Source organism: Populus alba, chromosome 2 (genome assembly GCF_005239225.2).
Source record: "Populus alba chromosome 2, ASM523922v2, whole genome shotgun sequence".
NCBI classification, from domain to species: domain Eukaryota; kingdom Viridiplantae; phylum Streptophyta; class Magnoliopsida; order Malpighiales; family Salicaceae; genus Populus; species Populus alba.
Window position 1 is genome coordinate 20,086,510 of NC_133285.1, and position 72,089 is coordinate 20,158,598.

Consider the following 72,089-nt stretch of genomic DNA (forward strand, 5'->3'; position numbering starts at 1 on the left):
AACGAACACATTCGCTATAGACAACATGATTTGACAGAGAAAACTAATTCGCTGCAAGCAATATAATTCAGCATGAAAACCTGATTCACTATAGACACCACCATTCGACAACAAATAGCATTTGTTGCAGACAACATAATTCAGCAGCGAAACTGATTTGTTACAGGCAATGCCATTCGACAACAAAACCTGATTCACTGCAGACACCATTATTCGACAGCGAAAACTAATTCACTGCAGACAACACAATTCAACAGCAAAACTGATTCGTTGTCGATAACATAATTTAGCAATGAAAAATCAGTCACTACAGACAACACAATTCAATAGCGAACACTAATTCACTGCTGACAACACGATTCGGTAGCAAAAACTGATTCGTTGCAGACAACACATTTGACAATAAAACTGATTCGGTGCCAACAACATAATTTGTAGTGAAAACTCATTCGTTGCAGACAGACACCACAATTCGTTCTTTTGGATCCAGTAAAATTATACAATTTTAGCATGAAAACACATGCAAATTCAATTCCAGCATATACTTTGTCATTAGATTTTTATTTCAGCTGTAACATGCTTTCAAGGTTACAAACACACACAATCCTGCACTTAACCATACTCTAAGCCTGTTATCACACAATTTCATCAAGCACAATAAGAAATCAAGTCAATAGCACTAACATGTTTTCTATTTTGACTTTAACATGGTCTAAGGTTCTAACAAGGTCATAATTCCTACTTTTCTTCTCATAAATGCTATATCTATTCTAGCCTTGATTTTATCCTTTGTCTTCCTTTCACATCCATAATGGTGTTAAAAATATTCTCAAACATGTTCTTTTCTAAGTGTATGATGTCAAGGTTATGACAGAGGAGATTGGTCTTTTAATAAGAAAGCTCCTAGAAAATACTTTGTTTTACCTAGTTATGGGTCAAACCAAAACCAGAAAACTTTTGCTTACTAGATTGAAAACCAAACACAATATCACCCTACTCTTATATAACATCATACAATTCTTCACCAAAAAGACACAGGAGTGCAATATCCTTTTCAATTCTACCAATAAAAATAATCATTTATGTTCTTTCTATACCTATGATTCGTTGGCAAGAAACAATGGTGGTAGTAAAAAAATAAAGCTTTACCTCCAATTGTTAGCGTGAATGCCTTGTTGTTTTCCATGCAGTATAGAGATACTAGTTTTCCATGTGTTCTCTAACTAGAAGTCATTCCATAAGTTGGAAAATCATTGATAGTTCACATTAAAGTTGCCCTCATAAGAAAATTATGTTTTCTCGATATATCATAACTCAAAGCTCTAGAGGACCACAACTGTGTCAAATCATCAATTAACAATCGGAGACAAGCATCTATATTTCGGCTCGAACTGTTCGGACAAGGTATCATCATAGATAAAAACATGAACTCCAACCTCATACACATCCTCGATGGCAAGTTGTAAATCATGAGTATGACCAACCAACAAGAATAAGAAGCAGTAAATGACTTGAATGGGTTGAATCTGTCTGTACATAACCCAAGACGCATGTTCCTTGATTCAGCTGAAAAGTGAGGATGCACATTATTAAAGTGTTTCCATGCTTTGCCGTTAGAAGGATGTACCATCACTCCATCAACCGTATCATATGAAAGGGGCCATGTAATATGTTCAGTATTCCTTGGTAACATGAATAATCTCTGTAGTCTAGGTGTGATTGGGAAGTATCTAAGTTTTTTATATGCCACGAGAGTACTTCCCATGCTAGTTCTAGGTTTGTAACGGGAATGCCCACATGTTATGCACTAGGTCAGCTTAGTATTTTCAAGGTAGTACAACATGCAAAAGTTAGGGCATATGTCAATTTTCTAGTATCCTAAACCGAGGGGTTTCATCATGGACTTAGCAGTATAATAAGTTTTCTTTCAGCCTATTCTTTTCAGGTAAAATATTTCTCGCCCATTTGATAATTCTACTATAATCGGCCTCACTCAACCCATAATCCGACTTGATGGTGAACATTTGTGCAATGACCAATAATTTACTATGATTTGTGTAGCCATCCCACAATGGTTCATCAGAATCTTTCAATAGATAAAAAAACTTGGTCGCACTTTGATTAGTACTTAAAAGTGCATATTTATCAAGGTTTTATATCATCATTTAATTGGGTCATATCTCAAGTTCTAGATGTTCAAATGACCTCAAATTTTTTACACAGATTTAGTAAGACATAGGCCTACAACTTTCATGTTTTCATCAAGATCTAAGAAGACCGTTTTCAAGTCCAAATTATAGCAACAATGGAGAAGTCCGAATCTATCCTACAGCCCGAACATTGTTCAGTGTTTGGCCCATATCTAGAGTTCTAGAAGTCCAAATGACCTCTATTTTTTTTCCTGGAAAGCTGAGTCAATTTCCTACAACTTTCATGTTTTCTAGAGGACCCAATTCGGATGGTAACATTTTTGTTTTATTCAGACAAGAAGATAAGGATTTTCACCAAGTTAAAAGTTGGCCACCCACTCAACAATTAGTCATCAAATCAATAATTCTGAATTTTGGCCTATAAAAGGAGGCATTCGCCATGTATTTGGGAGCTTGGTTGTTCAGATCAAGTTCATGCTCTTTATTTATCTCTTTATATTTTTTTGTAATTCTTAAGTTTTGCTTTCATTAATATCTTGTTTATGCTTTTCATTTCCTTTCATTTCCTTAGTTAACTTGTATCTTATTTATGTTCTTGTTTTGTTTATTTATGTTTCTCTTCTTCATTATGTTTAGCTAAGTTTATTATGTCAAGGTGAAAAGGTTACACTAATGGTGTAAGAATAAATATAGTGTAAACTCAACATGGATCTTAATGTTTAATATTAACATGTCTTATCTTTTTATCTTACTAATTCTTAATACCTTGCTTGTTAAATGGTTAATCTAGATTTGTGTTGTATAACACTTGGTACAACAAATACTTGGCACTCTCATAGCCCAACCGTTTGGTATTACCTACACCTGGGCTATGAAAGGAACTTGATTTGTTGTTAACATCAGTTAACATCATGAATTCCTGATAATATTTAAAAGTTTGGTGGTATGTAAATAAGATAATTAATATGATCATGTTAATAATTTATAATGAGCTATTAATGACAAATCATCCGATTGGAACCTCTTCCGTGTGTTGGTTTTTTCAAATTGAGTATAAGAGTTTATACTATTACTTGTTTTGAAATACCATTGGTGGATCCTCTAACCTTGACATTTGTTTTTTTATCATTGTTTAATCCTTACATTAATCTTTCATCTCAAAAGTTCTCATTAATTTCTTCATCTTCTTCTTTTATTATTAGTACTACTACTACTACTACTACTACTACTATTAGTATTATTATTATTATTATTACTACTATTATTATTATTATTATTATTATTATTATTATTATTATTGTTCTTACTATTACTATTACTATTACTATTACTATTACTATTATTGCTATTATTGTTATTGTTATTATTATTGTTGTTGTTGTTGTTGTTGTTGTTGTCTTGTTATTTTATAATTTATACAATTAACCTCTCTGTGGTTTGACCCCGATCTTGCCGGTTATTTTATTACTTCAACACTCTTGCACTTGAGAGAAGACATCAATCTTTTGGTCGTGTCAAGTTTTTGACGCCGTTGCCGGGGAGGTAAATTCTTGTACAAATTATAGTATTTATTTTGTTTTCTCTTTTCACTTTTCTTGTATCTAACTTTGTTTCTTTTGTTTTGTTTCCTTTTGTTTTGTTTTCTTTTTCCTTTTATTCTTTCTACACGTACATGAGTGTTTGGTCACGTACATTAAGTGGTAGACTTTGTAGGGTATCCTCATCATTTTCAGAAAATATGGTCGGAGAAGATAACCAGTCACTTCATAATGGGAATAATGAGAATAATGAGAATAATGAGAATAACCATGTTAGAACACTTAGAGACCACATGAATCCCACAAGAACAAGTGCACCCTCATGCATAGTTTTCCCTCCTGATGCATCCCATTTTAATTTTAAGCCAGACATTATTCAACTTTTACCTTCTTTTCATGGCTTAGATTTAGAAAATCCATACTTGCATTTGAGAGAATTTGAAGAAATTTGTAACACCTATAATGACTTAAATTGTAGTATGAATACCATTAGATTAAAGCTTTTTCCTTTTTCATTAAAAGATAAAGCTAAAACATGGCTACAAAATCTTAGGTCAGGATCCATTCGTGCTTGAGATGAAATGCAACAACAATTTTTTTAATAAGTTTTTTCCATCTCATAGAACCAACTCTTTCAAAAGACAAATCACCACTTTCACTCAAAAACCAGGTGAAACATTTTATCAATGTTGGGATAGGTATCGAGACTTGCTTAATACTTGCCCTCATCATGGTTTTGAAACATGGAGATTGGTTTCACAATTTTATGAAGGGTTAACACCTAAAGATAGGCAAATGGTTGAATTGATGTGCAATTGAACTTTTAAAGATAAAGACCCTAATGAAGCAATGGAGTACCTAGACTTGCTAGCTGAAAATGCGCAAATTGGGACACTACAAGCACTTATGAGGCACCAAGTAAAACCCAACCTCATACATCTAGTGGAGGTATGTATAACCTTGGGGAAGATCATGACTTTCAAGCCAAGTTTGCATCTTTAGCTAGAAAACTCAAGGCACTATAATTGAAAAGGAGTGGTAAATTAAAATCTATTAAAGACATTATGTGTCAAATCTGTGAAACAAATGAACATGCAACCAATGACTATCTAACTTTGCCTTCTTTTAAGGAATGCCTTCATGAACAAGCCCATGCTTTAAACAATTTTCAAAGGCCCAATCATAACCCGTACTTGCAAACATACAACCCCGGTTGGAGAAATCATCCAAATTTCAATTGAAAGAGTGACAACAATAATCCACAAACTTCACAGCCACCGTTTCAAGCACACCATAATTTCCAAAATTCTCATGGATATGCACCTCCTTATACTCCACATCCTAGAAGAAATCTTGAGGAAACATTGCATGCATTCATTAAAAAGTAAGAGACTATCAACACTAAACTTACTCAAAGCATGACAAATTTTAAAGATGCTCTTGCAAAATTCACATCTGCTCTCAGTTTTTAAGAGAAAGGTAAGTTTCCATCTCAACCACAACAAAACCTAAAAGGGCAATACAATGCAAATGCAAGTAGTTCCGGAAGCCAACACATGGATCAAGTCAAATCAGTCATCACTCTTCGTAGTGGTAAGGTTATTGAAAAACCCACTCTTGAACCTTGTGAGAAAGATGATGAGTCAATCTCTGAGGGTAAGGAAGGGGTTGAATTTGAACATTGTGAAGAAAAGACTAATTCTCCGCCAGCGCTTCCATTTCTTCATGCCATGACCAAACAAAGGAAAGTCAATCACAATTCTGAAATCCTTGAAACTTTCAAATAGGTAAGGATCAATATACCTTTGTTGGATGCTATTAAACAGGTACCTTCCTATGCTAAATTTTTGAAAGATCTATGCACTGTGAAGAGAAAACTGAATGTGAAAAAGAAAGCCTTTTTAGTCGAACAAGTAAGTGCTATTCTTCAGAACAATAATGCTTTGAAATATAAAGACCCTGGTTGTCCTACCATTTCTTGCTTTATTGGAGAACATAAAATTGAAAGAGCCTTACTTGATCTTGGAGCTAATGTGAATTTACTTCTATATTCAGTTTTTCAGAGTCTCAATCTAGGTGAGTTAAAACCAACTTCTGTAACTCTTTTACTTGCTAATAGATCTGTAAAAGTGCCTAGAGGAATAATTGAAGATGTGTTAGTACAAGTCGATAAATTCATTTATCCTGTGGATTTTATTGTCTTGGACACGCAACCTATTGAAGCATGTAGTTCATTTCCTGTTATTTTAGGACGTTTGTTTCTTGCAACTTCTAATGCATTGATTAATTGTAGGAATGGACTCATGAAGTTATCTTTTGGAAACATGACATTGGAGATGAATATTTTCAACATTTGTAAGCAGCCTGGAGATGATAATGATTTACAAGAAGTAGATCATATTGAAGAATTAGTTCATGATCAACTTGAATCTACTTTAAGTAAAATTGAGTTGGATGAATCTAAAGATTTGCAAATGATTTATTATCAGGAAGAAATCACGGATGAAAAAGGCATCAAAAATATTGATGTCGATCTTTTGTCAAGAGTGACAACAGATTTGACATCTGACATCCCACCAATCGATGATTACTCTCCTGACGAATCCTTACTTTCTCTTAGTTCAATGCCTTGGTTTGCTAAAAATATCAACTTTCTTGCTTTAGGAGATTTGCCAGCTCACTAGAGTACCAAAGACAAAGGAAAGTTTTTGAACAAAGTGAAGAACTTTTATTGGGATGACCCTAACTTATTCAAATATTGGCCTGATAAAAAATTTCAAAGATGCATTCCTAACAATGAGGTAAGTAATGTCATTAAACTTCGTCATTCTGAAGCATGTGGGAGTCAATTCTCATCAAGAAAGACGACTGCAAAAATCTTACAAAAAGGATTTTATTGGCCCACCATATTCAAGGACACGCATGCATTCTGCAAAACTTGTGAAAATTGTCAAAAAGCTGATACTGGTCAAAAAGTTTGGCTTTATAATTCTCAACTCCATTTATTTCCTGAAAAAATAAGATCAAGATGGAGCGGTCCATTTATTTTGAAACATGTGTATCCTTATGGGGCACTTGATATTGAGAATTCAAAGAATGACAATGTTTTGAAGGTAAATGGACATCGTTTGAAAGCTTACTTTGATGAGTTTCCTAGTGAAAATGAATCCATTGGTTTGAATGATCTTTTAGATAAAGGTTGATTATTTTGTTTTTCTCACATTTTTTTTTTTTGTGTTCCTTTTTGGTGTGACTTTTGTTTTGCTAGTCTCTCTCACCTCGATCAAATGGCGGATAACGGTACTCCGTGACTCTTAAGTCGGTTCTTTCAGTTTCCCATAATAACTGATATCTGTGTATATATTTGTGCAATTCTTTGCTCTTTCTCATTTCTTTGAATCTCTCCCCCAATTCTCATTTGAAAATCGATACCACTATTGAAAAATTGAAAAAGTATTTTCTCGCTCTGTCTTAGAATATGATTACAAAAATTTAACGTGCTAGGTGTGAAAGATTGAGGTTGTTAATGAACCATGGAATTCCTAAAGATATTCGCTGGCTGATTGAAGCAAAGGTCCGATTATCAGGTGAGTCCTCCAATTCTTTCATTTCATACATGCCTGGAACAGGTAAGAGCACTTTTGCAAAGAAACGTCGTGCAAAACGACTGAAAGTCTATCACCGATGTGCTAGATGGACTTGTAATGCAACATGTCGTTTTTTAGGAATGGTATTTGTAAACCGTGAAGATAAAATACAATTCATTAAGGATGGTCTGAGTAAGGGGTCTTTAGATAATCTTCTATTGACTCTTGAGACGCACCCTAGTGGAGATATGCATCATGCAATTTATGATTTATAGACCTAATTTCATAAAGAACATGCTCGACTTAGTCTTAGGAATCTGACTAAAAAAGACCCTGTTTGCTAGTTTTTAAGAAAACTGGATAGGAAGCCTATCCCCGACCCATAGAGGGCATTTAAGCCATTCTTGGACATAAAACCAAGGAAAGATGTGAGCCACAATCACAACTACTTGTACATACATATGCTTTTTCAAAATAAATAAATAAAGAGAGAGAGAGTGTGTGAGACTACGACTGGCCTACATACAGGTGGTATGATTGCATTTTCAATTTCTCATCTATAAATATTTGCATCTTTTGGTTTTATTATTGTGTTTTGTTGTTTCTTATATTTATTTAAGTGTGTTTCAGGTTTGTTAGTGTTCGTTATTTCAGGTGATGTCTTCTATACTCTATCTTTCTACCTTAAGACATTGAGGACAATGTCTCATTTTGGTTGGGGGGAAAGGGTAGTAGTTGATATTTTTAAAAAAAAAAACCTGTGTTTTCTATTTCATAAACTATTTGCAAAACTGTTGTTACTAGGATGACAGAATAAAAAGGAGTTCTTTTGTTAAAGTGACTCTTGAGATGCATCTTAGTAAACATTCTTAACAAGGTTTATCAGAATACTTCTTGAAATATTCATATTTACAAACTCTCGTATTGGTAGCACTTGATTCTGCTCATATGCTCATTTAATAAGTATTTTTAAATCTTCATTTTCACACACACACTTTAACATATGATTGTGGGTTGCACATTGGATTATTATATTATTTATGTTCTTTTGTTAAAGGTAACAACTAAGGGAAAGGGATAGTACATAATTTGCAAAAAAAAAAAAAAACAATGATAATAAAAAGGTAGATAAGTTTGGTTTCGTAACCTCCCTAACCTAAGCAATTAAGCCCGAAGGGGTGTTTTAACACTTAATACCCTAAAGTCAACTAACTTGGGAGCTATTGGCCCAACGCTTGTTACATGGGTTGAGGAGAAAAGCTTAAGGGAATCAAACATTGCACTATCTACGTATCAGTATCTACAACCCGAGTTGCTAAGCTTGTAGGGGTGTCTCAACACCTAATGCCCTAAGACCAACTAGTCTGAGACTCATTAGCCTAAAACTCGTTACATGGGTTAAAGATACATTGTGTTTCAAGTTGTATGTGTATATATATATATATATATATATATATAACAATCCCAACCTAAGGAAGTTAGCCTTAAACATTAGAAAAAAATTTTGTTTTTCTTCCAAGTAAAGCCCCATAACTATATGTTGATATTTTGAGCACAAAAGAAAGGTTTAGTAATATCTTGTTTAAGAGGTATTAAGCATATATATGAATTTAATGAGAGTTTGTTTATTTGGATAAATTAAAGTAAGTTGAATGATGAATGCCTTGCTTTATAGAATTTGCAAATTATTTTTCTATTTTAACGCTTTGATTACTGGGACTAGTAATAAGTTGGTTGGGGGGTGTGATTAGTACTTAAAAGTGCATATTTATCAAGGTTTTATATCATCATTTTGCACTTAAAGTATCAATAACTCCTTAACTAAAGCATGTTTTATAATAACAAGTCTAATACTATAAAATGCCCTAATATATGGTAAATGTTCATCTTAAATCCAGGCCTATCACATAAATCAAAGGATTGATTGATGAATTCAACTACTGAAATTGTGAAGATAAAGAGAGGGTGAAACTTAGAAAATAGATGTTGGTGTAGTCCAAACTGGAATACTGTTCGGTAATTGGGTCATATCTCGAGTTCTAGAAGTCCAAATGACCTCATTTTTTTTTCCTAGAAAGCTGAGTCAATTTCCTACAACTTTCATGTTTTCCAGAGGACCCAATTCGGATGGTAGCATTTTTGTTTTATTCAGACAAGAAGATAAGGATTTTCACCAAGTTAAAAGTTGGCCACCCACTCAACAATTAGTCATCAAATCAATAATTCCAAATTTTGGCCTATAAAAGGAAGTATTTGCCATGTATTTTGGAGCTTGGTTGTTTAGATCAAGTTCATGATCTTTATTTCTCTCTTTATATTTTTTTGTAATTCTTAAGTTTTGCTTTCATTAATATCTTGTTTATGCTTTTCATTTCCTTGCCTTTCCTTAGTTAACTTGTATCTTATTTATGTTCTTGTTTTGTTTATTTATGTTTCTTTTCTTCATTATGTTTAGCTAAGTTTATTATGTCAAGGTGAAAAGGTTACACTAATGGTGTAAGAATAAATATAGTGTAAACTCAACATGGATCTTAATGTTTAATATTAACATGTCTTATCTTTTTATCTTACTAATTCTTAATACCTTGCTTGTTAAATGGTTAATCTAGATTTGTGTTGTATAACACTTGGTACAACAAATGCTTGGCACTCTCATAGCCCAGCCGTATGGTATTACCTACACCTGGGCTATGAAAGGAACTTGATTTGTTGTTAACATCAGTTAACATCATGAATTCCTGACAATATTTAAAAGTTTGGTGTTATGTAAATAAGATAATTAATATGATCATGTTAATAATTTATAATGAGCTATTAATGACAAATCATCCGATTGGAACCTCTTCCGTGTGTGGTTTCCAAATTGAGTAATAAAAGTTTATACTATACTTGTTTGAAATACCATTGGTGGATCCTCTAACCTTGACATTTGTTTTTTATCATTGTTTAATCCTTACATTAATCTTTCATCTCAAAGTTTTCATTAATTTCTTCATTTTCTTCTTTTATTACTACTACTACTACTATTACTACTACTACTACTACTACTAGTATTATTATTATTATTATTTTTATTACTATTAATATTATTACTATTATTACTATTACTATTATTATTATTGTTGTTGTTGTTGTTGTTGTTGTTATTACTATTACTATTATTGCTATTATTGTTATTATTATTGTTATTGTTATTGTTATTGTTATTGTTATTGTTATTGTTGTTGTTGTTGTTGTTGTTGTTGTCTTGTTATTTATAATTTATACAATTAACCTCTCTGTGGTTTGACCCCGGTTTTGCTGGGTTATTTATTACTTCGACACTCCTGCACTTGAGAGAAGACATCAATCTTTTGGTCGTGTCACATTTGCATTAGGTTCTTCTTCTATAATTGGACATTAACTAGCATTACCTTGATTCATTCTCATTGCATCCATAATCATATTCCTATAAGGATTACTGTTGTCATTTACAACTCCATGCATATTGCTAGCATTAGAAGTTAACTTAATCATCCTTTCTATCATGCTCTCATTACGAACAAATAGTTCTCTGTGTTCATACCAACACATATAATCCTCCATGAACCCTTTGTGTAGAAGATGTATTGTTAGAACATCTAGATGCAAATACTTTTTTATTTTTACACTTCCTCCATAGACATTTAATACTGCCTCCACTAAAATTTCTCGGAATAAATGTTGATCCTCCTTATATATATATGCTCAACATCATTTATTCCCGAGGGCTTCCACTACTTACAGATAAATTTTTACAATACAAAATGCAGCAAATCAGTTAGCTCCTACAGATTCCACAAATTCCTTATGGAGCTCCTTTTGCTCTATAGCAGAACAAACCTACAAGAAGCAAACACTTTGAAGGCCCAGGATTTAGTGTCATATTCTTTTTACATTTAGAACCATAAACTATTTAATTATTGAACCATATTTAAAGCGAACAAAGAAAAGAAAAATACTGTGAGAATAAATGCCATCAAGAAAAGATGCGAGCTCGAAGTTCACCTTTAATCGGTGGTCAATGACCCCTATTATCCAAACAAAATAACATATAGACAGGTTATAACCTTGTGCTAAAATTTTGTTTTGGAGGCTCATACATGCCTTAATACCAATCGATATCAAGGAACGAAACAAGTTTTGTAAACCAAGGATCACAATATAAAAAACTGCATAAAAGTATTGATAGAGAGAAAGAATTTTAATAACTTTATTGCAGAAAACATGAATTTCAATTAATAGGAAATAAGTAGCCTCACACCACTCAAAAGAATCACTCCCATATTGATATCACACCAAACAAGAATTACAATTTCATAAACACACACTGCCAATTACAATCCTATTCTGCCATAAATATAGTCTCCTAAATAACAATTCTCTAAAAAGATAAACAATACATTAGATAAGGACAATGGTAATTATTTAACTTTTATTGCCACATGCAACTACAAGATAAACTTCAACCTATAATTCTTCTCTTTTGTCAACGTGTAACGTTGGAAAGGTGGCTTACATTGAGTGTTTTCATCCATCAGAACTTAACTTAATGAACCAGAATCAATGGCAATTGTCTGTTGCATGATGTTTCTATTGCCTGGTAACATTAAAATTGCATCAACTTCCCTACTTCTCAACGAATTTATTGAAGGTAACTCTGAAGTAAATGAGGATTGAGACGTTGGAGTTCATTTTGCTTAATTCAAACAACTTCAGATTAAGGCTTATATGCTCACTTCACTGAAAATTTATGATAGCCTTCTCTATGTGTGGACACAAACTGATGTGTTAATATGGAATCTACAACTTCAATAATAGGTTGAATATAAGGGACATTTGTTGGAGCAGTAGATTCCACTGAAGGTAAAGGATCATGATATTCTGTGAGGTCAATTACATTGAAGACAAGATTGAACTGGAACTTCGATGGTAGATCAATTAAATAGGCATTAGTACCAATTTGTTATGAACCTTGAATGGACCACCCCTTCTTGTATGAAGTTTGTCGTAAGTGCCAAGGAGAAACCTTTTTGGATGCAACCGAATTAATACAAGATCTCTTTTCTAAATTGTATATCTCATTTGTGCAAATTAGCGTGAGCAACATACTTGGTAGTTTGTTTTGCCATTTTACTCCTTACATTATCATGCAAAGAAGTCATGAATGCTACAAAATCTACCCCTGATTTACTGAGTTTTTGGGGTAATGGTAAAGGGATAACATCGAAAGGTGTTCTAGCTTGTAAACCATAGACAAATTTAAAAGGTGTGCAGCCCGTGATTCTGTTGATAGAGTTGTTGTATACAAACTTTAAATGAGGTAGAATTAAATCCTAGCTAACTCCATGTTCGTTGGTGAGGCATCTAAGTAGGTTGCTTAGACTTTTATTGATAATTTATGTCCGGTCATCAGTTTGTAGGTGAAATGCACTAGAAAAGAGGAGTTTTGTTCCTAGTTTAGCTCATTCTAAAAATAGCTGACAAACTTAACATCTCTATTAGAAATTATAAAAAGAGGGGGGTTGTAATCTAATGATTTCTTTTAGAAATAAAAAAGCTACATAAGAAGCATCAAAACTCTTTTTGCAGGGGAAAACATAACTTTTTTCATAGAAACATAGAGTATATATACGAAAGGGCTTCAAATCCCACATTAAAAATATATTATGTTATCCTTTTAAGTTAAAGTATTTAAACCAAAAGGTTTTTTTATCCCACATTGAAAAAACATGATTTTTTTCTTGGGAACATAAAGTATATATTAATGGGTTTCAAATCTCACATTGAAAAAACATAACTTTTTTCATGGGAACATAAAGTATATATATGAAAGGGTTTCAAATCCCACTTTGAAAATATACTATATTATCCTTTTAAGTTAAAGTATTGAAACTAAAAGGGTTTTTATCCCACATTGAAAAAACATGATTTTTTTTCTTGAGAACATAGAGTAATATATTAATGGGTTTCAAATCCCACATTGAAAAAACAAAACTTTTTTCATGGAAACATAGAGTACATATATGAAAGAGCTTCAAATCCTACATTGAAAAAAATATTATATTATCCTTTTAAATTGAAATATTTAAACCAAAAGGTTTTTTATCCTACATTGAAAAAACATGATTTTTTTCTTGGGAACATAGAGTATATATACAAAAGATGTTATCCTTTTAAGTTGAAGTATTTAAACTAAAAGGTTTTTTATCCCACATTGAAAAAATATGATTTTTCCTTGGGAACATAGAGTATTTATACTAATGGGTTTCAAATCTCACATTTGAAAGGAAAAAAAAAAACCGGGTCTCGCCTGGGTCATGGGTCGCCCTACTGGGTCGCCCGGGTTTGGCCGGGCTGTTGCCACATCCGATCTTTTATTAAACTCGGACCGGTCCATCCACCGGGTCGACCGGGTCCCAGGTCGACCCGCCGGACCAGGCCGGGTTTAATAACACTGTATAAATACTCTATGTTTATTTTCATGGCCATTCTTGTGCTTGATAAACAAACTAAATTGTTAAAGATAGCTAATCCACCGAGCATGCTTTATGTTTAACTTTTGCTGAGAATATAGGTATTCTAAGAAATCATGATTAGTAAATAAGATAAACTCACAATGAATAAGATGGTGCTGAAGTTATTGATAAATCTACGGTAAAAAATGGCTAGACCATGAAAGCTCCTGACTTTAAAGAAAGATTGCGGTTCTGGCAATTCTAAAATTGCTTTCACCTTCTCTAGATTAGCCTCAACACCTTATTGGGATATGATGAACCTTATAAAATTTACTTTGGTTTGAAGAAAAGAACACTTGTTGTAGTGGGCATAGAAGTGCTCTTGGCGAAGCATTTGTAGAATGTTTATCAGATGCTGAAAATGCTCCTCTATGTTTTGACTAAAGACAAGTATATCGTCAAAATACACAAGAATATACTTGCCTAAAATTGGTTTGAAAACTCGAGTCATCTCTCACATGAACGTGCTTGGTGTGTTTGTTAAGCCGAAAGGCATCACCAACCATTCATGCAAGTCTTTCTTGGTTTTAAAGGTTGTTTTCCATTCATCACCAGGTTTGATGTGGATTTGAGGATACCCACTATGCAGGTCTAGTTTTGAAAAGACTTTAGTATCACTAATTTGGTTTAGCATGTCATCCAATCTTGGAATCGAGAAACAATATTTGACTGTGATTTTATTGATTGCTCTGTTGTCGATACACATCTTGTAACTGCCATCTTTCTTTGGTGTCAGGAGAGCTAGTACAACACAAGTACTAAGACTCTCTGTAATGAATCCCTTGTCCACAAGTTCTTGCACCTGACGCTATAATTCTTCATGTTCTGCAGGGCTCATCCGATAATAGGGAAGGTTTGGTAAGGAAGATCCTGGCACCAAGTCAATAACATGCTGGACATCGCGTGGTGGTGGCAATTGTGATGGGAGTTCTTCTAGAAAAACATCTTTAAATTGTTGGAGAACCTGCTGAAGTGCTGTGGGTAAACCTTCATTCTTATCCTTTGTGTTTGTTGTTGTTGCCTTGCAAATAAACATGGAGAGGATGCCACTGATAGCCAATGTTTGCTGAAACTCTTGCGGAGTAATGAGCAAAGTTGACTTCTGTCGGAACTCTTTAATTGGTAAGGGTTCCAAAACTAATCTCTTATTCTTGATCAACAAGGAATAAATGTTGCTACTTCCATCATAATTCACTCTACGATCATAAAGCCACTATTTGCCTAATAGTAAATGACAGACTATCATAGGGAGTATGTCACACCAGACCTCATCTTGAAAATGATTTTCCAAAGAAAAGGATGACAAGCATCGGTGTTGAACCATGACTGAATGGTTGTCTGTAATCCAGCCCACTTTGTATGGATTTGAGTGCTGCTCCATTGGCAAATTTAACTTCTCAATAGTTTTTGATGAGATGACATTAAGGCCACTCACGTTATCTATAATTGTATTGAGGGACTTGTCTTTGTGAGAAACTCTAGTATAGAATATACTAGTCCTCCTCTAGTCTTCCTCTTGGTGCACTTCAGTTGCTACATGACTGGAAAGCATACAATGAATTACTCAAAGAGATAATTCTGACGCTCGTACCCTTTCTTCTTCAATATCCTCAATGCTTTCCTCTTCTTCTTCCTGTTCTTCCATCGTTGAATTTATGATGTAGAACAAGTAGCGGAAGCTTACATGCTGAAGAGAGATCACCCGAAATTCAAAGGCAATTGAATTTCGGCAACTGGGCAGCCGGGGCGTCGAAAGTCGGAATGCCGCGAAACTCACCGGGTCAATGCGTTTCGACGTTTGGAGTCAAAGTCAGCGGCTTTGCCCCTGATGTCCAACAATTTTGGTCAAATTCCATCGTTTCGGTCCCGAAATCGTCATTTTTGCCATTTTAGGAAAGTTTTGTTTTAGCCATAACTTTTGATTTTCAAGTCCGAATTGACTTCCGTCAATTCCTACTTGCTCAGGATTTATAGGCCTTTCATATTCTGCATTTATCTCAAATTTGCCATTTATGGTAAATTTAATGTTTTATGTCGTTTCCTTATCCGTCATGAGTTTAGGTTAGGGTTTTGCTTTAAATATCAATGTCTTACTTAATTATTATTGAATAAAACTCTTTGAGTTCCTGAGAGTTTCTCTCGTTTTTAGACAAATTTACGGAATATTGACGTTGGTCGTATTCCTTCGCCGTTTACTGCTGCGTCAATTTATCAGTTCCGAAGTGATTTCAGATGCATGCATCACCTTCTTTTCTCTTGTTGGGATATAGTCCTGCAAAATGCCCGAAGCCTTTGCATTTATAACATTGCGGCTTTGTAGTTCCTAACCTTGATCTATTTTGTTCACCATAGGCGGCTGCAGCCTTTGGTGGGTTGGTGGTAGTCTTCTGAAGTTGCTGACGAGTAATGGGCTGCTTCATATTGCGTCATTGTTTGGTGGAAATGGTTGCAGTCGTTCTTCTGTTGCCTTTCAAATTGTAACGCTAACTAGTAAGCTTCATCAACAGAAAATAATTTGGTTGTAATCATATTTCTCCTAATGTTTGTACGTAATCCTATGAGATACCCAACAAGGGATTGTTGATCTGTTTCCACAACTTGGCTTCTTACAGACAAGTCATGAAATGTTTCAGTGTATTGATCCATAGTTGTGTTTAAGCCTTGTGCCCATCGTAACATGTCTTCATAGACAAGTTGTTCATAATTGGCAGGTAAACACTTGACTTCCAACTATGCCTTCATCTATGCCCAGTCTTGAATAGGAGGTTGTCGAGTGCGTCTCAGATGCTCCTCAACGTTGCCCCACCAGGCACGAGTAGGTCCGTTCAATTTCAGCTTTACGAATCTTACCTTCCTATCTTCAAACACTGTAAATCATTCGAAATAATCTTACAGAGACATTAGCCAATCCTGAAAAGCATCAGTATTCAATCTCCCAATGAAATCAAATACTTCCCACTTTCAATCAATTAATGATTTCATCTGAACTTCTGCCATTTTTTTTTATTTTTATAGCCGCCCAGATGTTCTCCCAATCCTTCATCCTCTATTGTCACATTTCCCTTCATGATTCCGACCAATATGGCCCCTTCTGTTCTCTGTAGTGTTACTCCTCTCTTCAATGTTATTTAACCGACCAACAATGGTTCCCAAAGTCTGAGTCATCACTTCCATCTACTGCTGTAACTGGTGTGACAAGGAAGTAAAATCATGTTATAAAGCTGTTTGTTGTGGGGATTTAAAATAGGTTGTGGAGATGTTTGGTTCAAATTGGTTTGGTCCGGTAAACCCTGATTGGTGGGATTACAAGAATTTCCACTGCGGGTACCAGGCATAGGGAGAACAACAAATCATCGCCAGCTCTTATACCAATTAATGCCAAATGATATCAAGGAAGGAAACAAGCTTTGCAAACCAAGGAACACAATACAAAAGAGAGCAGAAAAGTATTGATAGAGGGAAATAATTCTGATAACTTCATTGCAGAAAAAAAGAATTACAAGGAATGTAACTAAAAGAGCAAATACCATAAGCGCTATTTCCTCCTACTTTTGAATGCATATTATATGACCTGGCAGCAAGATATACCTGTAATTTTCGCTGATTCCTTATTGATTCTTGTTGTTCCCTGACCTTTATCTCATACCTGTCACAAGGTTGATGGATTACCATAACCAGAAAAGAAGCACAAATACAGCTGAAGGGCTATGGTTGAATGGATTACCTTAAACAAAAAAGTTCTGATTTTTTGAAAGTATGATAAAAAAAATTTCTTGCCTAGAATAAAAATATACCTTAAAAAAACAAAATCTAAATAGATTATGACAGTAAAAAAGTCAATAGATTCAAAAAATAGACACAAGCACACGGGCCTGGTTAATTTAAATCACAATGTAAACTTATGATCAACTCGTGAGATTACGCTATCTTCACATACAACAAATTGACAAAAATAAAAGAACTACATCTTCAAAAAAGATAATATTAAATGATGAAATTTTAAAAAAAAATTGATTAAAAAAATAGATAGATGTCAATCCGGTTTAATATCTCACACTTGTTACTCGGCTCATGAAACTAAGATAACTGTATTAGAAGATATTATGATTCAAACTACAAACCAATGAAATACTAAAAGATGAAATCATAAAAAGCAAATTTATTCAAAAAAATAAAAAGAAAAAAAAACAATTGAAAGGATGAGGAAAAAACTCAACATAAAAAAATAAATAAAATGACGAGGGATGAAATTGAATAATAAAAGTCAATTAGGAAAAATGATATTAAAAAATAGCAATTAAGAATGAGGACCGAATCTGAAACAAAAATCAAATTAAATAAAATTTTAATAGATGAAATTGTAAATAAAAAAATAGTAATTAAAAAAATAAGAAGAAAATTTGATACAAAAATTAAATCAAATTAAATTTCAACGGATGAAATTGAAAAAAAGTAACAATTAAAAAAATAAAAGCCAAATTTGATGTAAAAATCAAATTAAACCTAATATCAAGGGATGCAATTTAAAAGAAAAATTAACTAAAAAATGAGTTAAAACAATCAAAAATTAATTAAAAGAATGAAGGTTATAACTAAAGTAAAAAAAAAATGGGACGACACATTTCAATTTTTGCTTGGTCACGCATCCTGAGGCCATAAGAGAGAAAAGAGAGGGTAAGAAAAAACCCAACGGCCACCAAACCACGAAGAATCATGATACACATGTTAGCTCAACGAAAACAGTGTAACTTTACAATGCAGGTGGCTTGATCCTTAAGCGGTTTTGGTCACCAAAGTTGGGATTACACACTACTTGAATACAATGGCTCTCCCTTATGTGTAGGCGTGTTTTCTTCAAATGCTTGACACTTTTTTTTATTTTTATACCACCAAAAAGGTCAAATTAACTTTCATTCACATTTTATATAACAAAAAACTATATGGTAAAAAGTCCAAAAAGCCCTTAATAGTAGTTTAAAATTTATTTTTTTTATCGTAAGGGTATGGTAGTAATGATACTGTGTACAAAAAATGAATTGATAAAAAAACTATTCCTAGTTTCAAAAAATCTTTCCATGGAAGTTATTTTTCCACTTTCTTTTAAGGGCATTATAGTATTTTCATTATTTATTTATTTTTTGTGAAAAGACTAATAAGACCAACCAAAATCAACAATAACCAATGTATTTATGTAAAAAGACCATCCTACACCCAAAATCATGGCTAATGTTTTTTAAATGAAAGGGCAAAGTGATCATTTCACTATAACAATTCGTAATAATATATGTCTACTACTATAATTTGATTACTGCTAAAGTTGAAAAGTCATACCCTATATAATTTTTGTTAATGATCCTTCTTTAACTCTAAATGCTATCATATCCTTTTAAAGATATAAACCTCATTCACTTAAGTGAAAATTTCAAATATTAAAAGACTAATTTTTTACATGATATGAAATCTGGTTTATTAAACCAAGGCCATCTACAAAGAAATTAAAAGGTTTGGAATTCATTATTCAATTATTGCAGGCCAAGTCTAAGTATATCATGGATTACACTATTCAATCCATAGTTCAATTGTTAAGTGGGAAAAAATATATGTTATGCCTTGATTTTTATGATTTTTTTTTATATATTTAGTCAATGTAGTTTTAGGTTTTATACTTTGATTAAAAAATTTTTTTTTTTTTGTATTTTAATCTATGAATATTGAAAAAAAAGAGAGAAAATCATTAGAACAAAAAAGGAACAATAATGGTTTTGACTTATCACAAAAATAGAGTGGTGTTTGTATCAATGGATTTGCCTTGGATAAGAGAGTTTTATGAATATGGATCGAAGCATTAATCTTATTGGAAAAGGTAAATTGGGGTTAAAAAATTCTTTTTTAATTTGGTTGGATTTTTAGTTTATAGACTGATTGTTGGGTATTTTGGAGTTGTTAATGGAAGTTATTGAGATTTATAAGATGTTTTTAGGTGAAAATATTTTTAAGAAGAAGAGGGGATTTAAGTTTAAAAAATATATATTTTCACTTCATAATTTAAATAATTAAAATTCCTTAAAATATTTATTAACATTAAATAAAATGAGTTTTGAGAGTTGCTCAATAACATCGCGTGGGCAAAAAAGAATAGTGAATAGCTTAATAGTTGAAACTAGATTTTTGCCTACAACATATTATTGTTTGTGTTACGCTACTGGTTGGATTAATTTTTTATGTAAAAAAATATTTAGGTGTTAATGTGGTTTTTAGTAAAAAAAAAAATAAAAATAAAACTATATGGGCATTGACCTAATTTGATCTGTCAATTTTACAGATTTAAAAATAACTCGAACGATCGATAAAAATATAGTTTGAATTAAAAAAACCAAGACAACATTTTTTTTTTAAAAAAAATATTCAAATAAAATTTACTGCCTGGGTTATGAGATCCTAATAACCCTATAGAAATAAAAAAAAATTAAATTCAATTCTTAATCAACCTAATGTTGAATAATAAAATTGAAAATAAAATTCTACTAAAAAAATTAGTTAAGTCAACACGGGTTAACTTATTAAACATGAGTCATAAGACTAGGATAACTCCATAATAAACAAATCATCAAAATTAATTATGTAACTCAATTCTCAATAAACTCAATGTTGAAGGGTGAAATTAAAAAAGAAAACAACAAATTACTCGAGTCAACTTGAGAAAACCGACCAAACCCTTGAATCGGGTCATAAGATCGAGATAACTTCATAAAATACAAACCAAAATAAATTATGAAGTATAATTTTTAATCAACTTAATATTGAAGAATATAATTTAAAAGAAATCAACAAAAAAAGACAAAAAAAAATGAGGCAACTGACCTTACTTCGCGACTTGGATTATAAGAACGTGATAATTCTATAGAAAAAAAATAAAGAAAATATAAATTTTAATTGTCAATCAACCTAATTTTGAAGGTTAAACTAAAAAAAAAAAAAGTAAAAAATGACCCGAATCAACCAAGGGTTAACTTGTAAAACCTGGGTCAGATAATCATAATAACTTCATAGAAAAAAAAAAAAATATTTTAAAGTCAGATTTTCAATGAACCTAATGTTGAAAGATGAAACTAAAAAACATAAACAAAAAAATGACCCAAGTTAACAAAATTAAGTTGTTAAACTTGCGACCCGAGTCATAAGATCGAGATAACTCTATAGAAAGCAAATTAAAAAAAAATTATAAAGTCCGATTCTCAATGAACCCAATGTTGAAGGATGGAATTAAAAAGTATAATTAAAAAAATTTAAAAAAATAACCTGAGTCAGCACAGATAACCTGCAAAAGTCCCGACTTGGATTATGAGATTGTGATAACTTCATAGAAAGCAAATTAAAATAAATTATGAAACTCTATATCTAGTAAACCCAACGCTAAAGGATGGGATTAAAAATAAATAAATTAAATAAGAAAAAGTCCTTAAAATTGTGAAAAGTTCTTTGCTTTTCACTGTGCATTATTATAGTGTAAAGCCAAACTATTTTAGAATATGTTAATAAAGACTCAAACATTCTACATATTACCTGAGGGCAAGTTTGATAATTAGTTCTTCAAGCAGCCGTCTCATTATTTGTTTTTTAAAGAAATACACGTCTATTTATTTATTCATTTATCCAGGACTGCTATAGAAATAATTAGTGTCATCATGAAGAGACAATATTAGTGGCCTTTTTCCAAACACGACTGAAAGCTTTTGTGCCGTGAATAAAATGAATAAAATAAAGAGGAACTTTAAATGAAAGTGCAACTTTGAGGAATAGTATAAAAATCATGCCACAGTATTCCATGGCCAGAAATATGCGAGCCTTCTTCTGCTTGTCATTTCTTGATCCAATTTAGACAAATTAATCCCAAATTTTAGGTAAGATGTAGTATACTACTGCTGGGTTCATGCTAAAATCCAAACTTCTCTATAGAATTTTAGGTAAGATATAGTATACACAACATTAAGATGCTGACTGTCTCCGTGAAGGGGAAAAAAAGTAGGACAAAAACAAAAGGGAAAAGATAGTCGAGCCTACTTTTTGTGTCTTCAAAAACATGCGAGGAAGGAGGAATGAACATAGAATTGAGCACTGTTTTAAATCCCACCTCGACCCCATTTGATGTAGCACTCATGGGACCTGGAATTTAGGTGAAGCTGAGTTTTTTGAAAAAATATAAAAAAATAATTAAATGGGACAAAAACTTGAGTTGATTTTTAATTCAGTTAACTTGATAAAAAAATTAGTTAAAATCAAATCAAAACCTATTATCTTTTTTTAAATAATAAAAATTTATATTTATATAAATTAAAAAATTAAATTAACCTGAATTAATAAGATTAACTATGTTATTTTTTAACCTAAAACTAGCCCTGAAAATTAGTATATTATAGAAAAAAAAAAAAAATAGAGTTTATAGACGATATTTTAACAACTAGAATAGTGGATCATCATTACCACCAGGTCGTGCAATCTTAAGTAATGATTAATCCAACAGTCATTAGAAGTTCATACATAACTACAGTAGATGTTCTTACCGACACAAATATAATTCAAGCTAATGTTTTGTATAAAATTATACATGTGATATTTTAAAATATTTTAAAATTATTTTATTATTATTATTTATTTATGTATATAAGTGGTGTCTTAGTAATGTTATTATATATATATATATATATATATATATATATATATATTTGGAAGCTCTTTTGTTAAGTGATAGAAATTTACATTTTATAAAATATAATCTACTTATTTTTTGAGGTTCTTGTTAAGTGAAATTTTTGAACTATTGCTTAACCGGCTCTTAAGCTCTAGCCTGCTCTAATATTAACTTGAGTAAAATAAAAATAAAAGCTACAAAAAAATTTTGAAATAAAAAAATGTGTTAAAAATATAATGGTAATAATTAGCTTTTTTAAAGCTATCAATATTATAATGAGATGTACTGGGTTTTATCTACAAAAGTAATCCGCTTAAAGAAAGAGGCAGTATTCAAAACTTATGAAAAAGGAAGAGGGTTTATACGTTTCGTATACATATCGGTTCTCTTACTCCTATTTGACATGTGATATGGTGTCATCATTTAACAACTCATGTTCTCTGTATCTGGTATTGTTGTAATTTTTATAGTTATAATTTATTTATTTATTTTTATAAAATGCATTTTTAATTAAGGTTAATTTAGTATTTATATATGTTTTAGTTAAAACTGTTGTTAAAATTTAGATTAAACAAAAAATATTTTAATGTGTTTGGTTAAAAATACTTTTCAAATTGAAGTTATAAAATAATTAAAAAAAGATATATATATATATATATATATATATATATTAATTTAATGGTTTTTAATATAAGTATTGTAGATTTAACTATTGTTATTACATCATGAAACAGATGCTACGTCATCAAGCGATCTCCTTCTAATTTATGTAGTGTCATTAAATAATGTTAAACACTAGTTTTTTTAAATAAAACACAATTAAGAATAAAAATAAAAATTAAATTTTTTTTATTGGGTCGAACTTGATTCAATGCATTTAGCTTTGGACCAGACCCGATCCAGCTGGAACAGTGGAGAGAGGCTATGTTTATAAATAGGAAACTTTCGCATTGAAAATCATGTAGTTTCTGCTTCAGCAAAATTGAGTTTTGAATGCAAATAATGGTGGGGTTCATGCATGAAAATTCTAGCTCATTTTGTAACCAAACGATATGTTGCAACTGTTAAATAAAAACGTTGCCACAAACGTTGAGCCAAATGGGCTCTAAATTCCTTTACATATAGCTCTTTGTTTTGATTTATTAAGGCAATGAATGCTTCCTATGATACCAAAATATTTTTGTTTTAATGACTTTTTTATTTTTTATGTTACTTGTATATATATAGCAATGACAATAACAAAAAATAATAACATTTTATTTTTTGCAAGAATAGTTGTTGTTGCAATTCAAGAGAAATAGATAAAGATTGGAAATAATGAGTTTCTACATGCTGAACAAGAAAAATGAGAATTACATAAGGATATAACTTGATAAATAGAGCTAAACTTTGATACTAACTGATGAGAACTTCATGATCACATAACCCACATCCAAGAAAGAAAAATCTCAGAAAGTTAAAGAATCAGGTTTAATAGAAGTATAATACCAAGATTACCTGAACTAAAAATTTCAACACTATTGGAATGGATCCTAACCGAACAAATACCAATTCGTGAATGAAAGGTATAAAAAAGATGTTATGGAAACAATTGTTCTTTGATAAGTCAAATCAGTTCTAGAGATCCAAAAAATACGAGAATACTACACAAGCAATTTTATTCTCAAATCAAAGTTTGTAAAAAAAAAAACCCTAATACAAGCTATAAAACAAGATCTAAATAGAACCTTAGTAGCTTAGGGATCTTATTTCAAGACCTTTTTGATGTTCGATTGACTTGAAATTTTAACCGCTTATAAAACAAGATCTCTGAAAATTTCTAGTAAAAGTTCAGCGTAATTCACCAATCAAAACAAAACATATAATTGTTATTGTAAACCTATGCAATAGCAAAAAAAAATAATCATGCCCATTAGTTTCCTTATAGAATATGAAAACTCCTAAAATATTCTTATAATGTTAGGATTAATTGTTTAAACAAGGCTACCATCATAAAGACAACATTATGTCCATGTTGTGGAAGAATTGGGCCCTTCCTACACTTGGGTTACATTGATCATAGGCTGACCCATATGTGTTCTAGTCTCTTTAAAGTCAATCTTGGTCCAAATATGCTAAATAAGCTTATTTAGTGCCTCTATTAATTTATGGGTCCTTGTGATTGACTCAAATTACATTCTTTATAATAACATCAATTTACACGATATTCCATGTATATATGTATTGTATTATCATTGAAAGTACAATAATATTTTTTTCAATCTCTACCATAAATTCAACAGAGTTTCCTTTAATTTTTCAATATCAAGTTATTGATTCAACCAATTTTCATAACTTGAAAATAAAAATTTCAATATTTTCCCATTATTTAGGACTTCCTTATTTATATTAAAGCTAACATAAGAAAACTTGGCCTTTTTATTCAATATTTACTCAAATGAATCAATTATTATATTATTCAAGAAATATTACAAACAATGAGATATTAATTTAATTACAACATAATTCAAGACAAATATTCATTTTAAAGCAATTAAATCTAAAAATGAGCCCACATAATTACAATCATATGTTTTCAAAAGAAAACTAATTTAAATACATTATTCATACTTAATTTAGATTTATATACTAATACAACCAAAAGCTTGATGTCTTCTCCTAAGTGCAAGAGTGTTGAAGTAATAAATAACCCGGCAAGACTGGGGTCGAACCACAAGAAGATCAACTATATAAATTATAAATAACAACAACACAACAACAACAACAACAACAACAATAATAATAATACCAATACTAATACTAATAATAACAATAGTAGTAGTAGTAGTAGTAGTAGTAGTAGTAGTAGTAGTAATAAAGAGAGCTTTGAGATGTAAGATTGGTGTAAGGATTAAACAATAATAAAAACAAATGTCAAGGTTAGAGGATTCACTAATGGTACTTCAAACAAGTATAATATAAACTCTTATTACTCAACTAGAAACCACACACAAAGGAGGTTCCAATCAGATTATAATTGTTAACATGATTACATTAATTATCTTATTCGAGTAATGCCAATACTTGTAAATATTATCAGGTATTCATGGTAATAACTTATGTTAACAACAAATCAAGTTCTTTTCATAGCACAAGTGTAGCTTATACCATACGGTTGGGCTATGAAAGTGCCAAGTATTTTTTATACCAAGGGTTGTTTAACACAAATCTAGATTAACCATTTAACAAGCAAGGTATTAAGAGTGAGCAAGATAATAAATATAAAACATGTTACTATCAAGTATTAAAGTCCATGTTGAGTTTATTCTATACTTTTTTTTTACACCATTAGTGTAACCTTTTAACCTTGACATAATAGATTTAGCTAAACATAATGAAAGAAAGAAACATAAATAAACAAGATAAGAACATAATTATACAAATAAAGGAAAGGAAATGAAAAGCATAAGCAAGAGAATAATATAACAACAAATAAAACTTAAACATTACAAAATACAAAGAAAGAGATCAAGAGCATGATCTTGATCTGAACACTAAGATGCCTAAATGCATGACAAATGCCTCCTTTTATAGGCCAAAATTTGGAACTATTGATTTGATGAATAATTGTTGAGTTGGTGGCCACATCTTGACTTGGTGAAAATCCTTATCTTCTTGTTTGAATAAAACGTCATTGCTAACATCAGAACTAGAACCACTTGTACTCATGAAAGTTCTAGGAAATTCTCTTAGCCTCCAGGAAAAAAAAGAGGTCATTTGGACTTCTGGAACTCAAGATATGGGTTGAACACTGAATAGTGTCCAGCTTGCAGGATAGATTCGGACTTCTTCGTTGTTGCTATAATTTGGACTTGAAAATGGCTTTTTTAAATCTTGAAATCCACATGAAAGTTGTAGGCTTATGTTTTGCCGAATTTGTGTAAACATTTGAGGTTATTTGGACATCTAGAACTTGAGATATGACCCAATTACCGAACAGTGTTCCAGTTTGGACTGCTCCAACATCTTTTTTCTAAGCTTCACCCTCTCTTTATCTTCACAATTTCAGTAGTTGAATTCATCAATCAATCATTTTATTTATGTGATAGGCATGTATTTAAGATGAACATTTACCATATATTAAGGCATTTTATAGTATCAAACTTGTTATTATAAAACATGCTTTAGTTAAGGAGTTATTGATACTTCAAATGCAAAATGATGATATAAAACCTTGATAAACATGCACTTTTAAGTACTAATCATATACGTACGCTTTTCGATATATAATTACATCACATAGAAAAATATGCATTTAATTACATAAAAATTACAAATACATGATCTTTTAATCAACACGACGCTACTAGGTACATAAAAATTTATATAATACTCAATACAATCAGCTTATACACAATGAGTATTTATTATTACTTCTTCTATACATATATAACTAATATATTTTTGCATAGTTTAAGGACATATAAGTGTCCTCTCTAGCTCAAACTAGGCTTTCGTCCCATTACTACATTAATGGAATTCTTCAATTACCTATTAACTAAGATACAAATCCTATTAACTCAAGAACCAGTTTCTCTAATTACTCATTTATCAGGGCATTATCCCATTATCAGGGGAACTACTATCTTGATTTGCCTATTAACTAAGGCAACCGGGGTAACTAGTTTCTTCAATTGCCCATCCATCAAACCACTAGTTTCATTTACCAAGGTAATTCGTTTCTCCAATAATTTAATATAAAAAAGATTAAGATACTTTTAAGGAAAATTACATTTATAATTAAATAATACTTTAATTTTAAGGTGTCAAGCACCTACCTGATATCTAAGCGTGTGAAATGGTCTCCTACTGCTGACGGAGTCTTGTAACCTCTCTTATGTTAACAAGAACAATATCATTTACTATTCAATCCTTAACTTATTTTGAAATTTAACTCAATAGACAATCATTTTATTCTTGACTTAAAATGACTTAATACGATACTGTATTATTTTAATTGATCATCATTAACCATTTAACCCATATTACCAATTTCATTCTTATAATTCCCATCATTTAAATATTACATTAAGAGCAGTCCTAAACAAATTTTAAAGTTCGCTACTTTTAGCCAACTTAACTTGATAGCTCAAAAACACTACTCAATATTTTAACCATATTTGAAGTTATATCATTTAGTTTCATGCATAGTTTGTTTCTTCCAAAAGCTAAGATATATAACTACAACTTTATTAAAAGGAAAACAACTTAGTTTTGCCATCAATACATCCAAAACTATTTTTTATTCCAACATCTAAAAACTATTTAACAAGATTTAATCTAACCCTTTTTTAGTTCTCAACTTGAATATAGAGTTTTATAATTCCAATTTAAACGAGGTCAGTTTAATTAGAAAGCTAACATCCTTAATTTTAACTTTTATGAGAAACTTAGTCTAATATTCATCATTTTCAAGCCCTAAACCTAGCTAGAAGGTGGGTGATAAAGTTGTCCAGTTTTTCAGCTTTTGCTTTTGATATAAAATAAAGTATTTTCATTTGTTTTCTCACCATTCAAAGTAATTATCTCTCCTTCACATATCTTATAACATCATTAACCCTATCATCCTAATAATCAACTAATTTGTTTCTTACTTCCTTCTTGAAATAACCAAGATTCTCTCATTGAAAGCATATTCACTTTCTTTAACATTCCTTCGTAACTTCAACATTACATGAAAATCCCATAATTCCCCCCACAAACTTGCAATGTTCATAATTCAAAGCATAACCAATCTTTTCATTACAAATTAAACACAAGATTTCTATCTCTTTTCAATTCACTCTACACTTTTCAATCCATGTTACAATAATTACAACTAAACAACATTCATGCATTGTTTTAATTTTTTTTTTCAAAATTTTCCCTTTATGGCTGACACCACCACCCTTCACAACGCTAGGATTTTTAATCTCTTAAATGTACTAAGTGTATTTGTAAGATCAAAAGGCATGACTAACTATTCATACAAACCATACTTAATCTTAAACATATTTTTCCATTCTCAATTCTTTTATCCTAATATAATGGCATCCGTTTTTCAAATATATTTTAGAGAAAATACAAGATTCATGCAACTTATCTAACATATTATCAGGCCTTAAGATAAGATGTTTATACTTTACTATTATGTTGTTGATGGCATGAAAGTTAACACACATCCTTCAAGTTCCATCTTTCTTAGGCACAAGTAAAACTAAAACAACACATGAACTCATGCTCTTGTGAATGTACTTCTTTGTCATAAACTCTTCCACTTGCTTTTGAAATTTATTTGTCTTATCGGGAGTACTTCGATAAGATAGTCGGTTAGTAATTGCAGCTTTAGGTATAAGATTTATTTAATGTTCTCTTCCCCTCAATGATGGTAAAACAATAGGAATATCTTTGAGAAAAACATCATCAAATTCATGCAACAAAGAAACAACCCCATTAGGAAAAATCTAATTAAGATTGTTAGCATTAAAATCCTTCTTATACACAAGTACAATCATTAGCTTATTAGCAAAAAAAAAACATATTTAATCTCACATTCTCTTTCAAAACATTTTGTTGTTTCTTTAATTTTTCCACATAGTATATACTTTGCACACTTACTTTCTTCTCTTCTATTTTCTTACCTTCATTATCGACTGAATTCATTAAGTTTTTATTAGTGGCCAAATCTAAGTTTCTTACCTCAACATGTTCCTCACTTAAGTTTTCACTTCCCTCGACCTCACTTTATTTTTTCAACTTTATTTGATCATTATACACTTGCTTTGCTTTGGAGATAAAGATACAAGAGTGATGGTTTTACCATCTTTTACAATTGTATACTTATTTTTAAAGCCATCATGGACACACCAAGAGTAGATGACTAAAATGTATAAGAACCACATCACAAAGCACCTCATTAGTATATCTACCAATAGAAAAGCAAATTAAAACCTGTTTAGTTACTTTCACTTTACCACATTCATTCAACCATTAGAATTGATAAGTTTTATAAATTATATCTCTTAATAATGCTTTACAGTACTCAAATTCAACTTCCTAATAGGAGTAGTTCTAACTACATTGGCACATATATCTCTATCAATTATCATACTACATATCTTATTTTAGATGTGACATCATGTGTGAAAGATGTTCTCCCTTTGCTGGTCAATATCATCCTCTTTAACTTGCATATTAAGCACACGTCTTATAACCAAGACCTCCCTTTTAATTGGATATGCAATCTCAACATCACTACAATCCTCTAAAGACGGCACATTATCATCATCAAATTTATCACTTTCACACTCTATCTCTCTATGGCCTTTCAAAATAATCTCTTTATTGTTTGGTTACTAAGAAGTAATGTGTCAAACCCCCAAACACCTAAATTGTTTATATCATAGTTATGAGTAGGTTGAGTTTCAAGATTGCTTCTAGCATCCACATGAGTCTACTTTTTAGCTTTAGTATGCACAAAATGGTTTAGATTAGGTAACCCCTTTTCTCTTCACATTGAGCCTCCAAGTAGAGAAATATGAAGCTGGATTAAATTGTGGTTGTGAGTTGCTCCTCATTTTAACCTATCTCTCCAAATTTGGTCTCATAAGAACCATGTCATCCAATTAAATATAATGTTATAACTCTACTACATTAATAATATCACTATTCAACTCATTAAGAGACCTAGCCATAGTGGCCTCCCTAACTTCCATTACATTAACCTGAATCATCGTTATCTCTATCTCTTTGAAGCAATCCTCCACTGACTTGGAAACCTAACTCAAACCTTGTAGTTTCTAATAATGCTTCATTGCTTTCTCATTAAAGCCTTCATATCATTCCATATCTAAATAAGTCTCTTCTTAATAATCCTCCTAGAAGTCATGATATGATCTCATCAAATAATCACGTAATCAACAAATTCAATCTTTATACGTTTCATATTTTTTTGCTTAGAATAATTATGGCAATAAAAAATCCAACTCATCTTCTTTTCCCACTCCAACTAAATATCGGGATCATTTTTATCTTGAAAACTAGGATTTTTTTTGTTTAATAAAGTAAAAATCAACATCCATATCATTATGATTTCTATAGTTTTAGAAATCCCTTTATGGCTGAATTGACCCCCATGTCAAAACCCATTATCCCTTTGGCCTTTAGGCTACCAAAAACCATCCCCATGACCTACGATGTCATGCTCAAAATCATCATTTCCCACAACATCATCTTCATCTCAAAATCATCCCAAGTTATGGTTTACATGTCATTTAGGTCTCTTGTTAAAGTTACCCCTACAATCATCTTCGTTCTTTTGTCCATCATTATTGTTATCTTACATCTCTACTCTATCCAACCTATCTTGAACATTACCAACCACCAAGTTAAACCTCTCCAACATCTATGTTATATCTTGAATTTGAAGTTTTAAGTTGTTATTCTCTGTAGGAGGTGGTGCATATCCATTTTCTTTAAACATTTTAAATCTATAAAAAGGTTTTTAGTAGAGAAAATATCCTCATGCCTCTTGTGTTTCACATAAACTATAAGCTAATATGTTTGCTACATCTCTCTTATCTTACCTTCGTTTTGGCTTTTGCGAAACTGAAATCAACATAAATAAAGAGAACACATTAGTAGCACAATCCAAATAATTGTAATTAACTCAAGAAGTAATAAATATGTAAAAACAAGTAAAGATGAAACTATGATTATAATTTCACGAGTAACAAGTGAATTCATATAAGATATGAATGTTTTTTAGGACATGAAAAAATTCAGAATTAAATATTATTAAAATGACTTGTTTGGCATCTAAATATTCCAAATAACACTTTAATATACTATGCAAGTCAATTTAAATAGTAGCAAAGAAGGTTTCAATATTTGACACAAATGAGACCCATTTTATACAATCTAAACCCGAATCTGGAACGTTAACCAAACAATTTTCAAGTGATCTCAAATTTGATATGTAGTGAGATTAGACTCTAAATAACCAAACTATCAATTTTCAAGTAATCTAAATATGGTTTGATCCAATTTCACCTTTAGTTACTGCGACATAATCTATAACGTCTTTGTTTGAACGACTTTCTTTGTTTTTTTATACTTTTTATGTTATTGATATATGTAGTGACAATAACAAAACAAAGTAACACTCGTTTTTGTAAATTAGTTATTGCTGCAATTCAAGAGGAATATATGAAGATTGAAAATAATAAGTGTTGGAAATAATGAGTTTCAACACGCAAGATAAGAAAAAGAAAAATTAGAGAAGGATATAACCTAATAAATGAAGCCAAGATTTGTTACCAAATGATACAAACAATATTATTTTTCAAATTAAAGTCTGTAAAAAAAAAATTACTCCAAACTGGTTCTATTTATAATAGGTAAAACATATCGTAAACAAGTATCGAAAAATAATAAAAGAGCACTAGTTCAAATAGAAAAAAAAAATATTCTAAATCAATTAGGAAAATAATAATTTTCTCGCATAGTAACTTTCAGACCTTATTTGAAGACCTTTTTTATGTTTGATTGACTTGAAATTTTATTCGCATATACAACAAGACCTCTAAAAATTTCTAGTAAAATTTTAGTCAAATCCATTAGTCTGATAAAAAATTATACTTGTCAGCACAAAACTATGTAATTGAAAAACAAATAAACCAAAAAGGACTTTAATCTCCTAAAAAACATGAAAATCTTTGTATTATCTCATGCCCTGTATTTTCCTTGCAAAATATGAAAACTCCTAAAATATTCTACCAAATTATCTTTATAATAATAGGATTAATTGTTCAAACAAAGCTATCATAATGATGCTAAACTTAAACCCATGTTGTGAAAGAATTGGACTTTTTTGCACTTGAATTAGGGTGATTATGGGCTGATTCATATGCAGTGGCGAAGCCAAAAAATTAAATGAGGGGGCAAATTACTAATAAATATTTGATATTGTATATTAAGTAGATATGCGTTATATAGAAAAATCAGTTTGAAACATATATACCAACTCATATCAAATAAAATTAATTTAAAAATACTTTTAAAGTGAAAAAATTTATATTATAATTGTTCTTTTTAAGTTTTTATATTTTGAAACTATTTTATAATGATTTTATTATCAATTTTATTGAAGATATTTTTCTTAAAATAGCCCAAACCATATATAAAAAAAATGTTGCTAGAAAAAAGATTTGTAGTGATTTTAATAGAATGCATATAAGAAAATTCAAAAATGGATGATTTTCCACGAAACATGCATTTGCTTTATTTGGACGTGAAGACACAGAGTATTTTTTTTCTCTTTTTTATTTCCCATATTTTTCTGTAACTCCCCTTCCATTCATTTTTCAACTTTTAATTTTTGTTTACGCACATAAGCATGCTTATAAAAAGTTAAAGGGGCAGTTGTCCCCTTATTACTGTAGCTTTACCCATATGTTTTATAGCCTCCTTGAAGTCAGCATGACTCAAATATATTGAACATACTTATTTAATGCCTCTTTTTAATTTCTTAACCCTTAATTTTGTGATTGATTCAATTGGCATCTCTAATATATCCTGGGTTTTGTTAGGCTGTTCATATCTTTTTTTTTTTTTTTGTGATTTGTGAGCACTCATAAAACATACTCTCTGAAAAAAAGCTAAAATAGGAAACACTAATGCCCCATGGAAAAAAGCAGTTTAAGTTGGGGGTAATGTGCTTCTCATTATAACACGTTATCCAACTCATCATCTTAATTTCCACTTTAATGAGCTTTACACATAATATAGAATTAAATTAAGCTAATCTTTATTGCTGGTAGCTTTCACTAGCTATGATTACACCCCCTCAAAGCATTGCAACCCTTCAGGATTCCTGCAGATTTTTCAAACAAAAACCACGTAAGAAAAAAGGCCACACCTCACCGCCTCTCTCCAAAAAGTGCGGTCACACACCTCCAAAATTCTTGACTTTAGATTAAGCACATTATAAACACTCATTAAAGTATATATCAAAAGTCTCCTTGAAGAAAAGGTCACCGTTCATATATACTAGTTTGTAGGTCAAAATATTTTCACATAACATGTAAGGGTTTTTTTTTTTAATGAAATGATTGTGAGTTTAAATTTTACCATGACTTTCACCTCACTCTAGCTTTCCTTTTCTAAATAGAACTAAAGGAAGAGGAGTCCTTTAAACAACTTTCACCAGAAGAATAATAACTCCTATTCTGGTTTGTAACAAACAAGAGATCATGGATTGTTAAAAACAGTTAGATTCTTGAAAGAGAGGCTCTTGTTAGTGGGGTTGGTGGTGCAGAACTTTCAGAGTGAAATCTAAGACTGAATTGCCAGGTTTCTTTTTTCTAATAAGGAGAATATGGGTGTGGTTACAGTAGGTGAATTGAAGCCAAGTATATCAGGGAAGAGAGCATTTCGTCCAAGCTCAAGCATAAGGCATGCTACTGAATGGTAATCTTGTCTTTCCCAGTAAACTACTTTCTAACGAGCTTTATCTCATGCTAGTCTTCATGTCACTAGCTATTATTACCTCTGATTTGCTGTTTAGTGAGGTTTGTTTCAATGTCCATTGCATGATTCAAGAAGAAACTTTTCTGATGCTTGCTATGAGTTTTCAGTTGCAAAACCTAGCTAGCATATAATGCTTGAGAGAGTTTTTGATATTAGAGAATCATTGGAAGTTCAAGATTGTAACAATGTGATTTTAATCTCAGGGGAAAGCGCAATTTTTCTTGATTAACAAGGAAATTAAAAAAAAAAAAAAATTAAGGCAGACTGCTGGAAATAGAAAGTGTATCCCTGGAAAGAGAGGCCAATAATTTCATTTTTTTCTGATTAAAATTCTCTTAAATTTGAAAAACTGCAACTTGAATCACTGTCTTGATTATTTGGTTATTCACCTTTGTTTTTAACTTCAACTGAAGAAAATACTATTTTATAACCTGAAATGTAGAGCTTTGCGCAATTCATTAGCACTGTCTTCTGTCTGTCCTGCAATTTTGTAAACTCAGAATTTTGAATTTTAATCAGTCCAAAAAAGAATCTGGTGGATAGATTATAGATTGAAAAAATCAACAAAAAACAAAAAAAAACGATAAAAAACGATAAAAAAAGCTTTATTGATGAGAATTTATTAGACGTCCCTTGAAACACCCAACAACAAGCCTTCTGTAGGTCCAAGTAATCCTATGAGCTTGAATAGCTGATTACCCCTAGCCATTAAGAGAAGAAAACAACAGTTCATAATACAACTTCAAAAAAGTAAGCATAGAGCATGATAGATCAAACAGATGATCTTGACTTTGCGTATGTTCTGCCCGAATTGAACTACAAAGGCTCGAGGCTGCAGATCCTTTCACATGCTTCATCTTCAAGTCTATGAATGCAATTAATGTTTTATCACTCAAAAGATTAGTTTTTCTTCTTCTTTTAGATAAGGCCTCAAACATGTGCCAATAGGGCATACAGTAGTTCATTGAGCATGACAACTTGAGACAAACACAGCTATCTCATAACTCAGAGGTCACCCATTTGCATCCGTCAGATCTATGTAGGTTTGTAAAATTTCCAAATTGTTTCCATTGCATAAGAACAACCCATTCTGCACCCTGCAGTTCAGGTTTTTTACAGTTAAGAAATATAACCTAGCTGCCTACTGCAGTAGACTGCTTGGGCAGTCCCACTCATTGTGTAATAATTGAGCTCTTGGTTTTTTATCTGGGCCATTATTGTCGATTCAGACAATCAAGATGGATCACACAATCCATAGATATGAGGTGGTTCCTTAATGCTTAATTTGCCCCTGAAACACTTAATCTAATCTCTGGTCAAGTGAATCTGTTTGAAATTTATGGTTTAAAAAATGGGAGTTCAGGTCTATGGTAGAAGCTCCTATATGGTCTCTAAATTAATGGCACTAACTAACGTGTAGGAATCATTTTTTTCTTTCTATTTCGGATTTTTGTTTTGTCTAGGCTTTAATCATTCAACCATTTTGCAGGCCAATTTCAGATGTTTCTAGTGATCTTACAATCGAAGTAGGAGCATCAAACTTTGCACTTCACAAGGTAAGAAAAATCTAGTTCATGCAAATGTGCATGCATATATAGAACAAGAGTTTAGGATCTAAAACAGCTTCCTGATCTTCTCACCTCTGATACCTTGACATCAATTGTGGTATTCGGTACCAAAAATAATTTCTATCTGTAAATGTTACTGTCCTAGGGTGAGAAGAAAAGGAAAAAGATAGAGAAAACTTCACTGGAAACATTAAATTTATGATTCAATTTCTATGCAGTTTCCTCTAGTTTCTCGAAGTGGAAGAATTCGTAAACTGTTGCTGGAAGCGAAAGATTCAAAGATCTCACGCATAAATATCCCTGCTGTACCGGGTGGACCAGAGGGTTTCGAGCTTGCTGCAAAGTTCTGCTACGGAGTAAATTTCGAGATTACACAATCAAATGTTGCTATGTTATGTTGCACAGCCCGTTTTCTGGAAATGACAGAAGATTTTGCAGAGAAGAACTTGGAAGCCCGGGCTGAAGCGTTTCTAAAGGAGATGGTGCTTCCAAACATATCAATTTCAATTTCTGTTCTTCACCGATGTGAAACTTTATTGCCCATCTCGGAAGAGATCAATCTGGTCAATAGGCTTATCAATGCAATTGCAAGCAATGCATGCAAAGAGCAACTGACCTCTGGCTTGTTAAAGCTTGACCACAACTACCCCGCAAAAACTATGCCACTTATGGAACCAGAAACACCATCAGACTGGTGGGGAAAATCACTCTCAATGCTGAATCTTGATTTCTTCCAAAGAGTATTAACCGCAGTTAAATCAAAGGGTCTAAAACAGGATATGATTAGCAAAATTTTGATAAATTATGCCCATAATTCTCTTCAAGGACTTGTTGTCAGGGACCCTCATTTGGTTAAAGGAAGTCTCTTGGACTTGGAGTCGCAGAAGAAACAAAGAGTCATCGTCGAGGCAATAGTTAGTTTACTACCAACCCAATCAAGAAAGTGTCCAGTTCCAATGGTTTTTCTTTCAAGCTTATTAAAAACTGCTATAGCGTCATCAGCAACTACTTCTTGCAGATCTGATTTGGAGAGGAGGATTGGTCTTCAACTTGATCAGGCAATTCTTGAGGACATCCTAATACCAGCAAATTCACATGGAAACAACCACTGCGCCATGTATGATACTGATTCAGTCTTGAGGATCTTCTCTATCTTTCTAAACTTGGATGAGGATGATGATGAAGATAACAACTTGCGGGATGAGAGTGAGATGGTTTATGATTTTGACAGCCCCGGTTCTCCTAAACAGAGCTCAATTCTAAAGGTATCAAAATTACTGGACAATTTTCTTGCAGAAGTTGCGCTAGACCCAAACTTACTGCCATCAAAGTTCATAGCACTGGCAGAACTACTTCCAGACCATGCTCGTACAGTTAGCGATGGATTGTACAGAGCTGTGGATATCTTCCTCAAAGTTAGTAACTCTTCCTCTACTATTCTCTCTTTGTGTTCACAAAAACAATATGCAGCTCCACCTCCCACTTCATCTTCATTCCTCTAGATTTTTTATTTACAAGATTCAAACACCAGTTTGTGTTTTGTTCATGCTCTATTTACAGGTTCACCCAAACATTAAAGATTCAGAACGCTCCCGACTCTGCAAGACCATCGATTGCCAGAAATTATCTCAAGAAGCCTGCAGCCATGCTGCACAAGATGAAAGGTTGCCAGTACAGATGGCAGTCCAAGTGCTATACTTTGAACAGATCAGGCTCCGAAATGCAATGAATGGGGGACACAACCAGTTCTTCTTCGGTGCATTAAACGGTCAATTCCCTCAACGTTCAGGCAGTGGCGCAGGAAGTGGGGCCATCTCTCCAAGAGATAATTATGCATCGGTTAGAAGAGAGAATCGAGAGCTGAAGCTTGAAGTAGCAAGAATGAGAATGAGGCTGACTGACCTTGAAAAGGATCACGTGTCCATGAAACAGGAGCTGGTAAGGTCTCATCCTGCTAATAAGTTGTTCAAATCATTCACCAAAAAATTAAGCAAGCTTAACGCCCTGTTCCGAATCAACGGACTCAAACCCATAGGGGGAAAGGTTAATTCAGAAACAAGGCTCTTATTTCAGAAGAGAAGACGTCACTCGGTTTCATGACTGTAATGCCTGCGAACAACTTCAAGTTTAAAAAAAAAAAAATGTACAGTAAATATAGTGTGATTTCGTCTAATATCAGCTTGGTGATTTTGGAGTGTTGATACTGAGTAGCCATGTTTAGTGAGATCGTTGGCTGCTTTTAACTTTTTGTTTGATGGACACTCGAAGGCACAACTCAACCAGATTTGTATTTCAAGGTGATGCCTGGAAAATATGTAATGTAATGCATTTCAAGCAACTATTTACATCATCTACTTTTAAGAGATTTCTGAGGAGATGAATGATTTCATTACGTACATGCATGAATTACATCATCAGATACTATGCCTAAATGAGCTAAACAATGTGCAACTTTATGTTTGCTTCACCACAAGCTCGATATTGACTAAAAATTAAAACACTACTGCTTGATAATAAGATTACTGTAGTTTAGTCCATTTTCATATGATTAACATTTTTAGTATACCCCGCACTACTCCGTGCTCTCACTTTTAACTTCCATACAAATTTAGGAGCAGGACCCAAATAGAACTAGGTCCCAGGCAGACCAAGCACCACGCAGTGCTTGGTTTGCCCGTGGCCAAGACCCAATTTTATTTTGGGTCCTGACCTGCCAGGCCCAAGACTAGCCTTCAGTGGTGCCTATGAGTGTTGAAGCCATAGCGCCACTTGACGTTTGGACCGTAGCAAAAAAGAAGTAGGTCAAGCACCATGTGGTGTTAGGGCTGTTAACCATCAGGAGGGAATCCAAGCATCATGAGTCCTAACATGGCTTTTTTCATAGTAATAGCAGTGTTTTAAAATTTATTAATGATGATAGTAATATTTATACTCTTATAAATTTTAATGAAAATAATAAATTTTTTATAATACAAATAATAATATTTTTAGTAGCAATAATATGAATTATTATAAAAATCATATTATTTATAACACCAAATATAATAATATTTTAGAGATTAATACTATTAATTATACTAAAAAAACTATATTAATAGAACAAATAATAATAGTTTTGAGATAAACATTATTAATTAGACTAAAATAATAATAATGTTTTTCATACCAATACTATCAATTATACCAAAAAAATAGATTAAGAAAAAATATAATAATTCTTTTAATATTAATTATACAAAAAAAATATCAACAAAACAAACAATAATATTTTTTCTTTTAATACTCTAAAAATTAACTATACTATAAAAAGAATAATAAGAAAACTAATAATAATATTTTTAATACAAATACTTGTACACTAAAAATATAGGCAATCCAAGTGCCACGTGGTGCTGGGGTTGCACCCAAGAGCAAGCAGATCAAGTGACAAGGGGTGCTGTGGTGTTGTCCAAGCGCCAGGTGGCGACGCGCCTGTCGCCTTGGTCTACCTCTAGCTCTAAGGCTGGGCAAACCAAGTGTCAGGGGGCAACAACCCTAGAGGGCTCGCCTCCAAGCTGGCATCCCTACCCCCAGCCCAACCACACACCTTTCAAATGGTGCAGTTCATAATGAAAGCTTTCACAGTTCATAATAAAAGCACTCACAATGCATCCATCGTGAATTTATTCACAGTGAACAGTATCTCGCACTATAATAAAACACTGATAAGTTTTAGTTATAGTTAATAGTATATAAAAAGTAACAATCATTTTCTTAAAAGGTTGCAATATTTATCAAGACCAACAAGCTTAAAAAACAAAATTAAAATTTTCCAAAGAATTAATTTTTTATATATAATAAAAATAAACAAATTAATTTAAATCAATCTAATATTAAATGATAAAATTGAATAAAATTTTAAAATTAAAGAACATAATTCAAAAGAAAAGCTAAAAAAAAACCCAAATAATATTACTTATAGTTCATTATTAGTTTATTATTTATGTTTTATTAAAAATAAAAAGTAAAGTAAACTCTATGATTAAAAAAACAAACCCTTATGAAGCATACGCGTTTTTTTTTTCTTGTTAAAATCCACTTAACGACGATATATACTAGAGTTGTTTGTATTAGCCCAATTATATCCAAGGAATTCATTATTGCTAAGCCCATAGCTCTACTGTCCAAATCCCTTAAAATTGATAAAAGCCCAATTGGCCTTCCTCGCATGCATTCCCAGACCAATAATTTTTTATTATTATAAGGGGCAAACAATTGTTAATTCCATTCCAGCTAGTTGTAGCCATACATTTTGGTTTTTAGAGCATTTCAGCATACTATTTTGAGGTATTGTGTTGTATTTGTGTGTGTGTATATATAATTTTAATTTTAATTTAAAGCTAAATTAATTTGAAATTATACCATTCAATCATAATATCAATTATCTCAATATAATTTTAAATTTTAAAAATTCAAATTTAGTAACTACTAGATCGTTGATTTGCGTTATACTACATGTTGGATCAATTTTCTTAACATAAAAAGAAACGTCCAAGCATAGCTAATTTTTTTCAAGTAGAAAAAAAAAATTAAATCATGTAGGAGTTGATCTTATGTGACCCGATTGACTTAACAGATTTAATGACAACTTGAATGATTGGTAAAAACGTAGTTTGACTAAAATAAATTCAAGACGACATCTTTTTTTTTTCAATATTAAAATGAATAAAATTGAATCGACCCGAATCAATCATGGTTAACCTTTTAAATATGCGATTTAGGTCTAAGATAACTTGGATGACACAAATTATAAAGATCAATTCTCAATCAACATAATGTTTAAGGATGAAATTGAAACAAATAAAAGAGAAAGCAAATGACCCAAGCCAATCTGCCAAATCCATGACTCAGGCCATAAGACTTGGATAACTCCATAGAAAGTAAATCAAAATAAATTATAAAACTTAATTATCAATCAATCCAATATTGAAGTGTTTTCACGTGCATGACATCATATAACGGGACTACCTCCTGGAATGAAGGTTGTTTGAGTTTAATCATAAAGTTATGATTAGAGGGAGTCACCACTTAGTATCATAATCAATAGATAACCTATGTTCTACGCACAGTAACCAGCCAGCCCTGTTAGTTTTGGGCCGAATCCAGCCCCGCCCACTGATTTGGGCCGGGTCCGGCCCATTTCCGGAATAAGAAAAAAAAAATTAACAAATATTTTTCAGAATTTTACAATTTTTTCGTGTATTTTCTATGTCATTTTACTTAATATTAGTTTGTATTTTATCCAAAAAAAAATACAAATCCTGTATTAAAATACCTGGTTTTCATCAAAACTTCCAAAATACAAAAAAAAAAAAGAAAAAAAAATGTTTTTGTGCATACAGTCAAGTGTCTCAAAGCTAAAAAATCATATTGTGTTTTTCATACACCAAGAAACAATGTTTTAGCATGCATTTTGGCTTTAATAACCAGTTTATTAAAGTCAAGAGAACATTGGCCAAAGTTTCAAAAACAAACAAAAATTTTATTTTGTTTTGTTTTAGTATCAGGGATTACGAATTTATACGTAAAACATATTCCTGATATTAAAAAATGTATTATTTGTTGACAACATAGAACAATTAGGTTTTTATCCGATAAGATAAAGATCTCCTTACAGAGGAGGACTTTTCTTAAACCGTAGACGGACTGATAATTAGAAACTAATTATCAGACAAACCAATGTAGCTTACCTTATGTAGGGTGTAATTAGGGTGCTAATACCTTTTCTTTACGCAACCAGTCTCTGTACCCGATCTCCAAGACCAGTTAGGGTTCTTAGTGACCAGAATACTAGGTGACGACTCCCAGTCCATATTTTACTGATAAGAGACAAGAATTTCTTATCTCTTCATATTTACCAGATAAACCATTATGTTTTTTTTCTTGAGGGTGGACGATCGATGCGACGCCGCACACGTGCAACATGAACTACAGAGTTCAGTTCATCTAATCAAGTTTAAACATTGATTATACAAATTAAGTTATACAAACATTTTCATGTTTACAAAATACAAGGGTATACTCCCTATAACCTAGATTACAAAAAGTGAACATGAACTAGGATTTACTCTTGTCGTGCAAGCAATGGTTCTGAAACAAAATACATATTATTGAAATATGAATATCCCAATAAATATAACAACACAAATATCTAACAATTTAAAAAGGGTAACATGCATTCATATTTTGTTCACTTCTCCATTCTGGTTTTTCATTAGAAATTCTTTCTCAGTCAACTACTAAAAACCATTTCCTCTCCCATTATCAACTCCCATTCTAGATTTTATAAGATCAATAATCATTATTTCCGCTTAACACGTTACCGATACCAATTTCACTGGTATCATCATCATCCCGTAAGAGTCGATGCAAGGCGATCCCCTTACCCGGGATCCTAACATACACTAAATATATGCTAGCTAATACATGGTGATCCCTTTACCCGGGATCCTAACATACACTAAATGTATGCTAACCAATACATGTTGATCCCCATACCTAGGATCCTAACATACACTAAATGTATGCTAGCTAATACATTATTGATCCCTTTACCCGGGATACTAACATACACTAAATATATGCTAGCCAATACATGTTGATCCCCTTACCTAGGATCCTAACATACACTAAATGTATTCTAGCTAATACATTATTGATCCCCTTATCCGAGATCCTAACATACACTAAATGTATGCTAGTCCAAACATGACGATCTTTTTACTCGGGATTCTAACATACACTAAATGTATGCTAGTTCATGCCCCAAATCACACTTCTCATATTTCCTTTGTTAGAGATAATTTCATCACTTGGCAATTCACACAACAACCTTTCACCTTGAATACACATACATTCAGAATATTATCCAAAATATCGATATCATTATGCAAACTTTCCTCATTTCACCTAATATCCAACATTTGGTAATTCACATTTCACATCAATAACGTATTAAATCATTGAATTTAACTAGAAAGTATAGGTATGGATCACCTACTTGTAATAGAAGGTTTACTTGTGCTCCCCTGCTGCTGTTGCTGCACCATGCCTATGGTCCCTCCTACGAATCACAGGTTTATCTTATAATTTTTTCTCATTCAAGGGTATGTTTTATACTAACCATATCAACAACCAATAAGTTTTTCTTTCAATCAATTTTTTTTTATTCTTAGGTTTTTCTCGTTACACCCATTAATATTGTCGTTCTTTGTCCAACCATAGTTATCATTCCTTTCTTTATATTTGAACTGTTATTGTTTAAATCTCGAACTGTTATTCTCCAATTATTACTGTCTAAACATTTTACCGTTAGTATCTTGAACCGTTATAGTTTAGACATTGAACTATTGTTGTCCAACCGTTATTGATTAGACATTGGATCGTTACTGTCCAACCGTTACTGTCATGAACCGTTACTGTTTAGACATTGAACTGTTACTGTCCAACTGTTACTGTCTAGACATTGAACTGTTATTGTCCAACCATTACTGTATAGACATTGAACTGTTATTATCCAATTTTGTTACTGTCTAGACATTGAACTGTTATTATCCAACTCTGTTACTATTACTGTTTAGACATTGGATTGGTACTGTCTAACCATTACTATCTGAACTCTCCTTAGATTTTTAACTATATCTAGAGCTTTAGAATCCATTTCAAGTGAGATTGGTCTCGTTGGAAAGCTAGTTTTCTAAAGGAAGGAGAACCTAGTTTTGCCCCCAAGATAGTAAACATTTCTCATCAACTAATCAATCCTACTGCCTTACAGAGTCAGTCACGACTCAGTCTCGGTTGGTGATCCATAACTTAAGTTTTACAACTCTAAATTAAGCAAGATCAATTTTCTTAGTTAGCTAATATCCAAAACTACAATTTATATAAAGAAACCTGATCCTAATTACCTTCTCCTTCTTGAAATCTTATCAAAAGTCAGGAGACAAGCCTGTCCAGATTCGTCACCCACTTCCATTCACATATACATTCACAAACTATATTTTTTGGGTAAATTATTATGGTTTCATGCCCTCAATCACATACCATACATGAATTAACTCAATTTTAATAACTAATTCATTTTCCCCAATTCAAGTCTAAGAGCCTTAATCTATAATTCAACATCAAAGCATCCATTCATAATCGAATTTGAGATGAATTATAAGATCATGAACACCTCATTCGATAAGAATTAAGGTTTCAATCTTCAATCAGTTGAAGATTTTCGACTCCCTCCTTCCTTTTTTTTTAATGACAGCCGACCCTCCTCCTACTCTTCTTGTTTAAATTTTCTTGTTAATCCCTTGCCCACAAGTGTTTACTCCATCTATAGACCCTTAATCTTGGTTGAGTCCTTGAAATTTTGGTGTTTTTCTCTTGATTTTGCAAGAATGGATACAAAAACTCCCTCTTTTCTTTCTTTTTGCATTGCTTCAGATTTTTGGTGAGGAGAAGAATATTTATACACTATAATTTCTCTTATTTGTACTTAGGCTCCATTTCCTTTAAGTATATTATTTTTGCTCCCATATCTTTTTATTTTCTTCTTATAATCAAACTATACCTCTTTTCATTTTTTATAACTCCACCCCAAAACTTTTAGTTTAGTTTATTTCCCTCAATTTTATCAAATCCTCAACATTCCAAGTTAATTTATAAAGTTTTAAAATATTTTGTCCAAAAATTTATATCCCAAAAATTTCTGAATTCCCATTTTATTTAACCCTATGCCTAAATTTCTTCCCTTTATTTTCATTTAGTTAATTTGCAATTTAAACAACCTTATTTTCCTATGGTTTACACTTCGGGTGGATGGATGAGAGGAGGATACTGTGAGGTGGATATTTGCATAATAAAAGGGCTACTCTCAGTAGTTTGAGTTGTGGTGAAGAGGAGAAAGGTTGGCATGAAGGTTGGTTTAATGGCTGATCGCTAGTGGGAGGTTGACAGCCATAGGAAGAGAGGAAGGCGTTGTTTTGGGTAGTGGTTGTTCATGGATGGTGGTTAACTTACAGGTGGAAGGTGTGGCCAGTGTTTATGGAAAAATGAAAGGTAAAGAAAGGAAGGACTTTAATATTTTTATTTATGTGTTTTTTTCTTCTTTTTAAAGTAATGGAATGAGGGAGAGATCTGGTTTGGTTTTTATTTTCTTTGGTTGGTCGATGGTTTAGCTTTTTTGGGGGCTCAGGGAAAAATGTTTTTTGGTTTTTTTTTTTTTTTTGCATAGTGCATGTGAGATTCATTCACCAATTTATAGGAAATAAAATATTTATCTTCTTCTCCTCAATTGCTTGGTCCCCAAGCAATCTAATTTTTTTGGTCCCTTATTTTTGTCATTTTCACTTTTGATCCCTTTGCCTATTTATTATATTTCTTTTATTTTTATATATTTTGAAAAATCAACCTCAATATCGGCTTAACGAGAAAAAATAATCAATAATTTTGAAATGTGTGCATTAATAGCTGAATGCGCTAAAAATAAATTTTTAAATCTTTTGAAAAGACCCTGAAAATGACACAAATACATCAAGAACATATTTGTTTTTTATTTTTTTGTATTTAGAAAATATTTAGAAAAACAGGGGATAAAAAATTGAGTTATGACGTGAAGGATAAATTAAAAAAACACAAAAAACAATGTAAGTCAATTTAGCTTAACCCACCAAATTCATGACTTAGACCGTGAGACCAAGATAACCTCAGAAAAAGTAAATTAAAAAACAACTCGAGTCAACCTTGGTTACCCTACCAAGTCTGCAACTCGGGTCATTAGACTAAGATAACCTATAGATAGAAAATCGAATAAATTATAAGCTTAATTCCCAATAAAATCATTGTTGAATAATAAAATTGAAAAAAAAAAAAAACTCAATCTAAGAAAGGACATTAAAACGACCTAAGTTTATTTGGGTTTATTCTCAAAACCCTTGACCCGGGTCATGAGATTAGAATAACTTCATAGAAAACAAACTAGAATAAAAGAAAAAGTGATGCAGGCGAAAGCTAAAGACAACAATAAACAAAAAACACATAAATTTTATAAGCGAAAAGGGTTGCAGATATAAAGCCTAAATTTGCTAGTTTATTTTTAAAGTAATGATAATAAAGTCTCCTTCTTATGAGATGTACAAAACCTTAAATAGGCTTGAATTTTAATCTTAACTAGGAAACAAAGCGAAAATCTAAAAATACAAAGGAGAGAATTTGACATAAGTCTAACAAAACTGCAAAAACCGAGGGATTCGACAAGATTTTATATATTTAAAGATTTGACAGTCTGCATAGCGATATTGATACGATTTAGCCTTGTAATACGACCCAAGCAAGGTCAGATTCAAATTTTGACATAAAATTTTACGCCAAAATCCAAATCTGACCTTACGTGGGTCATGTCACAAGGTTGAACCATATCAACTATAGTGGCTACTTTAGAGAAAACAACTTCTTGAAACTCCTGTAAAAAAAAATTAAGTACATATTCTTGTTCATTTGCATACAAAAGAATTTTTTTAGTCCAGATGCATAGTTCTCTACATTTTCCCGATTTAGCACTTTTTATACAAGCAAAACTCACTATTTTACCTAAACTGAGAGATTAATTAAAGTCTTTATATTTTATTATATTGCAAAGACTAGGGGGCTACTAATGAACTAAGTTTTTATTAGTATATCTTTATCAAAAACCACTGAATCAAAAAAGATTTATGGGTACAAATTTTCAGGAAAAGAAGCACGCCTCAGTGAAGGCATGTTGGGCTTGACAATGTGTCAAACCCCTACACACTGAGCTTTGAGCTTGCTAGATCCAGACATAATTGGGCTCGGCAGTGTGCTAAGCCTCGGGCATGCTGGGTCTAGCACTAAAAATATATCATGAGACCTTCAAAATAAAAATTCATAATCTTCATTCCCTACTGCATATATATTTTCATAGCATTTCTCTCAAGAATATTCTTGTGTTTTTTCTCTCTAAAAAGATACTTATTTAAACATTGGAAAGTCTCCACCTCCATCAAAGGAGATCTTTTGCATGTATTAGTCGCAAGCCATCTGCGCTAATAAAGCACCAAATTTAAGTTATTAACTACCCTGACTAGGAAAAATACATTAAATTACTAAGATTAATTAATTAACTGACTATCCAACCAAAAACTCTATTCCCAATCTTGAATTTTTAGTACTTCATGTGAATCCCAGAATGTTACTAACATGTGAGCTCTGTTTGTTCTAGAGATGCAATGACCTCCGTACTGATTGTTTTTTTTCTTCTCTATGTACTTGCATTTGTTTTGTGTGGGATTTCCTGGTACTCGGTCCCAAAAGTCTGAACATTTGTTGGATTTGATCCCAAATAAATATTTTCTTTAGAGGCTACCGATCCTTGTATATTATCATGCCATCTGTTACAGCCCAGTTTGTTATACACCTGTAGTGACCTGCGTGATGCTTTTTTCTAGTTTCTCTTTTCCTCCAAGTCCTTGCTATTTCTCCTGCTTAAGTTTTTACTGATATCTTGACTTATTTTAGTGATTTACAAGTACTGAAGTTTACTGCTTCCCATTTATTCCCTTTTGTTTATGTATAGTGGACATGTTTATTTGGCTAACATTTTTCTTTAGGAAGAACATCGATGATCTTTAGAATTTACAAGTTAAATCCTTAATGGAGAATATATTCAAAGACGTAGAATCAAATCTAATTCCTTATGAGATTGTTATTTGCAGGGGTTAATGTCATCATCTTACTGCACAGAATTTTTCGTTTTGAAATAGAGAGTGTGAAAGGGAACCTCAAAACTTGAATATGGAATAGATTGTGATATTGAATTATGGCATCATAGATAGGGATTACACTATTTGATATTGACTCATGAGCACTGAGCTGTTCATGCATGGTGGTTCTGTTTGTGATGTTACTCTTTTTTCCCGGAATGATATGGTCGCCTGCTGTCTGCACATTTTTAATGCTTTTCCAGATGCAATGCAAATAGAGGAAATTCCTAGAGCAATGTCGATGCAAGCATGGAAGTAAGCCTCAGCCCAATCAATGAGCTTGCAACTCTGTTGAAATTCGGGCAAAGCAAATGAGTTGAGCTCCCAAGTTCGAGTCCAAGCTTTAACAATCTATTGCTAATTTGGTGTCCTTAGCTGTCGAAGTCGTCTATAGTTCTAGACGCAAAACAAAGAATTAAAATACTCCGAACATTGCCTAATCGTATCTCTCCAAACATAGAACAGGAAAGATTACATGATGAAGTGGCTCAAAAACCGTCAATGTGATTACTGTTTCCAGACTAAATTTATTTTTTTCTTCAAAATCTTTCTGAAGGATTATGTTATGCCAGACAGTGAACTCCAGCCCAGATCCCCTTCATCGTCGCGGATAATTTGGTACATCATGTGTCGTTTTGTTTTGCTAATCCTAATGTGATCCAGCGTCCCATTTTTTTCCGAAAAAGAAAAAATTATTCATCGAAAAAAGTAAATTAGCAGAAGGCTCAATCCTGAGCTCAGAAAACAACATCGAAAAGATAGCCAATAGGCCAAACTAAGAAAGCACCAGCGTAAATTCCTCCAGCTTTCTCATTAATTTCAAATCAAAATTAATTTTGATTTTAATTAATTTATTATTATTCAGCAATCCTATAGCTTGATGGAACCAGAGCAGACTAAGAACGTTAGGATTATGTTCAATATGATAAAAAGGAATTAACATTAAAAGCTGCAGCCATTGCTGGTTCCATCGAGCAACAGGATTTCTGAATAAGTAATTGACTAAAAGAATGGGTGCTTCATGGCGACAACTTATAAGAACGGTAATCCAAGAAAAAATATTAATTGAATCTTTGTGCCTTTGGAAGGCTCCCATTGAGTAATTCAAGATGAAAATTGGGTATTTATAAAGAAGAAGAAGAAGAAGAAGATTGGTGTGACTTCAACAAGATCTGATCAAATGGATATCTAGGAGGCATTTGACAACCACTTTCAGCCTTGTTTAGCAATAAGTGATACTATAACCTGGGATTTTAGCCCCGATTGTAAACAAGCTACTTTGAGGGCAAATGCATAATCCAAGACATGGTTTTATTGTCTAGCAAGCCAGTCGGTTACTTAAAAAGTATTCAATCAACGATACTTTGAAGACAAATGCACTCTCCATGGTCCTATTATGCTACACTTGGGAAAATGTGCAGTCTGCTCCGTACAGATTGTATGGCTCTAAGCATCTTTAGGAAGTAATGCTAAATACTTTGTACTCTAACTTGTGGTTTTTCTGCAATGAACAGGTTTGTTTTTCTTGTTTTGTAGTTACTTTGCGGCGTAAGGTTTTCAACTGTTTCGAGGTAAGACAAGTTGCTATTTTGATAATGCAATTTCTCATTTCTGAAAAAAAAGATTGGAATGGAGTACAAGTCTTCCCAACTCTTTGTCACCCTCAGCACAAAACGCTCATCACACAAATCATCAGGCACCTAAGCATGCACCGAAATGCTTGATTTTGAGCCCTCAGAAAGAAACAAAAGCAATTCATCCTTATATTAAGGATAGCATGGATGTGTGGAAGTTCATGAACTTGGTACGTAGTTAACAAAAACAGAGCAAACCTCTCAGGATAAATTAAGAATAGAGCCATGGGTCCTATCATTTTCTGCTGCTTGAGGAAAAAGAAAGTGAAAAAAAAGGTGGCAGCAGCAGCAACTTATTCTAAATGACAATGATAAGGTGGCCTATGAACACAGCAGGATAAATTTTCAGCTGCATGACAATGATCCATGTCCTATGTCAGTGAGAAACTACTTATTCTAAATCCAAATAGCACCGGCTTGTATAAGCAATGGGACTAGCTGGTTCTGGACGTGGAGGCTCATCACCTGCCTTTCATTACCAACCAGCCGTTGGCCTATGAACACAGCAGGTACGCTCTGTCCAAACCCCAGCAGCACTAGTGCCCTTTCAATTTGTTGTCCGTTTGGAATCCTGTCGAGCTCATAAACTGTTGGATTTGCTCCAAATCCACGTATAAGCGACTTGATGGAGTGGCTCATGCAGCAAGAACTCTTGCTGAAAATCACCACTGGCTTTTCTTGTATCATCACATTTAACACGTCCATTTAATGTCACAGAGCGTTCAAAGAGTTGGTGTGGCTGTTGAGAGACTTTAGAAGGGGTGTGGGGTGGGTGTATTAATGAAGTTTGTTGAGCAGGCTTCGCTATGAGGAGCTTCAGCACCTTTGCAGGTTATTTATAATGTTCTTTTATAATTGTTAATTTGCTTACAGTTTCCTGCACTGACGGAAAACTAGTAAGAAGATGTGTTCATAGATTCCCCATTTGCCTCAATTTTTGAATTGCAATTTGCATAGGATCGAGAAAAATGTGGTTTTCTGTGCCAATGACGAGGACTTGAACGAAAAAAGGACAATTAAATTGTCTTCAAATTCTATTCTATTAAATGCATAAAATTCTATTTTCTTAACCCACTTCAATTCCTTTCATTAAAAAAAATGAATCTAGATAAATAAGATTAAAAAATAATATGTGAAATCTTCAATTTTTTTTCTCTTTCACTATCTCTATCCCATAGATATAAAGAATCAATACAGAACCTCCTCTTCTCTGTCTCACTGTGAATCAATATTATTACATTCTATTTTTTTTCCCTTTTCAAGGAAAATCACGAATTGGATCCGAGATTTTCAAGTTAGTATAAGCTTATCCATACATTTATGTATTCTTTTAATAAAAATTTATTTTTTAAAAAGATTCTAAATTTCATATCTAAATAATTCGATTGATATTTGTGTAAAGCATACAGTATCAATAGAACCATTACGATTGTCCAAGCAAAGGCTCGATCATAGTTATTGCGCAAGCTAAATCGAGAATATATATATCAATGAAGGATTATGGAACAAAAATAAATTCACTTTGTTTTAGACTTGATCTCTTAATTTGGTTTGCACATCCAAAAGTTTTTTTTAAGGGCCTGAAAGAAGATGAAAAAATAAGAAATTGTATAAAAAATTATGTAAAAAAATTCAACAAAAGATTACTTATTGGAAACTAAGAAAAAATAAAAAAATAAATAGCATTGAAATATATTTTCATTAACCAATTAGAATTGACTCCTAAGATTTATAATTGCCTAAAAAAATCCAATATACATACATTATGAAATCTTTTATAGAACAATCAAGAAAATCTTATGAAAATTGAGTATTTTCGTATAAAAAAATGTAAGACATAAAAAAAAATATCATAATTTTTCTTGTCCTAGTGTATTTTGTTTTTACAATGGATGTTTTTCTTTGGTTAATTGAATTTATTGATTATGTATAATTTCATTAAGATATTGTATGGAAATATCATTTCTTATTCTTTTTTTAGCTGAAAATTGAAGGATTTTTAATTGACTGAGTTTAATTTTTTTTTTTTAATCTATGTTAACTATACTTTATATAATTCTTGATTTATTTATTAAATACTTGGAAAACTTTTAATTTACAATTAAAATTATAAAAAAATATTAACAATTCCCACACTTTGTTTTGCATGGAAGAAAAAAATAAGCTTCATCCCGCAGTGGTATCTAAACCATTTTGGCAGTGTGGTTGCATGCGGTTACTTTTCATATAACTTTTTGGGTTAAAATGCATATCAATGATGTTTTTTTATTTTTTTAAAATTATTTTTAACATCAGCACATCAAAATAATTTGAAAACACTAAAAACATATTAATTTAAAGTTAATAAAAAAATAAAAAAAATTTAAATTTTTTCAAAAATACTTTTAAAACGCAAAAACAAATAGGTCCTAAGACATAAAAGTTTTTAGCATTCGTTTACCATCCAAAGCTTTTAGATCACATATTCATTATTATTTTTAATACAACAAAAGAGTTTGAATTAAAGATTTATTGAAAAAAAGTGGATATTAATTCCTGTTGAAACATAATTTATTAGTATCATTTGATTTGTTGCAGTGTAAAAGATCCCACTCAGATAAAAATAGCCGGTAAGAACATAATATGTATGAAAAGTCATAATTATAAGTTAGTGTAATTTTATTTGTTTTTGTGTTTTAAAAAAGTTTTTTAAAAAATTAATTTTTTTAATTTAAATTAATAATTTTTGTATTTTTAAATCATTTTAATATGTTAATATTAAAAATAATTTTTAAAAAATAAAATAATATTATTTTAATATATTTTTTAAATAAAAATTAATTTAAAAAATAATTATAATTACACTAAGAAACACAACTGACTATTTCAATCGTACAATTAAATCTGCACCGGACAATCTAGGTTACTGTGGTTTGATAAATAATCCACAAGTTGAATTAAACTTGATTGGATCGGTATCCAAGTTAGGTTTAATATCGTTACCTTTTGTGTTACCCAAACTGAAAAAGAGGAGAAAAAGTGGGCATCCGTACGAAACAAAACCCAGACAAATTTCAAACCCTCTTTAACCTAGTGCTAAGCTTTTATTTTGAAAAACGCGAGAAGTCCACAGAATAAAACTTTATGTTATTGGCTAGCCGGTTTGTTATTACGTTTTGAAGGTATTTTTTTTCTTTTTAAAGGAGTTTTTTAATTTTTTTTATTTTAAATTATTTTGTTATATTTTTAGATTATTTTGATATGTTGATTTTTAGAATAATTTTTTAAAAAAAATAAAAAAATATTATTTTAATATATTTTCAAATTAAAAATACTTCAAAAAATAATTATTACCATAATACCAAGCAAGTTCTTAATAAGAAGTCTACTAACAATTTTTTTTTCTCAATTAAATTATTGCTTGCGGGTAATTTTATATTTTTTGTTTCAATATATAGTATTATTTTTATAAAAATCGTGATAATGATTTTTGTTTTTTGTGTTTTTTGGGCTCCCATGTTTCAAAACCCTTGAGTAGTCTAATAAAATTGGGTTTTATCCTCTTGAATTGGACACTTTCCTTCACAGCAACACCCCCACTTTTCCAATTTGAAGAAAAGGAAAGATTGAAAAGAAAAGATGCTGTCGTGAAGACAATCTGCCCTCAATAGCACGGTTGCATTACAAAAACAATGGCGGGATTCGCATATACTAGAAGGAGAATTAAGAAGATACCGAGTAGAGCCACCGCTACCAAATTCTACACTTTGCATGACGCGCCGGAATGATATAGTGACAAAGACATTCTGGTCAGAAACCAGAAGGACGTCAGTGGTAGCCCTCATGCTATTCTTGATAAGGTCTGCTTTAAATTTAGCTAGCCATGACTGGTCGGTCTCCCGAGTCAATGGAACCTTTTGTGTTTTTTAGTTAAATGGTAATTGCTAGGATCCTTGCTCCACTCAATGGGTAGCTATAATTGCTTGATTATTTAGTACAATTTATCAGAAAGACACGTTGAAACAACTTTTACTTTCTAGGTGCCGGTTAATAATATGAGATGCTGTCGGGAAATTTGAACGGTGAGGGTTTTGCTTAGTGGTTTTCATAAAAGAAAAATATTTTTATGTGGTTGAAACGGAATCTCAATTTGCATAGCTTAGACGCCGCATTATATTAGCTTTCCTTTAAACTGTTATAAATTAACCATAAACACAAGTTCCAAGTTCATGATATATATATTAAAAAATAATATAAATTATATTTTAAAATTTTATTTAATAATAATTTAAGTTATAAAATTATGATGGTTTTTTAGCATGGTATCAGAAATTTGATGATCAAACGATTACAAGTTCAAATATCATTATTTCTATTTATTTGATAAAAAAATCAAGCACAAGGTAATTTAAACCTGTATAAGTTTCAAGCTTAAAAAACTTTTACTTGAGGAGTATGTTAAAGAATAATATAAATTATATCTAGATATTTCACCTAATAGTTTAAATTATTAAATTATAAAAATAATTTGCAGGTTTATGAGATATATTGATTCTTTACATCGGCATTTTGATGTCAGTTAATATTATGCTTACCAAATTTTAAAAATTCATGGACAAACGGATGATCGGAAATTAATATTCCCCATGTGAAACTGAAAACAAATATCTTGAGAATTCAAGCACATGACATATGCATCTCTAATTACAAAGAGGACAATTCAATCAATGTCACTTTTTCTTTATTGATTTACACGATTGCATCTCCTCCTCTTCTTTTCCTAGTGTCACGAAAATTGACCGAAAGTATACAGGATCCACTTGCATAACATGGCTTGATCATGAAATAAAGCGAAAGGCTACATTGGCAGGGTGGCTTGAATATATATTTTGCCTTCACTCTTAGCTACCAAGTATTCATTATTATTCTCTTAACCTAAAGGCGATGTATGCCATGCAGACATAATTATAGAGCCCTGCAATTGATCTTTATTAATAATAAGCTTTGTTGCAGGAGACATCTTACGGTGCTGGTTAGGATTGACAATCGTAAAATTAGAAAAATAATTCTTCTTCTACTATTTTATAGGAAATGACCGGTTATGCTAAAAAAAAATATGAAAATTATTCTAAAACATCATACTAAAAAAAAATTGTTACGTGATTATTTTTAATGATAAAAGATAATTATTGTATTTACATATTAAGAATTTGTCTAAACTAATATAAATATGCTTATTATTAATGGTAACGGACTATTACATATAAGATAATGATTTGAAATCTAGAACCGGCAACAAAACTTAATTAGGCTTTTGTCCATCATCTTTGATGATGTTTGAAATGAAATTGAAGGACTTCACTCATTCATAATATAGAATCATATTAACTCAACACTAAATTCATTTTTTATATTAAAAGGGTCAAGAACATGAAAATAGATTCATGCATGACAATAATAGATATAAACTTACTTTTAATGCAACTTTAGAGAAAAGATTTAATTAGGATTTACAATTCCTGTGTCGATTTTAAATTACAAGAAAGATACAAACTATATCAAATTAAAAAAAGATAAGAATAGCACAAAAATAATATTTACATACAAAGTTGATTCACTTATTCTTAATAACATTCCAAGAAAAAACTTAATTAAAATTTATAATTTCTGAATTGGATTTTAAGGTATAAGACAAATATAAATTATTGAAAGAAGCAAGAAATATAAAAACATTTTTTTTTTATTTACAACATCTAAATAGAAATTACAAATCTTGGGCTAATTTTTAAGTTATAAGAAATATAAAGCAGTTGCCATGTTGAACCTAAGACAACAAAAATAAATTCACATGTCAATCAAAACAAACACATATTCATCACAACTAAAAAACCAATAACATGTTAAGAATTCTTTGAAATAAATAATTCAATGCATTAGGGGTTCGTATTCATCACAAGTAAAGAACCGCTACGAGGTCAATTGAAAACTATTGGAAATGATCTGCCAAAGATATGGCGTGTGGCTATCACTAACAGGTGTGTAAGGATGATTTGGGTAGCGATGGCACGTGTACTCCACGCTGAACCTATAAAAAAACATAGAAATAACATATTTTAAAGGCTGGGTTTTTAGATTATGGACTCTTTTAGGGGTTCATTCTCATGGACTGGGTCTAGAATTTATGGTTGATTATGGGTGAGAGAGGTTGCAGTCGATGGTGCTATTTTGGATATGACAAAGATGGTGGTGTTTCGTCGATGGTTGATATTGGGTCAAATTAGGGCTATGCCTTTCAAATCATGGGCTGCTATGGCTCATTTTTTTAATCCAAATAGAGAAGAAAAGGAGGCTGTGGTTTTGTTAGTGGTTCAATAAAAGTGGTGGTGTTGTGGATGGCTAGTAAGGATGGGCTAGTTCGGTTTCATAATGGTTGTGGTTGATCCGGTTTGGTAAGCAAGGAGAAAGAATGTGATATGTGGAGGCCGGTAAGATTGACGCTGATATTGTTGTGGTTTATGATGGCTCAAAGAATGCCGGGTGGTGGGCGTGGCTGGCAAGTTGTTAGTTCAATTGTCACTAGTATCACCGAATTTCAACAATATAATGAAAATAACTAGGTGGCGGCTAGGTTTTAGTGTTGGTAGAGAGGGAGCAAGTCTTATGGTTGATTCTTTTATTTTTATTCAACTTTTATTTTTTTCCTGAGTATCTCTAAGGTTGGCTAATGTATTTTTGATGTCTTTATTATGTACTTTTCCCCCTGATTTATAGTTTTAGATTCCTGTTAAAAATGAATAAAAAAACTGAAAAAAATATTGGAAGATTTTTAAATTAAATGAGGATTTCTGGATATCTTCTTATAATTTCAATTTTGCTTGAATCTCTATTTTATAGAAGAACATCTCTCTTTATTTTTTCTTATTTATCCTATCTTTCATTATATTATTTGACCCTTTAATTTTTGTGCTTATCATCTTACAACCCAACATTGTTTTATTAGTTTTTGTTATCATATTTATATCTACTCCAGCATAAGAACCTTTTCTTTTCTTTTTAAAAGAGGTCACAAGTTATACCATATTATATTGAATATATATATGTGCTATGATCCAAGTCTAAGTCCTAGGAAAAAAAAGATGAAAATTTTCTCCATAAGATTTGAAAAATCTTGTATTTTTAACATACCATTTTTAAATGTTTTTTAAAACATGTTAAAAAACTAGGGGTTGGGGTCGAAAATGGGTCATGACATCTTTCCTCTCTTTACAATACTATATGATACAAAAACATTAAAAAATGCATCTTCATTTGACTTTGTATTGTAAATTTATAAATAAAAAAAATAGTTGAGGAGTTGAAATAAAAAAGTGCTATTTGAAATAAAATTTTCATAAGATTTGTTAGAGCTTTGCTTTGAAATGGACACTACAAGATTTTACAGTTTTACCGAGGAAAATATTCCGTCGGTGTGTTATTGAGAGTTCGTCGGTAAATTATTTATCGACTATATTACCAACGAAATCCGTCCATCGGCTTACCTTTCGTCGGTGATTCCACATTCCGTCGCTATATCGGTCGGAAAAACAAAAAAACCATTTGCCGACGGTTTTATAGACGGAATTTGCGCAACAAAAAAAGAAGTTTACCACTTGAAATATACCAACGGATTTTAATCCGTCGGTGATATTGTGAGTTACCGACTAACAGTTACTGTCGGTAAATATGTCAGTGACTGTTTGAAATACCGACCGAATATATCCGTTTGTAAATTCATCAGTACATTTTGCAGCTATTGTCAAATGCCGACGGATTAATTTTGTCGGTAAATCTGTCGATGACTGTATGAAATACTGACTGAATGTATCCGTCTGGAAATTCGTCAGTGATGGTGGTAGCTATTGTCAAATGCCGACCAATGAATTCCATCGGTAAATCCCTTTGTAATTGTTTTTTTTTAAAATTATTTAGAATACATAATATAAAATGATATAAATTAATGGTAATAAAAACCAAATATGCAAATAAAATTTATATTAAGCATTGAAAACAAAAAATCAAAGTTGTCACCGACGGAATGGAGCCGCCGGTGTGTGTTGTCACCGAGCCATGAATTGGCTGATTTCGGTTGCCATAACCGGACTGTGAGCGTCGTGTGAACCGCTCAGACGTCACGTGCTGAAGATAGTGCGTCCATATATCTTTTGGGATGTATATCGGTTTGAAATCTCTCCAAACCGCAACATTGTTCCAGCCTTGGAACCTCCTATCCCTTGCAGTTTTTTTGTCCTTTTTTGGGCTTCATACAAAAAATCACGCAACCTACTTCACGAAATAAAAAATTACATTTCGAAACATAAATTTTTTTCTAAAAAAAAAGTTGTATTATTTTCGATGTTACCTAGTTGCCGCGTGATTTTCCCATACCCTCCTCATAACAGTGTTATGTTCACTGTCCTAGTAGAATTGATCCTGTGTATAAAAAATTAAATTTTTTAAAAAAATAATAATTTATTTACAATTATATTAATAATTTATTAGAAATAAGCTGAAAATTATATATTAACACTAACCTCAAATCTAGAAAACCATGCATTGATTTGAGGCATTCATTCAGGATGCTTGAATATCTGACTCCCTTGAAACAATGGAATCTCCATTGACGATTTAAACGCCGATGATATTACCCGGGCGGCCTCAATGTTTGTGAATCTAAAAATAAATGAAATTAATGAAATAGTGATTACTTCATAAATTATGTTTTAATTTTTTTTTTTAAAAAAAAACTAAAACCTTAACAAACTTACATTGAAAGATCGTCCTTCCACTATGCCTCGTACTTGCGAGTAAATTGATTCTGCTGCGAAGGCACGCCGCATTTGCATTGTTAACCAGTGCTGGAAGAGGCAACATCGGTTGTTGGTGCAGGTGGTGTAGGTGCCTCTTCTTGGGAGGCACCTAAGGAAATATCGTCCTCGCTGCTAGACAAACTTGCTGCAACTGGACGTGAACGACCAGCTCTGGTTTTTATTCTGCGCATCTACCCAATTTTATATAAACAATTATATAATTAAATGCAAATGTTAAAAAAAATTCGACAGCACCTCCCCTATACTGGATACTACCCAAATCCACAAACCTGCAAATATTAACAATAGCCATAACCAATTGACCCAATCTATACTAATTATTCCAACATATTCAATTATTAAACCTAAGGTAAATTCAACATTAACAATTACAATTCAAAACATTATTCAATAATTATGCCAATACAACAAAACAATAAATTTAAAATAAATGGAAACAATTAAACACAAATCATACAATAATAGAGTAGAATTAATAATTCTTCCAACATATTCAATTACTAATTCTAAGGTAAATTCAACATTAACAATATTAATTCAACAAATTATTCAATAATTATGCCAATACAACAATAAAATATATTGAATAAATTAAAATAGAATTAAAAACTAACAATTAAAATAAATGGAAACAATAAAACAAATCATGCAATAATATAGTAAAATTACTAATTATTACAACACATTCAATTACTAATTCTAAGGTAAATTCAACATTAACAATATTAATTCAACAAATTAATCAATAACTATGTCAATACAACAATAAAATATATTCAATAAATTTAAAAAAAAATATAGACTAACAATTAAAATCAATGGAAATAATTAAACACAAATCATGCAATAATAGAGTAAAAATACTAATTATTCCAACATATTCAATTACTAATTTTAAGGTAAATTCAACATTAACAATATTAATTCAACAAATTAACTAATAACAATTATGCCAATACAACAATAAAAAATATTCAATAAATTAAAAAAAAAAACTATAGACTTTAGGAAAGAAATATACATACCTTAATAATGTGTTGAATTCAAAAATTTATCTACATTACAAAAAAATACACCAAAACAAAAAATATAACAAGAGTAAAAATAACTAAAAAATAAAATAAAATGAAATAGAAAGAAACATATACCTTTTAATGTGATGAAGATTCACAACAAATCTTGCTAGAGATTCTAGGTGAAAACCTTGAAGGATTGAGAGGAAAAAAATCAAAATTTTGAGGTGAAAAACGGAGGAGAAGAAAAAATGAACTGAAGGGGCGGTCGCTGGTACTTATAGTCAGTTTTACCGACGGATTCACCGACAGAAATAAAAAATTATTATTATTTTAATTAAATCCATCGGTAACGTGTCAAAAATCCGTCGAAAATTTTTGAATTTCATACTGAAATTTTTAATTACCCTCCATATTTTTCACAGTCCATCGGTAATTCCGTTGATAATCTGACACGGTAAGAGGTGCGCTCAATGCGCACCCTTTGGAATTCACACATTCCGTCGGTATTTTTGTAGGTAAAATTTGCCCGCCGACAAATTACTGACGGACATGAGTCCGTCGATATGCACGTCGATGATTGTGGCATTCTATTGTAATTATTTTTTAACTCTCTGTGAGATGTCAATGGACATGCATCTGTCGGTATAAACATTGTGGCATTTTATTGTAATTATTTTCCAACTCTCTGTGAGATGTCAACGGACTTTATTCCGTCGGTATGGACGTCGGTTAAGCCATCGGTAAGGACGTCGGTGATTGTGGCATTCTGTTGTAATTATTTTTGAACTCTTTGTGAGATGCCAACGGACATGCGTCCATCGGTATAGACATCGGTGATTGTGACATTTTATTGTAATTATTTTCCAACTCTCTATGAGATGCCGATGGACATGAGTCTGTCGGTATGGATGTCGGTTAAGCCGTCGGTGATTGTGGCATTTTGTTGTAATTATTTTCATACTCTCCATGAGATGCCGAAGGACATGCATCCGTCAGTATAGACATTGGTGATTGTGGTATTTTTTTTAATTATTTTCCAACTCTTTGTGAGATGCCGATGGACTTTATTCCGTCGGTATGGATGTCGGTTAAGCCGTCGGTAAGGACGTCGGTGATTGTGGCATTCTGTTGTAATTATTTTCAAACTCTCCGTGAGATGCCGACGAACATGCGTCCATTGGTATAGACATCAGTGATTGTGGCATTTTTTTGTAATTATTTTCCAACTCTTTGTGAGATGCCGATGGACATGAGTCCGTTGGTACGAATGTCGGTAAGGATGTCGGTGATTGTGGAATTCTATTGTAATTATTTTTGAACTTTCTGTGAGATGCCGACGGATATGCGTCTGTCGGTATAGACATTGGTGATTGTGGCATTTTGTTGTAATTATTTTCCAACTCTCTATGAGATGCCAATGGACATGAGTTCGTCGGTTAAGCCGTCTGTAAGGACATCGATGATTGTGGCATTCTATTGTAATTATTTTTGAACTCTCTGTGAGATGCCGAGGGATATGTATCCGTCGGTATAGACATTGGTGATTGTGGCCAATGGACATGAGTCCGTCGGTATGGACGTCGGTGATTGTTGCAATGTACAAGAAATGTTGTATTTGTATTTCTTATTTACCTTCCTACAAAAACTTCAATGATAAACTGTCCATCGCACAAAACAATAGCAACAGTGCTTAAACAATAAATATATATTTCGTGTTACAAAATATATCATCCATAATGTAAATTATATGAAGAAAAGGGTTTTACACAGGGCTTTGTTTTGATAGTTAGTCAGAATTTTCTTCTTCTTCGTCATCAATTGAATAGTCATTACCTTCATCGCAATCTTTAATATGGATATCATCTTCTTCATCGACATTTTCTTGTCCGCTAGAGCTCAAAACAAAGTTCAACTCCTCTACGTCAACATTAACAAGACTATTATCGGAAACTTAAAAATTTGAATTTTCTTCCAATTCAATCGAAGGAGCAACTCGATATGGTTCAACCAACTCACCAACTTGAAAGACTTCATCCTGCACATTTGTGTCTTCGTTCTTTTCCTGAACAACCTTGACACGACCCCGTGGTTTCGTTTTTAAAACGGACAATCAATCAACTGTTGATCGATCCTTTCTAAGTCAGAGCTCCGGAGGACCACAACTGCGCTAACTCATCAATCAACCGTCGAAGACAAACATCTATATTCCGCCCCGGGCTACTTGGACCAAGTATGACAGTAGATAAAAACATGAACTTCGACCTCATACACATTTTTGGTGGCAAGTTATAAACTGTGAGTATGATCGGCCAACAAGAATAGGGAGCAACAAATGACCCAAATGGGTTGAATCTGTCTGTACACAACCCAAGACGCACATTCCTTGATTCAGCTGAAAAGTCAGGATGCACACTGTTAAAGCGTTTCCACGCTTTTCCGTTAGAAGGATGCACCATCACACCATCAACCGCATCATGTGCTTGGTGCTATGTCATGTGCTCAGCAGTCCTTAGTGACATGAATAACCTCTGTAGTCTAGGTGTGATCGGGAAGTATCTAAGTTTTTTATATGCCACTAGAGTCTTTCTCATGCTAGTTCTAGGTTTGTAACGGGAATGCCCGCATGTCATGCACATAGTCATCTCAGCATTTTCAAGGTAGTATAACATGCAGAAGTTAGGGCACATGTCAATTTTCTAGTATCCTAAACCGAGGGGTTTCATCATGGACTTCGTAGCCTAGAAGTTCTCTTTCAGCTAGTTCCCTTCAGGTAAAATGCTTCTTGCCCATTCAATAATTTTGTCATACCCGACCTCACTCAACCCGTGATCTGACTTGATGGTGAACACCTGTGCCACGACCGATAATTTATTTTGGTTTGTGCAGCCATCCCATAATGGTTTGTCAAAATCTTTCAACAAATAAAAAAACTTAGCTGCATCTGCATTAGGTTTTTCTTCTACGGTTGGACATTGACTGACATTACCTTAATTCATTCTCATTGCATCCATAACCATATTTCTGTAAGAATTACTGTTCTCATTTGCCGTTTCATGCACATTGCTAGCACTAGAAGTTGACCCAACCACCGTTTCTCCCATTCTCCTCTTACTAACAAATACTTCTCCATGTGCATACCAACACTGGTAATTCTTCATAAACCCTTTGTGTAGAAGATGCATCATTACAACATCTGGATGCAGATACTTTTTATTTTGACACTTCCTGCATAGACACCTAATACCGCCTCCAGTAAAATTTCTGGGAATAGATGTTGCGAAATTAATAAAACCCTAAACCCCGTTACAATAATTCATCCTTCGCAATCCTTGGGGTGAATCTCGATACATCCATGAATGATCATCCATGACTTATATATATCAAACCTCTACAAAATTATGATGACATCATGTATTAATTAACTAAGTTAAGTAAATAAACTTGAAAAAATATTACTTTACCTCGAGATTATCCAACAAACCAATCACAACTTCTCATAAATATTAAATATTCATTATGATCATTTATTTAATGTCTATACGTACAAATTAATATATATAAATTTATGGAAATTACCACACCGCAATACCATTGATAAAACTTAAAACGGACCCATTAAGCAAGCTATTAATTATTTCAAAACAACACATGTAATTCGGTAATTCCATAAAGTTTTAAGAATTTAAAAACAAATACAATCTTACAAAATCTAAAACAAACTATAACAATTATAAAATTATACATTCATATACTACAAGTTTGTTTGAGAAATAACAATAAAACATGTACATCTACTAACAAAATAAATATACTAAAAAAAAAAAAAAATTGACATTTAAATGTTAAAATTTAAAAAGATAGAATTACTTACAAAAAATGATAAAATTTGTCGGAAAATCAAAACACGGATGCTGTGACCACAAAACTTCAAGAAATATAACTTGTGCTGAGATGAGGGAGATTTTTGTTTGGGTGTTGGCTATTTGCAGATGGGGAGAGTTGGGATTAGGAAGAAGAAGGAGAAATAAGGGAGGAGAGGGTCGGCAGTAGGGAATTATATTAACTTTTTTCGACGGATACACCGACGGATATTTCCATCGGCTTTTCTGTCAGAAAAATAGACACGTCACTGTACGGATCAGCCATTTCAAATCCATTGATGATTCCGACAGTATTTTTAATGGTGAACCGGTCACGTCACTGTACAGGCCTGTCGTTTTGAATCCATCGGTGATTCCATCGGAAAAAACCTCCCCGCCAAAACTTCCACGTCAGCGACCCGCCTTTTTTTTTTTTTTTTTTGAACCTTCTGTCTGTAATTTGTTCGGTAACTACCGATGGAAACTATCTGTCGGTAGTTACTGACTAAATTATGGACAGATAAAACCCATCGGTAATTTCGACCTCAAATTACCGATAAAAATAGTCTGTCGATAAATCTGTTGCTATTAAGCGAATTTCTAGTAGTGGTAATGCCATTTAAAAAATGATTGTTATGATATTAGGGGGTTTTATGTGAAATAAAAATGATTTCTAAAAGAATATTATCATCTAATGGAAGGGCTCCATTTAAAATGTTATTTGAAAGAAAATTACAACAAAATATTATTTGAAAGAAAATATAAAATTGGACATTTAAAAACTCAATTGACATTTTCAAGGTTTAATTGAATTTATTGAGGGCTTAATTTCAAGAAAAAATGGTTTTTGAGTTCAATTTGAGCTTTAGTTGGAAGAAATTGATGTCTTGATTTGAATTGTAAATTTGAAAAGCTAATTTGATCCAATAAGAGGCTTAATTGCATAATTATTAAAATTTGATGGGCATTTAGAAATGTGATTGAAGAAATTCAAAACTCAAGACCAAAGTGCAAAAGAAGCTTGGATGCAGGGACTACATTATGTGAAATCAAAGCCAAATTGAATAAATTAGAAGTTAAATGATTGATTGAAGGTTAATTTACATAAATAAAAAACTCTGGACCAAAAAAAAAAAATTCTCTAAACTGGGTTGGTAATTGAGTTTGACAGGGGTAAAATTACATGAAATTGAAAGTTGAAAGGCAATTAAAAGAAATCAAGAGATTAGAGATTGACACGACCAAAAGATTGATGTTTTCTCCCAAGTGCAGGAGTGTCGAAGTAATAAATAACCCAACAAGACCGGGGTCGAATCACAGAGAGGTTAATTGTATAAATTATAAATAACAAGACAACAACAACAACAACAACAACAACAACAACAATAATAATAATACTCAATACGTGGCGTTGTTATACCTAAGAATGATCTAAAAGATCGGGTCACAGGTTTCCAGCCTATATACCAAGTTTATGAAAAGATCAAAGAGATATATTATATAATATAAACAGAATGTAAATAATAATAATAATAATAATAATAATAATAATAGTAATATAATAGTAACAGTAATATAATAATAATAATAATAATAATAATACTAGTAGTGGTAGTAGTGGTAGTAGTAGTAATAATAACAATAATAATAATAAAAGAAGGAGGAAGAAATTAATGAGAACTTTGAGATGGAAGATTAATATAAGGATTAAACAATGATAAAAATAAATGTCAAGGTTAGAGGATCCACCAATGGTATTTCAAACAAGTATACTATAAACTCTTATTACTCAATTTGGAAACCATACACGAAGGAGGTTCCAATAGGATGATTTGTCATTAATACCTCATTATAAATTATTAACATGATCATATTAATTATCTTATTTACATAACACCAAACTTTTAAATATTGTCAGGAATTCATGATGTTAACTGATGTTAATAACAAATCAAGTTCCTTTCATAGCCCAGGTGTAGGTTATACCATACGGTTGGGCTATGAGAGTGTCAAGCATTTGTTGTACCAAGTATTATACAACACAAATCTAGATTAACCATTTAACAAGCAAGGTATTAAGAATTAGTAAGATAAAAAGATAAGACATGTTAATATTAAACATTAAGGTCCATGTTGAGTTTACACCATACTTATTCTAACACCATTAGTGTAACCTTTTCACCTTGACATAATAAACTTAGCTAAACATATTGAAGAAGAGAAACATAAATAAACAAAACAAGAACATAAATAAGATACAAGTTAACTAAGGAAAGGAAAGGAAATGAAAAGCATAAACAAGATATTAATGAAAGCAAAACTTAAGAATTACAAAAAAAATATAAAGAGAGAAAGAAAGAGCATGAACTTGATTTGAACAACCAAGCCCCCAAATTTATGGCAAATGCCTCCTTTTATAGGCCAAAATTTAGAATTATTGATTTGATAAATAATTGTTGAGTGGGTGGCCAACTTTTGACTTGGTGAAAATCCTTATCTTCTTGTTTGAATAAAACAAAAATGCCACCATCTGAATAGTGTCCACTAGAAAACATGAAAGTTGTAGGAAATTGACTCAGCTTTCCAGGAAAAAAAATGGAGGTCATTTGGATTTCTAGAACTCCAGATATGAGCCAAACACTAAACAATGTTAGGGTTGCAGGACAGATTCGTACTTCTTCGTTGTTGCTATAATTTGGACTTGAAAACGGCCTTCTTAGAGCTTGATGAAAACATGAAAGTTGTAAGCCTATGTCTTACGGAATCTGTGTAAAAATTGGAGGTCCTTTGGACATCTAGAACTCGAGATATGACTCAATTACCGAACAGTGTTCCAGTTTGGACTGCACCAACATCTCTTTTCTAAGTTTCACCCTCTCTTTATCTTCACAAATTTCAGTAGTTGAATTCATCAATCAATCCTTTGATTTATGTGATAGGCCTACATTTAAGATGAACATTTACCATATATTAGAGCATTTTATAATATTATACTTGTTATTATAAAACATGCTTTAGTTAAGAATTATTGATACTTTAAGTGCAAAATGATGATATAAAACCTTGATAAATATGCATTTTTAAGTACTAATTACCCCCCAACCAGCTTATTACTAGTCCCTAGTAATCAAAGCGTTTAGAAAAATATTTGTTATGGCATTCATCATTCAACTTACTTTAATTTATCCATCTCAATACCTCTTAAACAAGATATTACTAAACCTTTCTTTTATGCTCAAAATATCAACATATAGTTATGGGGCTTTACTTGGAAGAAAAACAAATTTTTGTTCTAATGTTTAAGGCTAAATTCCTTAGGTTGGGATTATTTTTTTTTTCTTTTTGTATTTTTTTATTTATTTATTTATATACACATACAACTTGAAACACAATGCATCTTTAACCCATGTAACGAGTTTTAGGCTAATGACTCCCAGACCAGTTGGTCTTAGGGCATTAGGTGTTGAGACACCCCTACGAGCTTAGCAACTTGGGTTGCAGATACTGATACGTAGATAGTGCAATGTTTGATCCCCTTAAGCTTTTCTCCTCAACCCATATAACAAGCGTTGGTCCAATAGCTCCCAAGTCAGTTGACTTTAGGGTATTAAGTGTTAAAACACCCCTTCGGGCTTAATTGCTTAGGTTAGGGAGGCTACGAAACCAAACTTATCTGCCTTTTTATTATCATTGTTTTTTTTTTTTTTTGCAAATTATGTACTATCCCTTTCCCTTAGTTGTTACCTTTAACAAAAGAACATAAATAATATAATAATCCAATGTGCAACCCACAATCATATGTTAAAGTGTGTGTGTGAAAATGAAGATTTAAAAATACTTGTTAAATAAGCATATGAGCAGAATTGAGTGCTACTAATACGAGAGTTTGTAAACTTGAATATTTCAAGAAGTATTCTGATAGACCCTGTTAAGAATGTTTACTAAGATGCGTCTCAAGAGTCGCTTTAACAAAAGAACTCCTTTTACTCTGCCATCCTAGTAACAATAGTTTTGCAAATAGTTTATGAAATAGAAAACACATGTTTTTTTTTTTAAATATCAACTATTACCCTTTCCCCCCAACCAAAATGAGACATTGTCCTCAATGTCTTAAGGTAGAAAGATAGAGTATAGAAGACATCACCTGAAATAACAAACACTAACAAACCTGAAACACACTTAAACAAATATAAGAAACAACAAAACACAATAATAAAACCAAAAGACGCAAAAATTTATAGATGAGAAATTGAAAATGCAATCACATCACCAATATGTAGGCCAGTCGTAGTCTCACACTCTCTCTCTCTTTATTTATTTATTTTGAAAAAGCATGTGTATATATAGGTAGTTGTGATTATGGTTCACATCTTCCCTTGGTTTTACGTCCAAGAACGGCTTAAACGCCCTTTATGGGTCGGGGATAGGCTTCCCATCCAATTTTCTTAAAAACTGGCAAACAGGGTCTTTTTTAGTTAGATTCCCAAGACTAAGTCGAGCATGTTCTTTATGAAAATGGAGTCATAAGTCATGAAATGCACAATGCACATCTCCACCAGGATATGCCTCAAAAGTCAATAGAAGATTATCTAAAGATTCCTCATGTTTTGAAATGAATCCTAACTTTTGACAATTTTCATAAGTTTTGCAAAACACATATGCGTCTTTGAATATGGTGGGCCAATAAAATCCACATTGTAAGATTTTTGCAGTTGTCTTTTTCAACGAGAAATGACTCTCACATGCTTCAGAATGACAAAGTTTAATGACACTACTTACCTCATTGTCAGGAATGCATCTTTGAAATTTTTGATCGGGACAATATTTGAATAAGTTAGGGTCATCCCAATAAAAATTCTTCATTTCGTTCAAAAACTTTCATTTGTCTTCAGTACTCTAGTGAGCTGGCAAATCTCCTGAAGCAAAAAAATTGATATTTTTAGCAAACCAAGGCATTGAACTAAGAGAAAGTAAAGATTCATCAAGAAAGTAATCATTGATTGGTATGATGTCAGATGTCGAATCTATTGTCAACTTTGACAAATGATCCACGACAACATTTTCGGTGTCTTTTTCATCATCGATTGCTCTTTGAGAATAAATCATTTGCAAATCTTCAGATTCATCCAACTCAATTTTACTCAAAGTAGATTCAAGTTGATCATGAACTAATTCTTCAATATGATCTACTTCTTGTAAGTCATTATCATCTCCAGGCTGCTTGTAAATGTTGAAAATATTCATCTCCAATGTCATGTTTCCAAAAGATAACTTAATGAGTCCATTCCTACAATTAATCAATGCATTAGAAGTTGCAAGAAATGGACGTCCTAAAATAACAGGAAATGAATTACATGCTTCAACAGGTTGCGTGTCCAAGACAATAAAATCTACAGGATAAATGAATTTATCGACTTGTACTAACACATCTTCAATTATTCCTCTAGGCACTTTTACAAATCTATCAGCAAGTAAAAGAGTTATAGAAGTTGGTTTTAACTCACCTAGATTGAGATTTTGAAAAATCGAATATGAAAGTAAATTCACACTAGCTCCAAGATCAAGTAAAGCTCTTTCAATTTTATGTTCTCCAATAAAGAAAGAAATGGTAGGACAACCAGGGTCTTTATATTTCAAAGAATTATTGTTTTGAAGAATGACACTTGTTCGGCTAAAAAGGCTTTCTTTTTCACATTCAGTTTTCTCTTCACAGTGCATAGATCTTTCAAAAATTTAGCATAGGAAGGTACCTGTTTAATAACATCCAACAAAAGTATATTGATCTTTACCTGTTTGAAAATTTCAAGGATTTTAGAATTGTGATTGACTTTCCTTTGTTTGGTCATGGCATGAGGAAATGTAAGTGTTGGTGGATAATCAGTCTTTTCTTCACAATGTTCAAATTCAACCCCTTCCTTACCCTCAGAGATTGACTCATCATCTTTCTCACAAGGTTCAAGAGTGGATTTTTCAATAACCTTACCACTGTGAAGAGTGATGACTGATTTGACTTGATCCATGTGTTGGCTTCCGGAACCACTTGCATTTGCATTGTATTGCCCCTTTGGATTGTGTTGTGGTTGAGATGAAAACTTACCTTTCTCTTGAAAACTGAGAGCAGATGTTAACTTTGGAAGAGTATCTTTAAAATCTGTCATGCCTTAAGCAAGTTGAGTGTTGATTGCTTCTTGCTTTTCAATGAATGCATGCAATGTTTCCACAAGATTTCTTCTAAGAGGTGGATGATTAGTACTTAAAAGTGCATATTTATCAAGGTTCTATATCATCATTTTTCACTTAAAGTATCAATAACTCCTTAACTAAAGCATGTTTTATAATAACAAGTCTAATACTATAAAATGCCCTAATATATGATAAATGTTCATCTTAAATGCAGGCCTATCACATAAATCAAAGGATTGATTGATGAATTCAACTACTGAAATTTATGAAGATAAAGAGAGGGTGAAACTTAGAAAAAAGATGTTGGTGCAGTCCAAACTGGAACACTATTCGGTAATTGGGTCATATCTGAGTTTTAGATGTCTAAATGATCTCAAATTTTTACACAGATTCAGTAAGACATAGGCCTACAACTTTCATGTTTTCATCAAGATCTAAGAAGGCCGTTTTCAAGTCCAAATTATAGCGACAACGGAGAAGTCCGAATCTGTCCTGCAGCCCGAACACTGTTCAGTTTGGCCCATATCTGGAGTTCTAGAAGTCCAAATCACCTCCATTTTTTTTCCTGGAAAGCTGAGTCAATTTCCTACAACTTTCATGTTTTCCAGTGGACCAAGTTCGGATGGTAGCATTTTTGTTTTATTCAGACAAGAAGATAAGGAGTTTCACCAAGTCAAAAGTTGGCCACCCACTCAACAATTATTTATCAAATCAATAATTCTGAATTTTGGCCTATAAAAGGAGGAATTTGCCATGCATTTGGGGGCTTGGTTGTTCAGATCAAGTTCATGCTCTTTGTTTCTCTCTTTATATTTTTTTGTAATTCTTAAGTTTTGCTTTCATTAATATCTTGTTTATGCTTTTCATTTCCTTTCCTTTCCTTAGTTAACTTGTATCTTATTTATGTTCTTGTTTTGTTTATTTATGTTTCTCTTCTTCATTATGTTTAGCTAAGTTTAGGTGAAAAGGTTACACTAATGGTGTAAGAATAAGTATAGTGTAAACTCAACATGGACCTTAATGTTTAATATTAACATGTCTTATCTTTTTATCTTACTAATTCTTAATACCTTGCTTGTTAAATGGTTAATTTAGATTTATGTTGTATAACACTTGGCACAACAAATGCTTGTCACTCTCATAGCCCAACCGTATGGTATTACCTACACCTGGGCTATAAAAGGAACTTGATTTGTTGTTAACATCAGTTAACATCATGAATTCCTGACAATATTTAAAAGTTTGGTGTTATGTAAATAAGATAATTAATATGATCATGTTAATAATTTATAATGAGGTATTAATGACAAATCATCCGATTGGAACCTCCTTTATGTGTGGTTTCCAAATTGAGTAATAAGAGTTTATACTATACTTGTTTGAAATACCATTGGTGGATCCTCTAACCTTGACATTTATTTTTATCATTGTTTAATCCTTACATTAATCTTTCATCTCAAAGTTCTCATTAATTTTTTCATCTTCTTCTTTTATTACTACTACTACTACTACTACTACTACTACTACTACTATTATTATTATTATTATTATATTATTATTATTATTATTATTATTATTATTATTATTATTATTTACATTCTGTTTATATTATATAATATATCTTTTTGATATTTTCATAAACTCAGTATATAGGCTGGAAACCTGTGACCCGATCTTTTATATCGTTCTCAGGTATAACAATGCCACGTACTGAGTATTATTATTATTGTTATTGTTATTATTGTTGTTGTTGTTGTTGTTGTTGTTGTTGTTGTTGTTGTTGTTGTTGTTGTTGTCTTGTTATTTATAATTTATACAATTAACCTCTCTGTGGTTCGACCCCGGTCTTGCCGGGTTATTTATTACTTCGACACTCCTGCACTTGGGAGAAAACATCAATCTTTTGGTCGTGTCAAGTTTTTGGCGCTGTTGCCGGGTAGGTAAATTCTTGTACAAATTATAGTATTTATTTTTTTTTCGCTTTTCACTTTTCTTGTATCTAACTTTGTTTCTTTTGTTTTGTTTCTTTTTCTTTTGTTTTCTTCTTCCTTTTATTCTCTTTCTACACGTGCATGAGTGTTTGGTCACGTACATTAAGTGGTAGACTTTGTAGGGTATCCTCATCATTTTCAGAAAATATGGCCAAAGAAGATAACCGGTCACTTCATAATGAGAATAATAAGAATAACTGTGTTAGGACACTTAGAAACCACATGAATCCCACAAGAACAAGTGCACCCTCATGCATAGTTTTCCCTCCTGATGCATCCCATTTTAATTTTAAGCCAGGTATTATTCAACTTTTACCTTCTTTTCATGGCTTAGATTTAGAAAATCCATACTTGCATTTGAGAGAATTAGAAGAAGTTTGTAACACCTATAATGACTTAAATTGTAGCATGAATACCATTAGATTAAAGCTTTTTCCTTTTTTCATTAAAAGATAAAGCTAAAACATGGCTACAAAATCTTAGGTTAGGATCCATTCGTGCTTGGGATGAAATGCAACAACAATTTTTAAAGAAGTTTTTTCCATCTCATAGAACCAACTCTTTCAAAAGACAAATCACTACTTTCACTCAAAAACCAGGTGAAACATTTTACCAATGTTGGGATAGGTATCGAGACTTACTTAATACTTTCCCTCATCATGGTTTTGAAACATGGAGATTGGTTTCACAATTTTATGAAGGATTAACACCTAAAGATAGGCAAATGGTTGAATTGATGTGCAATGGAGCTTTTGAAGATAAAGACCCTAATGAAGCAATGGAGTACTTAGACTTGCTAGCTGAAAATGCTCAAAAATGGGACACCACAGGTACTTATGAGGCATCAAGTAAAACTCATACATTTAGTGGAGGTATGCAAACCTTAGGGAAGATCATGACCTTCAAGCCAAGTTTGCATCTTTAGCTAGAAAAGTCGAGGCACTAGAATTGAAAAAGAGTGGTTAATTAAAATCTGTTCAAGACATTGTGTGTCAAATCTGTGAAACAAATGAACATGCAACTAATGACTGTCCAACTTTGCCTTCTTTCAAGGAATGCCTCCATGAACAAGCCCATGCTTTAAATGGTTTCCAAAGGCCCAATCATAACCCATACTCGCAAACATACAACCCT

The 72,089-nt window shown here is 32.0% G+C and overlaps 2 protein-coding genes and 1 non-coding gene across 3 annotated transcripts; 1 reads left to right on the forward strand and 2 right to left on the reverse strand.

Annotated features, from left to right (window-relative positions):
* Positions 1-4,316: 4,316 nt before the first annotated feature.
* Positions 4,317-4,425, reverse strand: LOC118062773 (small nucleolar RNA R71). Its single transcript, XR_004689822.1, has one exon. It is a non-coding gene; the product is annotated as a small nucleolar RNA R71 (small nucleolar RNA).
* A 29,216-nt stretch (positions 4,426-33,641) lies between these two features.
* On the forward strand, positions 33,642-37,990 carry LOC118062757 (BTB/POZ domain-containing protein At1g03010). Its single transcript, XM_035076600.2, has 4 exons — positions 33,642-33,987; positions 35,537-35,603; positions 35,834-37,030; positions 37,176-37,990. The coding sequence occupies exons 1-4, from the start codon at positions 33,896-33,898 to the stop codon at positions 37,713-37,715; spliced, it is 1,896 nt and encodes a 631-aa protein (XP_034932491.1). The 5' UTR covers positions 33,642-33,895; the 3' UTR covers positions 37,716-37,990.
* Positions 37,991-49,045: 11,055 nt separating this feature from the next.
* LOC118062755 (monothiol glutaredoxin-S1) lies at positions 49,046-49,953 on the reverse strand. The gene has a single exon (XM_035076599.2). The coding sequence runs from the start codon at positions 49,762-49,764 to the stop codon at positions 49,456-49,458; it is 309 nt and encodes a 102-aa protein (XP_034932490.1). The 5' UTR covers positions 49,765-49,953; the 3' UTR covers positions 49,046-49,455.
* Between the last annotated feature and the right edge of the window lie 22,136 nt (positions 49,954-72,089).

Bases quoted from the DNA above. Each gene is read 5' to 3' on its own strand.
- LOC118062757 (XM_035076600.2), top strand. From the start codon at position 33,896: ATGGGTGTGGTTACAGTAGGTGAATTGAAGCCAAGTATATCAGGGAAG. The intron at 35,604-35,833 runs GTAAGAAAAATC...ATTTCTATGCAG, and splicing joins CAAACTTTGCACTTCACAAG to TTTCCTCTAGTTTCTCGAAG. The intron at 37,031-37,175 runs GTTAGTAACTCT...CTCTATTTACAG, and splicing joins CTGTGGATATCTTCCTCAAA to GTTCACCCAAACATTAAAGA.
- LOC118062755 (XM_035076599.2), bottom strand. From the start codon at position 49,764: ATGGACGTGTTAAATGTGATGATACAAGAAAAGCCAGTGGTGATTTTC.